The sequence below is a fragment of the Festucalex cinctus genome, chromosome 16 (assembly GCF_051991245.1).
Source record: "Festucalex cinctus isolate MCC-2025b chromosome 16, RoL_Fcin_1.0, whole genome shotgun sequence".
Taxonomy (NCBI): Eukaryota; Metazoa; Chordata; class Actinopteri; order Syngnathiformes; family Syngnathidae; genus Festucalex; species Festucalex cinctus.
In genome coordinates, this window is record NC_135426.1 from 497,497 (window position 1) to 556,451 (window position 58,955).

A 58,955-nucleotide genomic window follows, 5' to 3' on the forward strand; every position below is an offset into this window, starting at 1 on the left:
CCAGGTTGGATTGTTGAGTGACATACGTGGCGCCTACCTGCTGACAGACGGCCTAGCGTGGGAACCCATCCTGCACATCCCGGCTGATTGTGCAATCATGTGCGTACTGGATCGTGTCGACTTTGCAGCCAGAGTGAAACTTCGCCAAAAGCATCCGTTTATTATTTTGTGCTTGCACGGTGCTTGTATTTATTTATTTATTTATTTTTTGGCGTGTGTGCACATTGCTGCCAGACGCTGCAGTCGCATCTGGCGGCGTACCGACCACGGCATCTTATCGAGGGCGAGCGACACCCGTTTCGGCGAAAGCGTCGGCGGGAGGGAGGGCACGCGCCAACATGTCAGGTGCTGCACCCTGTTGGGAAGTCGGGTTTGTTTCCCACACACCATGTGTTCTCACAAGTCAGACCGCCGTTTGCTGCTCGCTTCGACGGCAAATACGTACGCTGGCGTCGCCTAAAACTATGCTTGCTTGCTCTTTCAGCAACAAAACCCAAAAAGGCTAAAATTTTGAGGCGAGCCTAGGGAGGACCACATCTATTTTGGATAATTTTATCAGGATAACAGATGAGAACCTCGTTAAATCTAAATCAGTCATTAAAATTAAGGTAGAGGTTAATATACAGTTCACAATCAGGTTTTGATTTTGTGCGCATTGATTTTCTAATCTATTTGAGAAAATCGACTTGGAATTTAAAAGAAGCAAAACTAACGACAGTGATAGGAAATAGAAACAAGAACTAAGCACGAACGTTTTTGCAGATCAAAATGCACAAAGCGCCTCTCGCTGTTCAAATTCAAAAAAGAAACGGTGAGTCATTCTGCCAGAACAGAATACATTGCAGCGTCCATTCGTCTGTTCGCTTTGTTTGTTCCCCCCCAACAACGCCTGATTGGTCTGATCTCAAAAAGGTCGGCTGCAAACGTATCAGCGGGAGAGCTACAAGATGGATTCCTCGGAATTTGTCAACTCACAACTAGCGCCAGAATTAAGCTTGCTGGCAAGGTTATCAGAGCGCCTTCCCTGCAATCCTTTTGAACCTGGCAGGGACAAAAACGGCGTGTTTCACTGGGCCTGTCGCCGAGTGATGGCAGGCCGTGAGGTCGTCGCGTGTAGTGGTCACGCCAGCCGCGTGCTGGCTTTTTTTCCAGCAGCTGTGCGAGGCCAAGTGGGGAGACAAAAGAGGGCCAATTAAGAGCCAGGAGTGGGAACCAGAGCCAAAAGCGAAAGGGAAAGAGCAGCCAAAAAGAGGAAGTAGCGGGGATGGCACGCGGGTCGTACGCCGGTGGCTGATAATTTTTACAAAGTTTTCCCACTCTTTGGGAACTGGACAGGTCATAAAGCCTGTTCAGGGCTCGTTACAATCTATGAAGAAACTAGAGCTAATTGATTAATTTGAACAAATCATCTATTATCAAACTAATTGACTATTTTAATAATTGAGTAATCATTTTGGAGTCATTTTTTAATTGAAAATGGTCTAAATCCTCGGATTTCAGCACATCAACAGTGAGTTCTGTCGTCCTTGAAAGAAGAGTGATGATCTTTTGTGTTGAATCAAAATAAGACCAAATCTGTTTGGATTTTGGAAAACAATGACCGAACCAGTAATATCTTTTAAGTCACTATACAAATACAAAAGTACGAAATAAGCACCAATCACTGATTAATAAACAGTAATCAGGGGAAAAATGCTTTCCTAAGACACTTTAATGCAAAATTAAGATGAATCCGATGAGTCGATTGAATAATCGATGCTAAAATGATTGGCTAGTGACAGCCCTCGAAGAAACCGTTCATCACTCATTCAAATTCCACGTAAAACATGTTTATAAATCTTCCAGTGCCTTCAATTTGCCATTTTCCAGGAAGGCAGCATTAAAGCCACGTGAACTTCTTTCCAAAAAGCATTTCAACGATTCGAAACAATGGCTGCCTATGACAGCAGCAGAGTCCAAACGGAACATTGTGCGGGCTGAGAGCTCTTTGGCTTCGGCAGAGAAAAGGCGTTAGTGATGCGGTGGCGGATTGCAGCACACTTCAAAGACGTGCGCCCGGGGCACGCTTGATATCGCTTTCATTTGACTTGAGGCTCTTCACTCATTTTGCATTTTTACAGTGGGACGGACCCCGCCCCATTCTCCACGGCCCCATTTGGCTCCCTGTCGCCCCCCCCGCTGAGGCCCCCGCCAGCCGCTCTGGAAATACCCCGTGCATCCGACTCGCATGGCCTGGCTCCACTTGTGTGTTCTGCTCGCTCGCTCACACTGGAAGAGGAGGAGCAGAGCTGGCCAATTACCCGCCGCCGCCACCGCCGCGAGACCAGTATGATGTCATCCCCCTCCTCCGCCGTAACAGGCTGCAGATGAGAGGAGGCCTAACGAGAAGCAGGGCCGCATCAAAGGAACGGCATTGAGCGGCCGTCACTTTGCAAAATCCAAAGGAACACCATCGGACTAGATTGCGGCGATGCCGTGACATCGGCGCAAGATCGACATTTGAGTTGTATATGAAGACACGGCATTTAGCATCACTTTTGATGCCAAGTGTCAAATGCTTGTGGTTTGAAATGCAATGCAGTTGGCGAGACGGCCGTTCTATGGCGTCGTTGTTATGCTAGCGTAAAAGGGGAAGTCACCCCCCACCAAAAACCATCACATGTTCTATGCAGACCCACTAGTCCAAATAATACTCAAGCATTCATGGAAAATGAGTTAAGCAGCAAAATGCCGCCCTTTTTATCAGTACCAGAAGGAGGCCATTTTGCAACTTGCTGTCGAGAGAAAATAACATCACAGTAACAACCAATCACAGCTCAGAAAACAGCTGTGATTGGTCGTCGCCTGAGCTCTGATCAACTGTGACGTCATCTTCAGTCGACAAGTGGCAACATGAGATGGATCAAAACGGCGGGTGGCATTTTGATGCTTAATGGCACAAATGTCATATTCATCACAAGTAAGAATTGTCAAGAAATGTTGAAGGTTGACAAGCATAGCATAGAGCAAAAATATCTGCACGATGGCATAGCGCTGTCTGACATACATTTATTCCTCCAGTCCGGGAATTACTCAGCCACATGAGAGAGAAGGTTGTGATGAGATGTGACGCGACGCAACACGAGCTGGCAGCATTTTTGTCTTTATTTTATTTTGTTAACGAAACCTTGGTTATTCATGTTGATGCATACTTTGTGTTGGGCATAAAATGTGGATTATATGTGGATATGTTGGGTCCAACTACAAATGTTGCAAGTACCAAAGGTGACATCAGCCTGCAAACGCGCAAACAAAGTCCATCAAGCATGAGAAGCATGAAAAGTGCTTTCTTTCTTTTCTTTATCAGGCAGGCAGCCTCCCTCCCTCTTGTCAGCGCATCTCCCGGAGAACATTCCATGCATCCGCAAACTTTTGCGCTCTTCAATCCAACCGAACAAATGGTGTCGTGGTTCGTGCGCTCGGCCTGGAAGCAGCAGGTCCCTGGTTCGTGTCCTGCTCAGGGTGGCTGTCCCCCCACACCCTTTTTGTTTCAAATGTTGATTGAAGAATTGAACATCCGGCATGTCATGTAAAGAAGACGCACTTGTACTGCAACGACCGGCCGATCTTACGTGGCCATCAAGTGCTCCAACGCTCCACAGTTTTGTGGGCGGGGCACGCAGCAGGCAGCTCAGATGAGTGGCAGCCTTTTTCCCAACCGGCCATTTTACTTCTGCTTTAGAAAAATAGGCAGCAAAATAGACAATATTTCTTCCAAAATGACATTAGCATGGTGTTCAAGGTGAATTATTCAATCACTTTATGCCGACTGTGGACGGGCTTAAAATAGCAACATATTCATCCCCAAAAATGATTTTCACATGAAAAATAAGCAAAGCAAAAATGAATTTGGTGCTATGCGCTTTTGATGGAACTATTATCACCTTCCTGCATTGCCATGATGTCGCCCTATTAAGTGAGCTGAAAAGGTTTCATTTGCGGATGATTTGTGTGATGTCAAATGCAAGAGTGGAGTTTGGCCCGGAGGTGCAATTGCGCTCATTCTTCCTGCGGCAGATGTCGACTGAAGGTGCGCCAGGACAGATCGTGTCCGGATGAGTCTTCCTCGCGACAAGTCGCAACCGGACCGTCGTGTCTTTTCTTTTTTAACGACTTCTCTCATTTGTTTTGCCGCCAGGGAAACCAAACGGCGACGGCAGACACGCGGCAGGCGGGTGCAAAGACAGCAGTTACGACAGGAAGTGTGTAAGCTTAGCGGGTTCGGCTTCAATCTATTTGATCTACATAATGATAAGGAACGCAGATAAGGTGTCGCGTGAAGAGGCGCAACGGGTGGGCGGGGCACCGTCAAGAAGAAACCAAAGGGCCTCATGCAGCATTGGGATGAGGACACTGCACGCTCGGCACTTTTTTTTTCGTTTTGTTTTTGTTTTCCCTCCACCCTCAACACATCCAACGAGCGAGTGAGAGGTCCCCAAAAAGTCCCATCAAGCTCCAAACCAAACCAAACCAAACCGCCGCCTGCCTCACATCACTTGTTTGTTTTTCCTCCCTCACAACACGCACGCGTCTTATTGACGACACGCTTCCAACAATCGCAAGCCAAAGAAAAATGTTAGCTGCGATTCCAAACAAGCCGGCTGATTGATGCTTTCTTTTGCAATCAAGTGAGGGATTCCCAAAGCTCGCTCGCTCGATTGCTCAATGGGGTGAATGAGTTTAAAAGTGTCTTGACAGTTGCAAAAATTGTCTCCAAATCTTCTTGTAGCCTTTCAGGTTACACAAGCAAAAAAAATAAATCATGAGTACGGGACAGGAAAGGCTTCTTTGAAAATGGCCGAGTGAAATTTTGGGCGTGTGGCTTGAAAAGTTTGTGAAAGACTGACTGACCTTCATCAACATCAAGGGCTTTTGTTTTTGGAGAGCACGTGCCAGTGTGTTGAGGATATTTGTTAATATTGATGACAAAGCCATGTTTAATAGCATGTGTATACATTTGGCAAAATTGACGAAAGTGCGTGCCTGCGTGCACAATGTGTTTCTGAGCATGCGCAAAATAAAGAGGTCAGTGAGTTCACAACAAAGATGGCGAGTGGACATGCTTCTTTTCTCTCGTGACTGCTAACGGCTAAAAGCTAACCATTTTGGCGACTGTTACAGCGCGGACTGCTGCGAAAATGTCCAGTGCTACACAGTGGCAGGAAGGGGTGCGCCCGCCCACAAGTCCGCCATCCGCCCCCCCACAAATTCGAAATGAACATCAAGAGCAATATTCAGCGCTTACTGAGTGACTCAATAAGAGCAGCAAGTGAAAGTGATTCGGTTTTATGAGAAGCTTATCAACATGAAAAGTGAAAACATAAAAGCGTCCGACTTTTGTTTGCCACGGACAAAAGGGCAAGTCGCCATGGTTACCAAACAGGTGTGCGGAGAAAACCAGAGCCATTTCTGATTTAAAATCTCATTAACGAGCATACTTACAATTAGCTAACTGGTCACAACGAGCTAAAGCTCATTTGGTGTACGTTCAAAATGCCATTGAATGAAATGGTTCAATAAGTGCTGAGTCATGACGGCGCTACAACGTAGCTAGCTAACGGAAGCGGTTTGGCTGCCTCATCAATGACAAAATGAACGCTTTTCTATCAATGAGTCCAAAATCTGGCCCGACGGCCATTTTGCTTGGTCAATTAGGTGATAAATATCAAAATGTTGTTGGGACACGATTGCTTGAAATGAAATCCACTGCGAGGAGGTGTGGAGGTGATATCAGCTCCGCGGTAGGAATCAATCGCAAAAATATGGCCGCCCTGCTTCAGGCTGTTTTTTCCCATGTCGTTACAACATCAAGCGCTCACTATTATTGATGACGCTAGCGAAATGTCTGGAATGCGGCACGAGAGGGGAGACGGACGGACGGAGGGATTGCTTGGAAAGCCAGCGCGCTCCAAAAAAAAAAAAAAAAAAGTTCATTTTCTCCAGCGCATGCGCGCGCTCTCACCTAGCAACGAGCTAAACACGCGTCAACACTGGCGATGTGACGGCGACGTGCCGCCACGCGGGCTGCTGGATGGATCAGCAAAGCGCAATGGTGGCCGCTCACATTCATTTACACTCACATCATTCACGACAATTGCAAAAACCAGAGCAGTTTACTTTTTTTGCAATTTCCTACACATCACTATAATTCATACATTCCAATAATGATACACATCTCTCAAACTACAATTCACTCAAATGATATTACTATCTCTAATTATAATGCAATTCACGATACACTACAATTCTGATTGTATGATTCACACCAACTCCAGTTGGAATATGATTTCACTCCAATTACAATACAATTCTCTCAAACATTGATGCGATTCTCGAAGATTGCGATACGGTTTTTCACACCATTCCCAATTTTAACAACAGTATGATTCACTGTACAGTAATTATGATACATTACAGTCAAAGCGATAGAGTTCATTCCATTCACAATGACGCACTCCAATTAGAATACAATATTTACATATATAGCATCCCGAGCATTTGCTACATAAACTAAATGTGAAGATATATATATACGTCATCTCAGTATGATGTTAAATTGTAAATAAATTAAAACTGTCAGTACTAGTTTTCCCATTTGATGACTTGACTTGAACGCTCACCTGCTTCTTGACATGGTCAGCCATTTTTTTATTTTTTTTTTGTGCACGTTGACCCTGTCAGCGCTTCAGTAGGAAACTTCCCAGCCATGTGCAACAGCATGAGTATGTGGCGACTTTTGAGCCCCACCTACACACCACATTGCTGCTTTTTATGAAGACATCATAAAAAAACATGAATGAATATGTGTAAAATGAGGTCAGGCAAAAGCAACCTTTTCTGCATCTTCCCACCTTCCTCTCTTCTGTACATCCACTGGAAAAAAAAGAAGGAAAATACACGAGGTTGATCAAACAATCCTAAGTGAAAAGATAATGACAGTACCTGAGGAGGAAAAAAATAGCAGCTTTCATTTTGTTTGTGTGTGGTAGTGAAGAATGTGAATCAAAGGCTTCAATGTGTTTAAACTAGGGCTGCACAATATATCGAAAAAATATCGATATCGCGATATTGGCCCTTACAATATGCATATCGCAAAGGCATGCAATAAGTTTTATACGGAATTTTATGCTTTTTATATGAATTTGACCAGTCAGATGCTAACTAAAATGTGTGTTTTCAAGACATAATTACAATTAATTAACTAAGATTACATTAAGGTTGCTTATTTTGCTGCATGAAAAATGTTTTTCTTTCATTAGATAATAAAAATGTAATTTCTTTAGGTACATGTGAAATATTGCAATAATATTGATATCGCTATGTTCGGCAAGCCTATATCGCATGTTTTTCCAATATCGTGCAGCCCTAGTTTAAACAGCAAATAAAACATATTTGCTTGAATGTCAACAAGGAAAATGAAATCATTCTATTACACATCATACATAAGAATGCACTTTAATATCCCTTTCATATGCTGAGTGCTTCTTTATCTTCCACGAGCAAATACAAATGAAATGAGGACAATGTCCACATTCACTCTTTCCAGGTTGGATAATATGGAGGCAGCATGACGTTCCACATTTGGCCAAGCAGCTGATGTAGTTTGGAAATCCACACAAAGGAAGACGGAAGCGCTGCAGGACACACCAAAAAAATCAATTTCATGATGTGATCACAATCGCTTCCATTTTTTTGCTGATAAAAACCAACCTGGATCCATGCGTAAGAAAAGCACATAGAGGATAAGAGCAGCCAAAAGGAGTTTATGGAACAGGAAGGATCCACAAGTAGACATCAATCTCCTGTAAGTGAGCCTCAACAAGGCCTCCACTTGATGGCGAAGGGAACCTGCGTGGAACGAGGAAGGGCAGCTTTGGTTCTGAGTTGGTGGACAGAAAGGTCCAAACGAGTGGAAACGCGCTCTCACCTCGCATCGAGGAGTTATCGGCACTTGACCTACAACCCACGTCCACGTCTGGCACGTCGTTGCGCTCACGTTCCTCGTCTTGGATGATGTCCAGCGCCGTTCGCCGTTGCTCTCGGTTAAATGCGGCGCTTCCCACCTCGCCAGCGACAAGCTCACGGGCGCGGTCTGTGTGTCCCAGGGGCAGGAGGACGTGCAGGAGGTACAGCTCGGCCGCTGCGCGGAAGCCGTCTAGTCGCCAGTTGGACGGTCTGCCAAGCCACGCTCGGGCAACCTGCTGCACAGCTGCCGGATCGCCCAGCTTGGAATACAGGAGGATGCTGACGAAAAGCGATGACAAAAAAAAAAAAAAAAAAAAAAAGCATGAAACTGCCGTGCAACGACATCACGGGCAAACTGCTTGACACGTACTCACCACATGTGCAATATTTGAGCTGGTATCTCCTCCTGATGCTGATAATACTTGAGGACCCACGCGAGGACGCCAGGCCACCGGTTGAGTTCAGCCAAAGCTTGAATGGCCACGATGCAAAAGGCGGCCTTGAGCTCACCTCTATTGGAGCGGATACAAATCATGTGAATAAATGACAACAAAATGAGAAAAGAGTCCAGTTGAAATTGGCACGTCACCTCACGTCCTCGTCCTCCGCGCGGGCGAGGCTCTCCAGGCCTCTGTTACAGATGTGAAAGGACGCGTGGAAGTCTTTATAGAGCATCAGTTGCTCTGTGGCCTCTTCCAACATATCCAACAGTTTGCTTTGCGTACAAGACAGCGGAGGCTTGAAAACGGGCGTAAAATTGTCGCTCGCCCGAGGCCTGGTCATGACTTTAGTTACGATCAAATTGTGCAAATTAACTCAAATAACATTGTTGTACTCCCTTCTTTTATTCATAGAATGTTGCTAAAAATAAAATTATACCCACCCCAAGGTGTTATTGTGTACACAAGTACCTGCTGGTTGATTTTGTTTAGCAAAGCTTTCCGGGTTGGGAACTGATAGCCAATGAGAAGCCATGTTATTCGCTAAGAAAGCAGCCAATCAAACCCAGAGCTCTCCTTACGCGCACAGCCAATCAAATGGAAGTTTCTTTACGGCGCTTCTCCTCTGCCACTGGTAAACACGTGTCCGTACCTTCCTGTTTCTTCCACGGTCCAATTTCAACGAGTAAATCTACAATCTGTAAGCTATTCCATTTACAATAGTGTTTTTTTTATTATTATTGTTAAGGAGTCTCGATTATGATATTGAGCATTTTAACTCTGTTTTGTGTAAAAAATAGCGTTGCAGTTGGATAACTAACGAGCTAGCTGACGTTAGCTTTGCTGTAGCTTCATTTGTTACTATTTAGACAGTTATCTTTATTTATATAGCGCTTTCAAACAGCATAATAATAATAATAATAATAATGGATGCGATTTGTACCAATGCGATGTAATTTCAAAGAGTGTGGCAGTGTACAATATTTTTTTGTTTTTTACATCTTTAGATGAATGTAATTCAGCCATATTATTTCACCATGCAGTTTGTACGTTCATGAGGAGAGGACTAATAAAATAGTTTTTTTTTCCTCCCAGAACAAAATGGCCAAAAGCTTGCGGAGTAAGTGGAAGAGGAAAATGCGAGCCGAGAAGAGGAAGAAGAACGCTCCCAAGGAGCTGGCCCGCCTGAAAAAAACCCTCGGTCTGAACAAGAAAGGCGAAGACGCCGTGATGAGCGACATGCAGGAGATCGCCACCGTGGTCCCCGTCGACAAGATCAAGAAGGAGGTTGACGCAGTCGTGGAGGGAGCTGCAGACGGTGGTGAGCGAGCTTCTCCATCTTTGAGCCGCATACATTGCAAACACAGGACTGCATGAGAATAAATAACTTGTGCTGCAGATGACAACATGGACTTGGACAGCGAACGCAACAAGAAGACGTTCCTCAATGAACACGGACAGTATCCTGTGTGGATGAACCAGCGGCAGGCCAAGAAGCTGAGGACCAAACGGATGGCCCAGAAGAGTGGCAGCAAAGGAAAACCTAACAAAAAGAAGAAGGGCATTGCCTGGTGAGAGAGAGAAAAAAAAAAACAAGACTCTTGGAGGCAATCACCTGTGCTTTACATTTATGGAACACACAGGCTCTTTATTTGGATGGAAGAGCAGGCGGACAAAAAGTGTATTTTCATTTCATTTCTTCACTTATGTGTGAATAAATGTATTTTTCCCCCATATAAAATTCATCTCAACAACTGTTGATTTAGCAATATGACACAATTGAACCATAAAAAGTTAATTGCAAATTGAGGCCACGTGGATGCGAAATGCATGACTAGGATATCAGAAAAGCAAATGTTCTAAATCAAGTCGGGTTTTTATCAAGACTCCATTTTCCACAACTTATGAGTACGATGCCCAGGCCGGAAAAAGAGAGGAAAAAAAAAAAAAAAAGCTTCCAAGTTGTGGGCGTTGTCGTGGTCGTCTCACTGCATGAGGCGGACGTACGCGGCGGGAAAGAGGCCCGTACGTCCGTGGCATCGTCCCTTCCACCAGCCCTCGTCGATCATCTCTATGTCGGTGACCACATCGTCGGGGTTGAAGGACATCTCGTCCGTGTCCTCTGCCAAAAGCAAACGTCCTCACCAGAGCGCAGGTGCCATTCCAAAAACAGCATCAGAAAATAGGAACCAACCTCCTTGGTAGTTGTAAATGGCGACAGCTCGGACGCCAGCTGACAGGTCCTCGCTGTCGTCTGATGTTTCTGCAAGATTGACAAAAAGAAAAGAAGGTGCAAGATGACAAGTGGAGATGTTTGTGTGTTGATGTCGTTACCCGTGCAGACTTGTTGCTCCTCCCCCGCTGTAGAGGGAGGCGTTGGCGCCACCACCTCGTACTCGTCGTCCACCGTGACTTGACGGTACACATCCTCGACTGGGGGCGGAGGACGGCAGTCCGGTTGCAGGAAGTGGTCCGAGCGCACCAGCAAAGCCAGAAACTCTGTATCGCACGTTTTCAACTAAGGACGGAATCAATACTCCGATTGAACATACATCATCACGAGGGAAGAAGACACATAAGTGCATCAATACAACTGATAACCAAATGTGGTCACCTGAGTCACCATTCACAAACAACGTTGTTTACTCTTATGTTTGATTTCTCAACAAGTTTTATTTACAAGTAAAAGCTATATATTTATAGATCACTTCAGATTTCTTTTTCCATTTGTTGGTTTACTTTTGCATTCAAACAATGTCAGAAAGGAGCAATGTAAGTTGTAATAATTATTCAGATTACACTTAATTTTTTTTACATTCTATATAGGAAAATTAGTCATGTAAGTTGTAATCAATCATTGTATTTTTTCCAAAAGAAGGATGTATTTCAATTTAAGGCGTCAGTTTATGGAACAATCTGGATTGTCAAACAAAATCATCTCAGTCTATCTGTATCTTGAAAAACTTGACAAAAGCTCAATTACTGGAAAAATACATAAAGCACAAGGGCATGCTGCTTAATTATTACATACAATTGTTAGATTGAAAACATTTTGACTGCTCGATGTCATTTACTTTGTGTTGATTAATTTTTGTTGTTGTTGATTAGGGCAGATAACATAAGTTTGACTTCTTTCTGTCCCCTTTCATTTCTCTTTTTTTTGAAGGAATTAAATAAAAATTGAATTGAAAATGAGTGAATTCAGAAATGAGCAAAAGAAGTAATGCAAGTTGTAATATATATATTTTGAAAGCAGTACAAATGTAACGGAAACAGTAAGTATGGAGGGAAATATGGTGCAAAAGTAACTTGTAAAAAAAAATAAAAAAATGCACCTGTAGAAAAAAAGTAAAGTCGTGATTTGTACCTGACTGCAAGTTGCCATTTCTGCAGGTACAAATCCCGACTTTTATACAGGAACAACTTTTTTTTTTTTTTTGAACAAGTTACTTTTGCACTACATTTCTCTCCATAATTAATATTTATTTTGGATTTTCATATCACAAGTGAATGTTGAGCATCTGACCTGTGCTTGTGCTTCTTCTGCTGTGTTGTGACGGATGTCCAGTGAACTTTGACATTCTGCAAGAACTTGTGGAACATCGGCAAGATGAAGTTGCTCATCTCTGCTTGTTTGCTCCTGAACAGCAAGATGGTCAAAATCCTGCCAATATTTGTATTCTTACTATTTTTCAAATTGTTTTTTGTGGGAGGTCACCTGCTGTTTGTGTTCTGCTTCCTGTCGTTCTCTCTTCTCTTGCTCCTTCCTCCTGCTCTTCTCCTTTTGGACTGTCCTGGTGTTGTCGTCGTCATTGTCGGCCTTGGCCAGACTCTCGAAAAGAGCCTTCAGCTTGCCCGCATTGGCGATGGCGGCTGCACGTCATGTAACGCAGTCAATGCAATTTTAATTGTGTGCATATTAGGGATGCAACGATATCCAAACATCACAATACGATATGAAGGTCACTTAACGATAATTATCACGATATTGTGGGGCGGTTGGCGATATAAAAAAGTCACAATATTGTAAATAAAAAAAAAAGCTCATACTAAAAAGAAATTATTGTGCTTTTTATATATTACAGCAATGAAAAATATAAATGTATATACAAAACAAATATATATTGAAGCACCATGACAAGCATCACAATAAATTGATACATTTTTTCTTATTAATAAAATGAATTAAATAAATAAGAAAGTAATGCATACAATAAATTGAGTTCTTCCACATATTGACTCTGTTCACATGCATATTATGTTCCCCTTCATCTGACCATTAGCGTGGATTTGAAACATAGAAGGGCCAAAATATGCATTGTGAAAATTAAACCGCACTAAAAAACAAAAAAACAACTAGCCACCAGAGGGTGCTAAAACTGCACAAGTGGAAATATTATTTTTAATCAGAAGTGCTGCTTTTAATATCATGACATGACCACGATATATTGTGGCAGTTTTAACATCGCGATATTGCCATTATCGTTACATCTCTAGTGAATATACGTCAAATCTGTACGTTAACAACTCACAGGCTTCAATTGGTTGGGTCTTCTCATACGCGGAGACGGGCGAGTCCGTGTCCGAGAAGTCGACTGCACTCTTCAACATCAAACAACAAAAATTTACATTCAAGTGACGAAAAGGTCACAATATCTTCAGATACTTGTGATTTAAAAAAAAAAAAAAAAAACTTTTATTTTTTTTTTAAAATCAAGCCTGATTTATAAAAAAAAGGGGGGTTTAAATAAGGTCACTGTAGTAAATCTTGTGTATGACCCCTATTGACAAGTAAAAATTACTTGAATGATTGGGAAAAAAAAATATTGAATGGTGATAGTTATTAAATCATGCTCAATAAGGAAAAAAATACAAAAACTACCACTATCCAAATATTGTTATATTACACTCACTGAATTACATTTGTTTGATTGTGGATGAGATTTTATTTGTTTTTATTCATTTGGAAATCATTTTAATGTACATTTTCCATTTTTGATTTGAATCATAAGAGTTTTCTAATGATACAAGTGTTGGTAGTCCAAATGAAATGGAAGGTCCGTGGCTCACCTTGTCCATGCGTTCTTTCTGCACTCCATAGCGTCCGCCAAAACCTGCCAAATAATCTGAACAACAGGATTCAGTTGAAGCGGATTTGAGCGGCGCCGTCTCCGTACGTGTGCCATCTGTCACCTGTTTGGCCTTTGTAGTCGGAGCCCACTTTCTCGTGTTCCACTCCGTATTTGCCCCCAAAGCCTTTGGAATAATCTGCAAGAACATCAACGGACGTACCCACGTGAGGCACACGAATAAAAATGAAACTTTGCATGGAATCATATTGGAGTGGACACACCTTTCTGTGATGTATGTTGCTTGACTTCACCTTTATACTCAAAACCAACCGCAGACTGCAGACAACACAGACAAGCGATGTTTTACAATTGACTTGAAATGCACGATTACTCGTGTTTTCTTCAGACGATCATTTTGGAAGTTTTCCATTTTATCATGTGAATGATATTGTGCAGACAGGAAGTTATGAGAATAAAAATGAAAGCTAGCGAGCGTCTCGTTGTGTGACCTTGTCGATGCGATCCTTGTGCACAGACACGGCGCTCCGCATACGCTTATCATGCACTGCGCGTAGGGCACCAACTGCCTAAGGGGGCACCAAAAAACAAATCAAGCCCGTAAAAATAATCATATTAGTAATTATAATATCAGTGTCTAATATTTAAAATAAAAGCTTGTAAAGCATGTTAATAAATACAAAAAATAACGTAGCATTATTTACTCGACGAGCAGTATCGCTGGTCTACGTTGGTGCCCCCCCCCTCCCCTAGTAGTTTGTTCCTATTAGGGAAAGGGGGAGGGCTGCGCGGGTGCACTTTTGCTCCTACGGAGCAAACTACTAGGGAAAGGGGGAGGGGGGCGGGGTGCACTTTTGCTCCAACGAAGCAAACTACTAGGGAAAGGGGGAGGGGGTGGGGTGCACTTTATGCTTCAATCGCAAATTTGGCAGAAGTTTATTCTTGGATATCTGGACATGTCATCAAAAAGGCATCAATAATTAGGGGCAGAAAAGAAAAAACAATGAGATGATGCTCGCGCGTCATTTGCAGGTATAACAATTTGTTTATTTTGTAGCAGCTACGTTTACATGACCACAGTGAGCAAAAAACAAACAAAACAAAAACACTCCAAACCGCCGCAGTGGAATGGTTGTGACCAGCACGTTCATTATACGGTATGTTAAATGGAAGGTGACGAGACAATATTGTTACATATGGAACGGCCAAGAGCGGCGTGTACTGGTGAAAGTGTATTTTGAAAGTAATAATAATAATCATCTTAAGGCTAAGTAGATTTCCTCATTTCATATTCATAGTTTTAACATTATGTCCAGAATTTTTACATAGTGCCCTATCAGTCCTTCTCTAAAAAGGTAGATTATGAAAATGTTCATGTACCTGTGTTTTAAATATAGGCCTGCACAATACCATAATCCTAATCAATTTAGAAAATGTTTGTACCATGGTTGGTTCAATACCATATTTCATTGTAGAATCCCTGAATATTGTCTTGTATTTCTGAATACAGGATCAATGCTTCAATATGTTCAAGGAGCATTTCATAAATGCGGAAATTGCACAAAAGCTGTCATATGATGACCTGATAGCCGATTTTGCAGCCCAGAAATGGAGACATGTGCCTCTGTAGGGCCTCTACTAACTTGCTTGCACTTTGTTTATTTCCAGATGTTTATTTGTTAATAGTAGTGGCATTGAGTTTTATTTTAATTCATTTAGCTTTATTTATTTGAGTATTTGGTGTCATTGTTAGTTTTAGAAAGACTTATTATTTATCACTTATTTTTGTGAACATTTTTAAAACTTCAATATTGACACTTACAAGTAGGGCTGGGTATCTATTCAGATTTCCATAATCGATTTAATTCGATTCACAAGGGCCCGATTCAACTCATGATTCACAACGATTTTCGATTCAGTTGAGGAATTCATGCAGCACATATCAGTCAAAAGTCAAAGTCAAAGACAGTCAAAAGTACCAATGCTGCAAAGAGTAGAAACTTCTTGCTCTAATTTAATGCATTCGTAAGAATATGAATATTTACATTAGGAATTGAATCCATTGCAGTTACATTAATCTGTTTCATTTAACATGGCCTGATAAAAACAATAAATAATAATTGAAATAAATTACAACCACAGCACAGGCTGTGTAAATAAATTGACAAAAATGGGGGGGGTCGATATATTGATACATGGTTTTATGTATCGATATTGGGATATGAAAAGGTGTATCGATATGATCGCGATATATCGATATTTCAAACCCAGCCCTACTTACAAGTTATTTTGTTTAATAAAGCAAAACTGACAAATACTCAGATCAGTTCATTTCTATCAGGGGAGGGGTGATGGGGTGTGTGGACGGAGTGTTGGGGGGGGGGCTGTGGGGGGTCACCACAAAACATTTATGCTTAGGGCACCAAAATAGCTAGCGCCTGCTTGTGCATGCCAAATTTTCCGCCGAATCCCTTGGCTGCGTCTTTCTGGGAAGTGTGCTGCTGCACTTGCGCGACATAGTCGTGTCCCACCGCCACCTGCGTGACGCCAAAGCGCACTTTTTGTAAACTTTGTTATTTTTTATTTTTTTATTTTATTTTATTTTTTTAAGAGCTCAGAATTGTTCATTCGGTAGTCTTACCGATTCAACGTCTTGTCATCATTGCTCTTTTTTTTTTTTTTTTGTGTATGTGTGCGTGCGTTTGCGTGCGTGCGTTTGCGTGCGTGCGTGCGTTTGCGTGTGTGCGTGCGTTTGCGTGCGTGCGTGTGCGTGCGTGCAAATACGTATAAATTTATACTCATTCATTCACCTAAAACCTTATAAATATCCCATTACCCTTCGCCTTAACCAGGTACTTCAGAATCTTGCCAGAGTCGTGAGGTTTAAATGGTCAGGAGACCAGAGAAAAGGTCAGAAAAAAAAAGAAATAAAGAGAAAAGAAAGGTAAATCAAAGTGAAATCCAGCACCGACCAAACACTTCCTGCCTTCCCCATGATTACAAAATCAAAGTCTTACGCCAACCCCGGAAGCCTCTAAATTCCAGCAAATTTAGCGAGATCTCCATTGACCAGAGGAAAAACTAAAGAGAGGAAGGAGGGAAGGATCGATAAGGCAGAGTGAGATCCATAGAAGCCAGTACATCCAATCCATCAAAGTGAAGTCCAGCACCAACAAGACCCCTCCTGCGTGGTTACAAAACCAGAGTCTTATGCCAACCCCAGAAACCTCATACTTCTAATAAATTAATATCTCAAGTGACCAGAGGAAAAACTAAAGAGAGGAAGGAGGGAAGGATAGATAAAGCAAAGTGAGAACCACAGACACCAGCACCAACTGATTCAAGGGGCTGTGGGAGGGAGAGGGTACTTCTGTTGAGTTTCAGTAGATGCTGGTGCGACGGATCTGGCATGCATAAGGACCACCACCAAAGAAAGAAGCCGTCAACCGCGGTCCAGCAAAGCGAGCACTCCCCCCCCCCCCCCCGGAATCCCCAGGCCGCGGCAGCACCAAGGCCACCCCCAAGCCACCCGAGCGGACACCGGTCGGCGAGCCGACCCAGACACCCGGAACACCCCCGCCCCAGCCCCGGCCCACACCCCCGAGCCCAAGGCCGCAGAACGAGGCCCAGCGGGCCCCCACAGCGCCCCACCGGTCCCCAGCCCCCATCCCCCCACGACCCCCCCGCACCCCACCCAAACCCGCCATCCACCACGACCCAGGCCCCACCACCCCCCCCGACCCCCAAACCCCCGAACACACCCCGACCCCCAGCACCCAACCCCCCACCCACCCATACCTCCACCCCCCCCCCCCAAACAAGCCGCCCCCCCCCCCCCCGACGGCCGCCACCCCCCCCCCCCCCCCCGCGAACCCGGCCCCCCGCGAGAACCCCCCACCCCCCCCCCCCCGGAAACCGGCACCGGGCAGCAGCGCAGAGAGGGAAGATGTGCCCACCCCACCTCCAGCCGCGCGAGATTTGCACAGCGGCGGGAGGGGGGAAGCAGAGGAGGAAGCACCAGGGGAGAAGGCGGAACACCAGAACACCGAGCCCGGTGGGGAGAGGCCCCGGTCGTCACGCCAGAGTACTAGTGACACCTAAACCCTGTTACTGAGTCCGCCAGCTCGCCGACTGGCGAGCTCTACCCTTACACCGTGAATGTGGCCCCACCCAGTGTATATACAAGTGTGTGCGTGTGGTGCATTAAAATTGGGAGCAGGTGAGTCGGAGCAGAGGGAAAAAATTTCCCCTACTCCGACACACCCGTATCCCCCCCCAAAAAATGAATATGTATATGTGTGGTGCATTAAAAAAGGGAATGGAGGGACAAAGTGGTGGGGCAGGGACACAAATGGGGGGGACCACAGCGCTGCCAGGCACTGCAGTCCATCCCCTCTGATGGCTCCCCGCCCCAACTCACCCCTCCCCTTGGACGTGAGGTGCATTAAAATTGGAGGGGAGTTGAAGGGTGAAGACGGTGTTTCCACCCTTCCCCACCCCACCAAGAAATGTGTTGTGTGCCCTATGTGTATATTTACAAAGTGTATAGTGCAAGCTAGTGAAGTGAGTAAGAGGAGCGACCAGCGGGGCCTCACCCAACCCGGCGGGTGTAGGTGGCACGCCCGCCCCCCAGCACCCCCACCCCCACCCGCCCCCCACCTCATCCACCCGGCACCACAATGGGCGGACAGCCAGCGCAGCAGGGCTACCGGACAGCCCACCGGCCACCGGAGCCCGCCCGGGGCGCCAGGAGTTATACCGGAGTGGGGCAGGCCCCAAACCCCCGCCCGGCCCCCGGAGCCCGACGCCCGGGCCGGGGAGGGAGCCCCAGGCCCAGGGAGAGGGAGGGGGAGGGGCCGCAGGGCAGACAGGGAAGGGGGGGGGGGGGGGCGGGGCGAATACGACAAGAAGGCGAAAGGGCGGCTGCAGGGCAGGAGGGGGGGGGGGGGGGGAGGAGGAGGGAGGGCGACAAGGGAAAAGGGAGGGAGGCAGAGGAGGATGGGCGGGAGGAGGCGAGGAGGGAGAGGCGACGGGGGGGAGGAAGGGGGAGGGGAGAGGGAACCACGGGGCACACCGGAGGCCCACCCACCCCGAACCGCAGCGGAGCAACGGAGCAGCGGACCGCGCCGGGACGGCACCGCCCCGGGCACCAGGGGAAGCACCCCAACACCGCACCCCACAGGGGGCCCAGGGAGCGGCCAAGACGCAACCGCCACCGAGCAGACAACGGGGGGGGGGCAGAACCACCCCCGCCCGACCACAGGGGACGGCGTCAAGAAGATTGACTAATTAGCATGCAGTAACACCAAGTGTTGATGCTTAGTGCCCACTAGAAATAGATCTTAAGGAGTTATTGAGTATAGTGTCGTATAGTGTGGTATGCTCGAGCCCACTAGCAGCAACTAGGTTCCTGACTATATAAAAATAAAAACAATCAGATACAAAATACCAAATACAGAAGCAGCGAAAACAGAAGTTGTAACAATGTGGTGGCTCTCGTTAACAGGCAGAATCTTGGCAGGATTAAGTTGCCAAATTGAGATTAAAATATTCTATGTACATAGACCATATTTGTTTAAATCTTGATACTTGATTTTTATTTAAGGCAGAGATTTTTTCCATTGAGATATAATTTATTAGTAAGTTTAACCAGTGGTCGATATTTAGAGATTGTTTATTTTTCCAATTGACAAGGATTATTTTTTTAGCAATAGTAAGGGCTATAAATATAGATTGAGATTGTTTATATGGTAGCTCAGTTATTGTTAAGTCACCTAGTAAACACAATCTTGGAGATAAAGGAAGCCTACAGTTTAATATATCAGCGAGCTTTTCCAAGATTTTAGTCCAGAAATGCAGCACTGGAGTACATGACCATAAAGCATGAAGATAAGTATCGGCAGTGTTTTGTGAGCACTGGAGACAAATGTCGGAGTCAGAGAGTCCCATTTTTTTCATCATATATTGTGTAATATATGTTCTATGAAGTATCTTATATTGGATAAGTTGCAAATTTGTCTGTTTGGTCATTTTAAATACATTTTCACAGATTTGGGTCCAAAAGTCTGGTTCCGGAACTATAGACAAGTCTTTTTCCCATTTTAAAGTCGGTAAATACGTTTTATTTGTGTATAAAAATAACTTATATATTTTTGATATTTTCTTTATTGTTGTTGGAGAAAGCTTTATAATATCTTTAGCTAAGACAGGCAGTTGGAGCGTATCCTGAAGTGTTGGGATTTGTTTCTTAACCATATTTTTAACTTGCAGATAATGTAAGAAATTTCCCTTTTTTATTTCATATTTCTGGACCAAGTTTGTATACGATATAAACTTATTATCTGAGAAAAGATGATGAAGGTGTGTAATTCCTTTCTGCTCCCATAGGCTTAAATGGAACGACTGATTATTAAGTTGAAAGTCGGGGTTATGCCAAATGGGAGAGAGCCCACAGGGCGCCAATTGGGAGTTTGTAATTTCTAATGCCTTCCACCAGGCAGTCAGGGTGGCGGCTATCATTGGGTTTTTAAAACAATTATGTCGTCTTATTGATTTTGTAATAAAGAGTAAATCTAACAGTCTAAGATTATTACAATCCTTCTGCTCCAATTCCAAGGTAACTTTTTGTAAACTTTGGATCCAAGCGTGAAAACATGGCAATCGTACCTTGTCCACGTGGTCCGTCTCCACGCCGAACTTGCCTCCGTAGCCGTACGACGCTTTGGGCGTTGTCTCCTGATGTTTCACCTGCTCGTGCTCGGCGGCCACTTTGGCCCTCAGCTCGCTAACGCTGCAAAAGAAAACAAGTACAGTGATACCTCGGCTCACGAACGCTTCAGCTCACGAACATTAAATTCGCGAAAATTTAGTCTCGGCTGACGAACTACTTTTCGGCGGACGAACCAAACCACGCGGTCGAACAGCACTACGGTGGCGGCCACAAGAAGCTGACGCACGCTCACGGCGTCCCAGTTCGTCACCCCCTTTCTTTTAGTGCGGACGCGGTGTGTGTTTGATAGACATTTTGAGTGTACTTTTGCTATTATGGGACCGGAAAAAGACCCCACCAAAGGCTAGTGTTAAGCCTAATGCTTACCAGCGAGGGACGGCGATTCGGCGGCGCGTTTGCATTGTAGTCAATGGAGTTCGCGCCACTAAAAAAAGCGAAAGTGCCATCACCTACCTCAAAAAAGGAGAAAATCGTGCCACGGCTGTTTAGTCCCAGGAAAGAGGTGAAAGTAGTTGGCGGTGCTCACTTTTTGTTGACTCGCTAAAGTGCTCCACTTCCTTGTTCACCAAGGGACACACCTCCTCCGCTTCGGTGAGCACGAAAGTGCGAATGAGCGACAACCGTTCCATAAACACTCTACGCGGTGAAACGCTCGCGAATGAAGTAAGTCTACCATTGCTACTATCCTTAAGAACTACCATCACAAAGTAAAATAAAAAGACTTTATTATACAGTACAATTTATTTCTTTAATTACAATACAATAGCACATTTATTATACATAAAATAAGGTATATTTTTGTGTAATTTTAAGGGTTATTTAGTAGAAAATTATGTTTTATAGGGACCTGGGAACGGATTATTCTCATTTTAATGGTTTCTTATGGGAAATAAATGTTTGGAAGAAGAACTTTTCGGCTTACACACACTCTCTGGGAACCAATTAAGTTCGTGAGCCGAGGTATCACTGTAGTTACCTTCACTTTCATCACTTCTTTTTAGCAGGCCTTAAGCATTGTGGAAAAGAAAAATGGACATGAAATATAGCAACCTCGCTCAAATTCATCATAGTGCTATTTTTGGAGTATTAGGTATGTAACGATAATATTGTGATATTGCGATATTAAAAAACTGCCATAATATATAGTTGTCGTCATGTCACACGATAAAAGCAGCACAAAGTCAGGTTGATATCCATTTGTGCAGTTGTAGCACCCTCTGGTGGTGAGTTTTTTTTTTTTTTTTTTAGTGCAGTTTAATTTTCACAAGCCATGTTTTGGCACTTCTATGTTTCAAATCACATGAAGGGGAACACAATTTGCTTGTGAACCGAGTCGATATGTGGAGGAACTCAATGTGTGCTTGCATTAGGAAGTGCCTCAATATAAATATTCTATTTATGTTTTTAATAATTCAATCTTTTTCATTGTACAAAACAACAATATTGTGTGTTTTTTTTTTTTAAGTATGAGCTTTTTTTTTTTTTTAAACAATATTCTGACATTTTTTGTATTGCCAATCTCCCCACAATATGGTGATAATTATCGTATCGTGAGCTTCATATCATATCATATCATATCATGATGTTAGTATATCGTTACATCCCTAATATATGAATTAGGGAACTAGTTAGAGGAAGGATATGAGGATATCATCATGGCATCACTTCATTTTCATCCGTGCCAGTTGACCCTGAGCTTTTTCTCCACTGGCCAGCAGAGTGGAGTCTGCCAACTCTCCCGGTCCTTTCTGTAGCACAGCTTGTTTTGTTTTTTTGCAAGTGCCATATTAGGCGCTAACTGGATCTGCTTCCCGTTTCTGCGCTCCGACCGCCGCCGTATAAGCAAACACGGCGGGGACCCAAGTGGGCAAGCGACGGACGACACCTTGACTGACCTGATGGGCTCTTTGTGTCCCGAGCCTGGGACAGTCTTGGCCCCCCACCTCTGCTCCTGTTCCGACACGTCATTCTGAAACAGGAAGCGCTTGCGTCAACCCACATCCGGCCCCCGCAACAGGCAGGAAGTCCTCGTGCTTGTGCAGCACCTCGAAGTCCGGGTCCGTCTCCCAGTCGTCGTCGCCGCCGCCTTGTGCAGCCACCTTCGTGCTCACGTTGTGGCCTGCCGCCGACTTCCACATCTGCACAAATAACACACACACTCAATAAATAGTGCATGGGGAATAATTCCAATTGGGATGATGGGGGGGAGGGGGGGGAGATGTGCACGCTCGTTTCACTTCCCCAAAGTGAACCGCTCTAAAATTTGTCTTTTACAAATTGTACATGCATCTGGGGGGCTTTTCATTTCTAAAAAAAAAAAAAACATTTTGTGACTGTATATTTCTCATAATAGCACTACTTGTAAATTAGTAAACATGTTGTAATGTTAGCCCCCTTTATGTTGTCACACAAGTTACCAGTTCATCAATTACAACATTGCATCAACATCAAAATGTTTGGTTAAATAAATAATAAAACATGAGGAAGTTGAAAGAGAAGTTGACGTTACCTTTCTAGTCAGTCACTTGAGTTGTTTCCGCGTCTCAGCCGATGCGAAAACACAAACGTGCGCGAGCGTCAGAGTCGTGTGCACGAGCGGAGGATGGTCATGTGATCCGACTCTGACTGACAAATGTTAGCCAAAAAACCACTCCATCTAATTCCTGAGATGTCAGATAATTATAGTTTTTTTTTTTTTTTAATTCTTCAAATATATCTCCGAGTGAATGCAGCAGATGCAGTTAGGATCAACCAGGCCACTTTTAGACCTTTATTATATTCCTGTCAGACCAAAAATGAACACTTGAGGCCAGAATATCAAACTGTTTCTCCATGATAACGTTCTTAGTATCATGTATACAAATGAAAGTTTTTGTCTTTCATTTGAGGTGAACTCAAGATAAAACTGCATTGAATCGACAGTAAAGCAGAGACTTCAATTCCCATTGAAAATATCCTTTTATTCAAAAGCTATGTCAGCAAAAAACAACTAACTTGCAAATTGGGATCTTTTTGTGATGAAGTAACATTGTTCCCTGCAGCCCTTTCAAATTGTTACATAGAGTGTACGTCTCCAAAACGGAATGATCAACGTAGGAAAGAAAGACGACTGAACCATTTCAACCAACATTAAATGAGGAGAAATCACAGTCGAATAGCTTATGATGGAATAAACCGAGGTGGTGGACGTGTCAGTACATTTTGCCCAGCCGCCTGTCCGTCCGTCCGTCCGTCATTATTTCAAGCCAAACCTTTTAGTAGCTTTGCGTCATCAACAGCCAATTGGCGTCCAGAACGTACCACTACGTCACACGCAGGAAGCAATTCCGGTTCGACGGGCTTCCAGACGACTCTCGGGTCAGACATGGTCCAACCTCATAACCATGTCATTCTTCAACTGAATTCTCACACGATTATGAAAGAATTGAAGAGTGATGCAGCTGAATGGTTTCCATGTTGCGGAATGCCCGCCTCGGGCTGGCTACTGTTAGCAGCGTCTCTCCTCTGGAATTTATCATCAAGCTTCGTGAACACAGAACGTTCGTGAAAAGTGAGTTTTAGGGTGACCACTTTTGATATATAAATATGTATATATTGATTTGCATTTCGACGCATAACATTTTCCCTTCATGAATATTTCAAAACTAACAGCAGCTTCCTCTAAAATGTCTTCACTGCCCGGCCAATTTATTAGGTACACCACGTGGACGACGGTGTGGTAATTGTTCAAGTTCCGGATGTTTGCAAAGAAACTGGCGAGCGACTGTATGTTTGATATTGTACGTAAAGTGCAAATGTTTGTGTGCTTTACAGACGTCACAGGAAGCCGGCAGCGCACAGCAGCAGCAGCACGTGCACGCCGAGCAGGTAGATGGCCACTAGCAGCCATCGGCGCCTCCGGCACGCGCCCCAGCGCAGCGCCCGCAGCAAGCCCGGCCCGGCGCCTCGGCGGCTCTGCGAGGAGAAAGAGGGCAGCGTTACGCGGACGAGCATCACTGCGAGAGTCACATGACTCACTGTCAGGCGAGCACTCACACGTGTGACGCTGCCTTCGGGAGGCGGGATGAAAAGCGCCGTCTCCGACTGATCCTCCCGTTTGCTTTGTCTGTGCGTGGCGGACAATTCAACAAACAAGATGAAGCGGACGTGACGCTAATATGGCTGTCCTCCATTTTGCCGCCTCGTATACCGCCTGAGTCGATCGTGCGCTTCCATGAGCCTCTCCTCTGCCGCCAGCCGCTGCCGCGTCTCGTCATCTAATCTGAAGGAGCGCATCGCATCCGTCCAAAAATGTCAACAATCCCAAAATGTCTCGTGTGGACCCTTTCAGTACCTGTGCTGCAGCTGCGAGAGCTCGGCCCAGGAGGCGTGCGCCTCCTGCAGGCTGCTCCTCTCCTGAGGCGCACCGGGGGCACTGTCCACTTCCGGACCTGACGCCTGACACAAGTAAACAACAATTCATTGAAACATTTGACAATAAAATCATGATTGTCACTTACAACTAGGGGTGTGAATTGCCTAGTACCTGACGATTCGATTCGTATCACGATTCACAGGTCACGATTCGATTCGATACCGATTAATCCCGATACGAATTTATAACTCGATTGTTGCGATTTTTTTTCATTCAAATTTAGAAAATACTAATCAGTAAGCTTGTAGAGTGTAAGATTTATATGAAAATGTATTATTTATTTATCTGAAATTTCAGTCTTATAGAGGTTGTAATCTGTTTCATGTTTGAACAGCATTAAAATAAAATATTAAGGCTTAATGTTCCGTTCATATCACATTCTTCCATGCTCAAGGTGTGAATCCTAACCCGAAGTCAGACGTTTTGTTGAATATTTTTCCATTAAAAATGGAAGTTTAAAAATCGATTCACACACACACACACAAAAAAGGCAATGATGATAAGACGTTGAATCGGTAAGACTACCGAATGAACAATTCTGAGCTCTTAAAAAAAATAAAAAATAAAAAATAAAAATAAAAAATCGATTTTTTTTTATTGAATCGATTCGAGAATTGCGCGATGTAGTATCGCGATATATCGCCGAATCGATTTTTTTTTTTACACCCCTATGTGAGAGCGTCGGAGTAGTGATAGCTAGAGCAAAAAAAAATAATAATAATAATAATAATTCTGTAGTTTCTGTGGCACCACAACAGTGTGCATGAAAGCATGAGTAGTGTGAGAAAACCCCCCCAAAAAACAGCAGTTTTGTGAGAGCATTTCAATTAGGGGTGTGAATTGCCTAGTACCTGACGATTCGATTCGTATCACGATAGGTCGCTTGCACATCGTAATGCATCATGGGAGTTTTTTCTTCGGGCGCCATCTTGGGTGTCCGCCGGTTCACAAGGTACACTCGTGAGTTACACGGTAGAGCTTATCAACCTGATGTCATTTACGCAGTATTTTCACGATTTACCGGAAGATCAAAAACAACGATACAGGCAGAAGGTGTCTCTGTGTGGTGGGATTGATCCTAATTACGTCCTGACCAAGGGTGATTTTTTTTTGACGGAGAAAGCTTGCTGGCCAAATGTGACTTCTCTGGACATTTTTCACTACCTCGTGTTGACAACATGCTCCATAACACGCCAACAAATCCCTGGAGGCTTACAAATATTTTGTAAGCGGGTGGATACAGAGTGTAAACTTTAACATCGCATCAGAAGAAACTGTTGCTGTTGCACGTAAGTAAACCACATGGTGTTGGTAATTCTGCACACAAAAATGTTGATTTGTTCTCAGGCTTCCTGTTATCATTGTGTTTACATGCACAGCTGGGTTTACCTGATGTGGTTTTTCTAATCATTTTATAACAGGCAAATATGGCAGAGCGTATAAGAATAAAAAGTAACTATGCACAGCCTCCCCGTGGCTTAATTAAATTTAATGCTACCCTTTCACTAGTTACATGTTACTTAATCAACTTATTCTAAATGGTTAAGGTTAACCACTCTCAGAGGACGTATTTTTAGTTTCAGTTTCCAGTACAATAAAACGTGTTCATGGTAACTACTGAGCATACTGACAGCTTTTCTTATGATCTCACGGTTAAGGAGGCTGTCACAACACCCAATTTCTGTCTGGTGCCGGATGGCAACAATTCCCATCACTTGTCACGACAACACCAATATTATTACCAGGTATGTATGGCTTTACTTTTTGTAGTTTCTTATTTAATTCTATGTTTCATATTTTCATTACAATGTTTGTAATATTTTCAGATTCAGGCACAGATGAGTTTAACTGGACGGGACTTCTGCGACTTTGTGGTGTGGACAAAGTGTGATTGAGCGAGTCCACCCAGATGGCTCGTTTTGGCCAGCTGGAAAAGCCAGAGTTTTTTTTTCCCAAAGTCCCCTCCTTACCTGAACTGCTCAGGAGAGCATTTACTAGATCAGCAGTGGACTTCCAGTGTTCCTGCTCAGCCGCTGTCACCTACCACTTGCTCATGTACTTCAAAGATGCGGAATAAAGTAGTTCTTTGTGCTGCAGCAGATTGTAAAATCAAATGATATCACTTGAAGTGTGCCAATCTAGACTGCCAAAAGGACAGTGGTTTTGTGACAAGTGTGAAACAAGGATTATTGGGAAAACTGAAACACAGTACTGGTACTTGTCTTACATTAAACAAATTTAAAAGAGAGCAACTTTTTCCTCTGTACATAGTATAATGAAAGTCATTGCGTACCCCATCAACATTACATCATACCGTCATCAGGATGGTAGGCACCTGTGCTAAAATAAATACATTAATTAACAGTTCAATTTTATCCCTGAAATTACTACATCTAATCATTATTCACTTCATTTTTTGTGCTTTTAGAAATAATAGAGATTTATGCCATTACTTTAAGAGGGACCATATTGCACATTGAGTCAAATCCTGTCATTTGTCTTATGTATAGCTTTGTAAACAAACCCAACAATAGAATTTGTATAATCGCTGCCTTTATTAGCGCCAAACAAACAGTCGCATGTTGTCCTCCTCCAATGCTTTGATGCTCGCCTTCGTTTCCATCATGTCATTGGCAATCAAGTCGGTGTGGCATGAGATCCCTAAAGAAATAATAATAAAAAATAAAAAAAAGATCACAAAAAAATACGGTACCAGTAAAAGGTTTAATATAGTACAGTAGTATAGTTTTTTTGTCAGTGTAAAAGAAATGTACACATTTTGTTGCATTTTTTAATGTATGAACATTGCTACAGGCAAATACTTATTTCTATAAACACTTCCAAATGTCTCTAAAATATAAGGTGCGTGTACACACACAAACATAAACACATACATTCACTCATGCATACAATATATCATGTAATGAATTCTGAGTGGCATACCAGAGTCAATGATGTCAGCAGTACTTGAGGGTACAGGTTACTGGAGCCATCTGGCTGCATAACTGCAACAAGCTCTCTGCCACTTCGAGTCGTCTTTTCTTTGCTTGTCTCTCCTGTGCACGTTCATATCTTGGCACCGACTGGGCTGAGACATAGATGTTGTAACTTGGGACCCAACTTTAATGTTGGAGCCCAGTCGGGATGATTGGACAGAAAAACGGGCGCAGGGCGACCTGTTAAAATAAACAAATATATAAACAAATAAAATATGGAAAGACTGGTTATTTTGCCGCAGTAGGGTGGCCGTGAATAAGTTCTTTAGCATGATGTGTAGGCTACCGGGGGTCTGTTTTCTTGCATCACCCCCTTCTGTCTCTTTTTTCCAAGTTTACATTTTGCCACCAAAAAACATGTTATCGGCATTAAGAGCCCAAGACTAATCAATCCAATTTCAGCAGTAAACACTTTGCACTGGCACTACTTGGGTGAAAATGTTCGATGTTAGCTTTCGGCTAACGTCCGCTAGCCAGCTTGTACTACCGAACTTGCTTGCTCATGAATCCAAAACATAAGCAACTTGCCCATATATGGGCGGTCGAAACGTTATTAATCCTCATGCATTAAATAAAGGTAAACAAGCTTACCGCTCACAAAGTGATGGCTGCACACACGAGCCCAAAGTAACGACTTCCCTCCGGAGTCCGCACTCCTCTGTCTCCAGGCCCTGGTTCCTAGTTATTTTCGGAATTCGGAAGAAAGGCCGACCATTTTCCCCCTTGGCTTTGTTCGAACAGCCAACGATGCAGCAACAATGTACCATTTTAAACGCAGACAACAAACGTGATAGATATGTGTTAGACCGAATCACTACGTAAATGGAGGCCACCCAGCATGGCGACTACGACAAATCCGAGGCGGAAGTGACGACATGTGCAAGCGACCTATTCACAGGTCACGATTCGATTCGATACCGATTAATCCCGATACGAATTTATAAGTCGATTGTTGCGATTTTTTTCATTCAGATTTAGAAAATGCTAATCAGTAAGCTTGTAGAGTGTAAGATTTATATGAAAATGTATTATTTATCTGAAATTTCAGTCTTATAGAGGTTGTAATCTGTTTCATGTTTGAACAGCATTAAAATAAAAATATTAAGGCTTAATGTTCCGTTCATATAACATTCTTCCATGCTCAATGTCTGAATCCTAAAAAAATAAAAAAAATAAAAATAAAAAAAATAAAAAAATCGATTCTGCCGATTATTGAATCGATTCGAGAATCGCGAGATGTAGTAACGCGATATATCGCCGAATAGATTTTTTTTAACACCCCTACTTACAACACCAAAATATTTGACTATTACTTTCAATAACGACTCATTCACTCCCAAAACACTTCCAATGGATCTTTGACGTATTTATCCGATAGTGGCGGTAAATGAGTTAACATTTATATTAGGGGTGTCAACATTCATTTCGAGTTCATTTAAAGTTCCTTTAACGCCACTCATTTTTTAATGCGCGATTAATGACGACCCTTACTTGGAAATCCTGTACTGGGGGAATTCCAGTCGCAACGCAGCAGACACGTCTAAATTTGTATGTAATGTAATCATTATGCATATATTTGTGGAGACTGGGCTCAAGTTGTATTTTACAAATTTCAAAGTTACTTCATGTTCAACATTAGATAGCTCTTAATATGGGAAAAAAATGCACTAAGCTGTCACTACTTACAAATGCAATTATGCCATCTAGTGGCACAAAAATGTCCAACACAAATCAATATCACACTCGTTTTTTACAGAATAGTACATCTTTTTCATTTTAACTCAATTTTATCAATTATAACATTACTGTATCAATGGTGAAAAGATGCAGCCATAATTCTATTAGTTTAACACTTTTTTTTCTACTTTTATGCCAGACACCCCTAATTTTTATATTTGTGTCAGGGAAAACCAAAAAGTAAAACAAACATATTCACATTTGGTTCATTCAGACAATAATAATGATGATAATAATAATAATAATAATAATGATAATAATAAGAACAGCATTCTTATGATGATGATGATTTGAATGTTGACCTCTTTGTGGTGGAATTCCTCCTGTCGTTTGGGCGCGTGCGCACGTGCCTCCTCCAACATGGTGGTGACCTGTCTGAGCTGCCGGTCGCGCTCGTCCAACGCGCTGAGCGTCTGCTGCTTCAGCTGCTCGGCTTGGCTCATCCAGTCCACGCGTTCCAGTCTGGAGGGAGATCACGTGCTCCGACATCCCCAGCAACACGTGACACGATTGAAACGTTTGTCGGTCTCACCTGAGTGTCTCCATTTCCTCCTTGACGATCGCCGCCGCGTTCTCCATCTGTGTGATGACGCCGGCCAAGCGCGCGTTCTTGTTCTTCTCCTCAAAGAGCTCTCGGCTGACTTGGATCAGCTCCCCCGCTCCCAGCCGAGCCAGCTCCGACTTGTTGCTCTTCAGCTCCATCGTCTGCGCTTGAAGCTGCTCCAGCTGTCGGCAAAGGGCAGAATCATACAAAGGAATGTCTTTGGGCGCCACTCGAGGACTCACCAGTCTCTCGCGGTCGTTCTGCAGAGCTTGCAGGGCGTTCTTCAGGCTCCACACTTCTCCGGCAGAACCCGAAGAGGGGCTTCCCACTTTGGCGGCAGCCTGGTCCAGCTTGAGGCCGAGCTGGCGGACTTTGTGTTCCGCCTGCTCCTTGCTGTCCTGAAGGGAGGCCATGGCCTTGCCGAATGAGCGGTTCTCCGCCCTCAGTTGGGCCACCAGTTCCTTCTCCAGCAGCAGTTTCTGTTCCATGTCCAGAAGGTCTCTGGCCAGCTCGGCCACCCTCTCTTGAGCACTCTCAGACTCTGTGCGCATCAGGCCTCCCTCCCAGCGCAGCTCGGAGAGTTCTTTGGTCTCCCTTTCACGTGCCTCCTTCTCCTTGAGTCGGCTCTCCTCCAGAGCTTGCACTTGCTCCTGAGCGGCCTCCAGCTGCTCCCTCAACTTCTCCACCTCGGCTCCCGGAGCGCCGGCGGCTCGCGACAGTATCGCGAGCGCTTCCGATTCCCCGGCGTTGTTCAGCGCGCTTTCCAAGGCGTGGCGCTCCTTCTCCAAGGAGGCGATGCGATCCTGCTGGGTGGCGAGGAGCTGTTTGTGCTGCGAGTCCTTCATGCTGAGAACTTGCTTGAGTTGGTCTCGGTAGCCGTGGAGCTCGGCCGACAGCTTGGCCTTCTCGGCGTACAGGTCGTCCCTCTGGACCAGCAGGGAGCGCAGCTCCTCCTTGAGCCCGTTGCTCTCGCCGGCCGCCTCCTGGATCACGGCGTCTTTGTCCAGCATGACCTGGAGGTGTTTCTCCTCCAGCTGCTTGTACGCGTTGAGCACTCGGTCTCGGTCGTCCTGCAACGAGCCCATGGCCTTTGTCAAAGATTCCAGTTTGGCTCGCTGGCCGTCGCTCTCCTCCTCGGCCCGTCGCAGTTTCTCTTCAGCGTCTCGGAGTTGCCCTCGCCTGCGCTCCAGTTCCTCCTCGGCATGGCGCTCTCTGCCGTCCGCCTCCTTGCGTGCCTCCTCCGCCGCCTGCAAAGACAAAGGCACTCGTCTGCGGGCACTCGCAAACAGCGCAATGAGATGGTTTGCCGTTCTTACCTGGGCGACAGCTTGCTCCTTCTCATCCAGCATTTCCACTTCCCTCTTCTCCTTCTCGTGCAAGGCCACCTGCAAGTTCTCCGTCGACGCCTTGGAGGTGTGCAGGTCTGCCTGCAGCTGCTCCAAGGTCAGGCTCAGACGCCGATGGTCGGCCTCCCTCTCCCGCAGCTGCGCCCGGGCCCCGCTGACGTCCTCCTGCAGCCGAGTCACAGCCTCCTCCAGAGCACGGGCCCGCTGCTTGTGGCTTTCCACCTCGGCGTTGAGCAGCCGCACTTGGCTTTGCGCCGACTGCAATTCTGCTGCCGTTTGCAGGAGCTCGCCGTGCTTCCTCTCCACCTCAGCTTGGCTCTCATTGAACTTCTTCTTTGCGTCATCCAATTCCAGCTGCCGTTCTTTGCTGGATTTGTCTAACCTGCATGGTCAAATTCAAGAATTTCATGCAAGCGCCAGTGAGAGGGCAGGAAAACCAGATTTGTGACCTACCTGTCCAGTGTGAGCTGGAGTTCTTCTTTGAGAGCAGTTTCTTTGTGTAGGTTCTCCGCCAGTTCCTTGGCCCTGGTTTCCGCGTCACGAATTTCCGCCTCCTTGCCGAGCAGAGCGTCGTTAAAGCGCGTCTCCCACTGCCGGGCCTCGTCCAGAACTCGGTCTCTGTCATCCTGCAGTGATGACATGCAGCGCGAGAAGGCAGCGAGGCGGGCCAGAGACTCGTCGAGGCGGGCCTGCATCTCCTGCGCTCGTCTCTCGGCTGCCTCCGCGGCCTCTCGGGCCTCCAGCGTGGCTTCTTCTTCTTTGTCCCGCTCGCCGAAAGCCTCCTCCAGTCTCAGCTCCATCTCCTTCAGTTCAGCTCCTAATCGGAATCGGACCGAGTCCAGCGTTTGCTCCGCTTCGGCTTTCCAAAGCGCTTCCTTCTGATGGACGTTCTTTTCCAATGTTGTTTTCTCATGTATGACCTGGCTTAACTGCTCCTTGGCTTTACTCAAGTTGGATTTACAGCTTGCCATATCTGCTTCGCTTCTCTTCAGCTCTTGCAGGTTTTGGGAAGTCTCCTCTTGTGACTGCTCAAGGTTCTTGGCAAGCTGATTGTGGCCCAGCTGCAGGGCCTTCACATCCACGCCCAGCTGGCTGATCCTCTCTTGGTACTGGATGCTGTCCTTCTGGAGCTGACGGACCTCCAGCTGCTTCTCCCTCAGTAGTTCCTCCAGCTGACGCGCTCGGCTCTGGCTGCCCTCTCGGACCCTCTGAGCCGACCTCAGCTGCTGCTCCAACTCTCGCTGCTTCCCTGTTTCTGCTTCGGCTTCCGCCCTCTGCCTGTGGGCTTGCCTCGCGTCCTCCTCAAGCCGGGCCACCCTATCTGTCTGGGCCCGGGCTTCGGCTTCAAGGTGGCCCCGCTCCCCCTCGAGCCTGTCCACCTCCCGTTGTACTTCAGCAAGTTGCTGGTGGTGGTCGGCCGCGTCTTGCTGGTAGCCGGCGATGCTGCCGTTGAGTTGGGCCAGCTGGTCCATCAGACGTTCCTCCAAGTTGTCCTTCTCGCTTTCTATGGTTTTAAGAAGTTCCTTGAAGTGGATCTCCTGTTTGGAACCCTCCTCGATCAGACGCTTTTCTCGCTCCTTGCTCTCCTGAAGACACTCTTCCAGCGAGGCCATCAGGCTTGCTTTTTCATTGCTCTCCTGGAGACCTCGTTGAAATGAGGCCAGTCCAGCCTTCAGTTCGGCTTCCTTCTCCTGCCAGCGTTCCCTCTCTGAATTAAGCGCGACCTCCATCTCCTTTATTTTGTCCTGTAATAAAACGTGTTCCCTTGTAGGTTCCGATCCAACAACGTGATCAGATGTTGAAGTTATGTGGTCATCTAGATTCTCCTCTGGGTTTTTTTTGGCCGCAGTTGTTTCAGTCTCTGTCACGACTGGATCTGAGGGCTCAACATCTCCCACGAGAGGAGCAGCGTGGTCTCGTCTTTCTACTTGGTCAAACGGTTCCTTCAGCTGTTTCATCTGCTGTGTTAAAGCATCTCTTTCTGCCACTGCGGTGTCCAGCTTGACTTTCAAAGTCTGCAGTTCCTCCCGAAGTCCGTTCAGCTCTTTGGTTTGAGCCGTATCTTCTGGCTTTGTTCGTGCCATCTCCTGCCCCTCGCGAAGTCTTTCTGTCTCCTCCTCCAGCTCCAGGATCTTTTGCTGCTTGGCTTTGACAAACTTCCTCATTTTTTCTTTCACCGCTTCCACTTCTTTGCGCGCCTCCTCCGCCTGCATTTCCGCTTCCTGCCTTGAGGCCTCGTGAGCCTTGACCTTGGCGGCGAGCTCCTGCCTCTCCTGCCGGGCCGCCTCCAGGACTCGCCTGACCCGCTCCGCCTCATCGCTCACGTTTTCGTAGGAGCGTAGCAGGGTTTCGTAGTCATCCTTCATGCCGTTGACCTTCTCCTCCCACTCCTTACACATCCGAGCCGCCTCCTCTTTGGCCCACTCACCTTCACTTCGACATGCATCTTTCTCACTTGCTATGGCGTCCATTGCCAGCTTGAGACTCTCACAGGACGAGCTCAAGCTTTGGTTTTCGAGCAACATGCGGTCCAACTCGTCGATTAGCCTGGCGTGTTCTTCTCTGAGCTTCTCCAGCTCATCTTGCGCCACCTTCATCTTCTGCTGCAGTTCACCGTTGAGGGTCTGACTGGAAGTCAGTTGCTCCTTCTGGGTCTTGTTCTCTTTCAGAACTTCCTTGCGAGAGATGAGGGCCGCCTGAAGCTTACGCTGAAGCTGCTGGAGCTTGGCCTCGCTGTCCTCATCCTCCGGTCTCTGCGGAACCTCCACCTCCAACTTCTTGCTTTTCTCCTTTGCCACCTTGAGTTCCTCCTCTAATGAGGCTATCAGTTGATCTTTGTGGCCCACCGTGTCCTGCATTGACAGTATGAGTGTGTTTTGCTCACAGAGCTGCTGGCTTAGCTCGGTCATCTCACGGTTCTTATTGTTCAGGAACTGTTTGAAATCCTCCACTTCAACTTGAAGAGCAGCAATGGAGCTGGCGGATTGAGATGCTGCTGCTGTGGTTCCGGCTTCAATTTCTGCTTTCAAGGCCTCGGCGCAAGACTCAGCTTGCCGGTACTTTTCTCTTAGATCTTTCACTTCATCGGAGAGGGCTTCAATCTGTCTTTCATTTTCTCGTAGGGCTTGCAGCTCCTTGCTCACGTCCTGCAGTTCAGCCTCTTTCTGGGACAGGCTAGTCTGGGCCTCCTCAAGCTTGCTCTCAAGCTCCAAGTTTGCTATGCGCATAGCCTGGATGTCTTCCCCGAGAGCTTTCAAGGGTTCCTCCATTTGAGCAGAGATTACCTCAGACTGCTCGAGAAGTTGCCGTCCCTGACTATCAGATTGAGTTTGCACCGGATCCGTCTTGGATGCTACAAAATCCACCCAGTCTTCTTGAGCCCAATCGTTAGCGGAGCTCTTCTCAATCTTCGCCATCAGGTCCTTGCTCTCCTCTCCACGCAGGTTCATTTTACCTTCTAGTTCCCTGACTTTCGTGAGAAGAACCTGGCGCTCACCACTCTGCAGCTCAAAACGTTCCATGAGCTCGCTGTATTCTTCCTTCTGCTGCTTCAGCTGATCCCGGTGGTGCCGGTCTTTCTCTTTGGCTTTGCGGATGCTCTCCTTGCGAGATTCTTGGGCCTCGAAGACTTTCTTCTGCAGGGTTTGGCACTCCGTTTCCAAGGAGGCCACTTGGGATCGTAACAAAGTGTTGTCGGAGTCGGCGTTGGCCTGTGGGGTTTCGGTGTCCTTGTTAAGCTCGGTGTTACGTGCTTCAGACAGAAGTTGCTCCTGTTGGCTAATCTTGCACTGAAGGTTCTCAATTGCTTGGTCTTTGAACCTCAATGTTTGCTCCAACTCCTCCAGTTTAGCCTCCATCTCGTCGGCGGAACATTTTTCAGCCTCAGATGTTTCAGGTACCGCCGTTTCTTCTTTTTCTGCATTGTTCTTCGCCTCCATCTCCAGATCAGCAAACTTCTTCATGAGCTCTTTCCGTTGCACGAGAACAACCTGCAACTTCTTTCTTGTGCTTGCCAGCTGGGCTTCAGCCTCCTCTTTGGACCTGCGTAAACGCACAAGTTCTTCATCCAACTCCGGAGAAGACGTCTCCTCTCGGAACTGCTGAAGCTCTACCAGCCGCTCCTTCAGGTTGTTGACTTCTCTGTGGACCAAGACTCGCTCCTCTTCTGCCCGGATGAGTTTTGCAGACATGCTTTCATCAAGCTCTGTCAACTGTTGTTCTTTCTGGCTGCGGCGGAGTTGAAGTTCACAGATCTTAGAATCCTTCTTGGACAAAGACTCACCGTCACATTTTGACATCTGCGATTGTTCCAACATGCTGCTCTCCATATCTTGGAGCTTCCTCTCCAGCTGAGAGGAAAGGAGTTTTCCATCCTCTAACTGGGCGCTCAGCAACAGCGCCAGGCTCTCCTGCTCCGAGAGGGCTCCGCGAGCCGTTTCCAAATCGGCCTGGAGAGTCTGGATCTTCTGCTCCTTGGCTTTGCTGTCACTGGACACAATGTCAATTTGCTCTTGTAAAAGGCGCATTTCAGCACTGTGCTTCTCTGCCACATCGCTGCTCTGCTGGGAAAGATTTTGTAGTCCCTCTCGGGAAGATTGGAGCTCCTCTTCAAAGTCACTGACCCGACACAGTGCCTCTGCCTTCTCAGAAGCAAACCTTTGTCTTTCTTCTTCCAGACTCTTGATCTTCTCCTGTGACTCTGCAGCCGCCTCTCTGAGTGTTTGTAGCTCACCCACAAGTTCACTGTACCTTTTCTGGAGCTCCTCTGCCAAGGCTTGAGCGAAAAGCCCGGTGGGAACATTTTCAGCGGAGGCCCCATCCGGAACGATGTGAACCGCAACAGTCTCTCGGAACGTGACAGAGGAAGAGGTCACCGAAGTCGTGGAGGTTTCCTGCTCCATGCTGGTGGTCGCCCATGTCTGCAGCTGACTCAAGTCTTGCACGGCCGATGGCCACTCCTGGCGTCCATCCTGGTTCACGGCTTCTAGCAGGGTCCAGCTGCTGTGAGCCACCTCAGAATCAGTGCTGGTGACCATCTCATCGGAAGAAGTCCCTTTGGACTCTTCAGGGGATTCCTGATGTTCGATGAGCTCCAGGCTGCTCGATTTGTCCGCGGTAACGGAGAGGCCAGATGTGTCCTCAGCCACCAAGGTGGTCTCCTCTTCTTGGGTGTCCTCCAGGCCGTCAGGGGGCGTTGCAGAATTATCTCCTGTGTCATCAGTTTCAACCCGGTCTGGAGGTTGATCAACAACGTGAGGCGACGCAACATCACCGGCGATCTGCTCTTCAGCCATTCGCAGACGTTCTCGCAACAAGCTAAGCTGGTGATCTTTTTCCGATAGCTGCTGCTCCAGTACCAAGACGCTTGCTACCAAAGTCAACAAAAATCCAAATGGGAAAGAAATGACTCGCAGTACTTTTCAAGTCCTTGATTAGAGTGGAAGTCAACCTTTAACATTACTTGATAATAATATGTTATATGCGACCTCACTAGTCTAAACATGACATTCTGATTAATATTACATGTGTGGAATACGACTTTTGCAGGAAAACCCAGGGGGCGGCCATTTTGTCACTTGCTTACAAAACAGTTGCTCATGCAACGACCAATCACAGCTCACCTGTTTTTTGAAGCTGAGCTATGATTGATTGTTGCCTAATGCTGCATTGGAGGATGGTTGGAATTCACATATATCCAAGTTGTTTTTTCCCAGTTCCTACCTGAAAGCGTTCGAAGCGAAAGTAAACAACCAAAATGGTGGATAGTGGTAAATTGTTTATTTTGGTTCTTAGAACTCATTTTGACCTCCAGCAAATTTACCTTCTCTCAATTTTGCTTCATTTATTGTTTTTATCTTTTTTTTCATAGGCATTCCATACAGTACAGTAGTTGACTATATCATTTCATGCAGGGAGATAGCGGCATACTGTCACATACGTCGCGTTACGTCCAATATTTATGAATGAAGAAAGCTATCTAGTTTTATACTCGAGTAAATGGTGTTTTATCATTCACGGTCTGTGGTCGCCATTGTAGAGTGATGTTACATTCTAGTCCGTCGGTCAAGTCGGAGTACTTTTTTTTTCCCGACTTTGCAAGTGAAATTTCCGAGTTGAAGCAGGCCTTCCCGTACACACTTCCTGGTTTGAACTCGGAAAAGTCCCACTTCCGACCATCCTTGAATGCAGCATGAGACCTGAGCAACTGTGATGCCATTTTCACTCAACAGCAAGTGGCGAAATGGCCGCCTTGATCAAAACAGCTGGATTTTTCTGCTTAACTCATTAAGAAAATCGATTACATATTTAGATGAGTGGGGCTGCATACAACACGTTAGTGTGAAGACATTTTGGGGGTTGACTTCCCCTTGAAAGCAAAAACTTGTACCTGTGTCAGCATCAGAAGGCACATCTGCTTGTGGCTCCTCTGAATCCCTTTCGAAAGTCTAACCAAAAGGAAGAAGAACAACTTAGGTAGTTGGTTTGGCTGTCTAATCTGAAGCATCAACATCAGTGCAGTCCCGATTAGCGAGTCGGTCATGAAGGTGGAAGAGTGCAGAAGAGATTAGAGGGCTGGCTACACGATTATGACCTCGTCTTCTGTCACGTGTTGTCTGACTTTGCAGATAAGACCTTCTTGTGAGGAGTGCTCACCGGCCCGATCTGCCACTGCTCCAGCTGCTGAACTCTGGCAATGGCGTCCTTATTCTCACTGGTGCTTCTGTCCAGTTGTTCTGAGAAGAAATCAGTGCCATCTTAAGACAAGAACCAAAAAAAAAAAAAGGCAAGCTAACTTCCGACTCACCTTGAAGAGCCTCCATAGTGTGCGTGACTTGTACGCAACGTTCCTCACTGTCCCTGTGCTCAACTTTCAGCGTATCGACTTGTGTCTGGAGGGAAAGCACGGCCTCCAGAACAAGAGAAAGATCATGCGGGACCGCAATGTCCTCCGACGGCTGTAAACGTCTCCAAATCTGGGCCAAGACCTCGCTCTTCTTGCGAGTCTCGTCCTGTTCCTCGTGAAGAGAAGCTAACTCTTGCTCCAGCTTGTCTAATTGCGATTTGGTCTGCAGGCTGCTCTGGCTGGTCTGGACTACTTTTGACTCGGCCTCTCTGGCAGACGCAAGCTCATTTTCAAGGCGAGATATTTCAAACTTGTCTTGTTCTGACGCTTCGCGGCACGCTTGGGCCCTGTCCATGATCAAAGCCATCGATTTTTCCATCCTGGCAACTTGTGTCCTCTCCTCCTCCAGGCTGTCGTTAGCCGCCTGGCTCAGCGACGACAGCTCCCTCTCGTGTTTGGCTGCTTCCTCTTTGGCTCGCTCCAGCGCTTCCTGGAGGGTGGCATCGGCTTCGCTGGCCCGCTGGGCCCACTCCCGTCGTCCTTTGACGGCTTTGGCCAGCTCCTCCTCCATTTGCCGGAACTGAGCAGTCAGGATCTAGGCAGAAAAAAAATCCGGGCTGGTGTTGATTCAAGACACTTCCAGGATAGCTTGAAGTGGAGTGAAGAATGTGGACCTGTTTTTGTTGATCGGCGCTGTTGACTTCCTGCTGCAGCATTTCCAGCACTTGTGAGCGGGATTTCAAAGCTTCCTCTAGCTCCCCACAACGACACTGGGACGCATGGAGGGCCTATAAGACACGGCGGCTGAACATTAGCACCGTTTATATTACGCAGGTTCATTGTCGTGCGCAAGCTCTCGCACCTGCTGCAGCTCGCCGTCGTTGGCCGATTGTGCCGTGGTCCTCAGCAGCTCTTCTTCATGTTTTTGAATATGCTTCTGAAAGCGCACGTCCTTGTCTCGCACCACAGCCTGAAGGTGCCTCAACTGCTCGGCGTGGGCAGCATCCTTCTCCTCCAGCAGCTTCTCGGCGGCCTCGAGTCGAGTTTGCACCTCTTGCGGGTCGCCCGCCACAGCCACATCTCTTGAAAACGAGCTGTTGGGGCTCTAGGGTAAGGAAAAAAAAGAAAAGAAAAAAAAAGAAGAAAAAACACGATTATGTTTGAATCAGACCGTGAGGTGTATTTGATTCAGGCTTACAAGGACTCCTTCTTGACCCTTCAAATCATCAATTTGCTTGCTGAGAGAAGTAATCTTGGCTTTGGCCTGTAGTTTGAGCTTACTAAAGCGAGCCTCGCTCGTCTCCCTTTCATTCTGCAAAGAGGACAAACAAAGCTTTCACGCATGCCTCGTGATCTTTTTCATCGCTTGCTGCTATTTATGTTATGCAACCTTGAGGAGTGCATCCTTGCCAGCCAGCTGAGCGTCCTTGTCACGGATGAGCTCCTTCAGTTGCACCACCAGCTGCTCCAGGTGGGCCAGACGCTCCTCGGTCTCCTCAGGGGCTTCCGACTCTGCCAGAGGCTGGCCGGCATTGGCAGGAAGCTGAGGTGTGAGTTCACCCTCCTAGGAAAAAAAACAAACATTTATTTTGCTCATGAGCGATAGTTTGATTTGAACATGTACTTTTTTTTTTTAAATCTCACCTGTGTCTCTCCATCTTGAGCCTCCTCTCCAGAGAGCTCCTGGAGGACTGTCGTCAGGCGGCTAAACATCAGGATGGCACTGCACAAGGGATACGGATGCAAAATGTAAATACTAGGTGACACATGCTTAGTAGCACACAGTTTAGTTTAAGCAAACCAAAACGCAGGTCTATTAGCCTTTCTAAAATAATTTACTGTACACTCATTAAATATACAGATGCGATACAAGAGTTGGGTCCAAAATGACATGAAATGTATTCGCTCGAACTTTCATTTTTCCTGCACACATTGACTGCGATCCCTAACTTCCGAGCCGTCACGAAAACAACCGACTTTTCCCGAGCCTATCGTCAACTATCCACGGCGTCTGCGTCACCGCGTCCTTCCACAGACAAGATTCGTGGACTCGATTGCGAAATTAAATCAAGCAGCTGGACACTGACGCCCAGAGAGGGCGGTGGAAATGTCAGGATGTTACAAGTTGGGTGAACAAGCAGGGAGTCGGCTGGGAATCTTTTGTTTACGACAGTTTTGGCGTCGATGCTGCTTAGCTAGCTAACGCTCGCAAATGAGAAGCGAGCGTTGAAATCCTCGTCCAGTTCGGGTTCAAGTCGGTCGTGTGTGACAGCCCGTCATGGAGTCGGCTAAGGGGTGAAGTTTGACAGCAGAAGGACCTTTGACCCACCTGTATGAGTGCTTCCCGGTGGATCTTGAGCGCTCTCTTTATCGGCTAGATCTCCTCGGATGGATTGCCAAAGCAGAGCCACATCACCAAACTCTCCCGGAAACAAAACTTGCTCGCCGCTGATTGGACAGCACGGTAAGGCACCGTGTGTCAATTCCAGTGCAAAGATCCGTCATTATAAACGTCAAGATAAGTCACAAAAAAATATATATATACAAAAAAAATAATAATAATAAAAAAATACAAAATGTATATAATAAACTATCTCGAAACATATTGCCTCCTTTAAAATGAATGGAGCGTGCTTCACTGAAATGAACCGTGTACTGCACCTTCTGATGGCCACCTGGGGGCAGTATAATATGGTGTGCAACTGCGGTTATACAACTAGAAGCAGTCAAATCTCCTCTGGAAGCCACAGTAATATTAGCCGTTCTTTGCAGAGGATAAAGAAAATTCGTCTGTGAAAATCATTATATCCCATATAGTCATTTTTACATACTATATAGTCCACTACAATGATTCCCAAGAACTTCTTTTTTTTTTCAGGTGAAAGCTAATCATGCAATAATGCAAAGACACGAGCAGGCAGTCAAGCTGATGGTCACCCGTGGCAGGCAGCTGGCTCGAAGCCTAGCGTTGCTGGGCCACTACGTGGCGCTCTTCGTGGCCTTTGTAGGTCGCTTTGTGCAGTGGATGGCGGACGCCGGGAGTTGGACCACGCACCTCACGCGTTGCACGCTATCCGCCTTTGACGGCGTCTACGCGCACCTGCGACGTGCCTCGAGGTGGAGGACTGGCGTGGACTGACCAGCGCACGCCGCACTCAACATTTCATCGCGTCAACTTGAGGCCTTATGCGAGCGTACGGGTTCATGTTCCATTTGTACATCAACTTTCACTGTTTTTATTGCAAAGACGATGCCTTTGCAGGGCATGAAATGACTGACAGGTATGATGTCATCACACTACAACAAAAACATGAACCGATTCTTGACCTTGCAAACAGCATTCAGTCATTTGTGAGATGTCACTCACTAGGTCGTCGTGGCAACGGCTTTGAATTGATGTACGGATTATACAAAACATCAAAGGTCATATGTATTTTGTTATACATATATACACTTTTGAACATACCTACACTACCTATAAACTAGAGCTGAACAACTAAAAAAATAATTTATTTGTGATTTTATTCCCTCAATATTGTGATTTATGTGATTTTTTTTTCAAAGGCAACTTTGGATGGAGGTGAATTCATTGTGCTTGAAGAACACTTCCCATGTTTTTTTGTTTTTTTTTTAAACAGAAAAGAAAACAATCAGATTTATTATACATAACTGTTTTTGTCTTTAGCATAATGCGAAAATAAACGTTCAGATTATTGAAGCATTCCCCGACCAAATTGCAGCGTTTGTGATTTGGAATGGTCTATTTTGATGAATGGATTCAGCCCTACTATATTTATTTTTTTTCCTCCATTTTCCATTGCAATGGTCTTGATTTCGTTCTCTTCAGTGTATTGCATGAAAAGAATGTCAACATTTTTGGAGTGGATTTTGATGTTGTGTAGGTTCTCGGCGCAGCTGCGCGTGACGTGACGGATAACAGTGCGGTTTTGTGTCGTGTCAGCACGCCTGGCAAGGAAGCGTCCGTTTTAATGGGACTTTTTAAAGCGTTTGATGAGCTTACAGGCGGGGGGGATTAGGAATGGAGAAGGACATCCCAAAGTGGCCTACAAAAGGCATGTGAGCGGCTTGCGCCCTTCTTGGCCCGCTGTTGTGCGAGTGCGAGGCAGGCGGTGTGCAGGGGCAAACGGGCGCGCTGGTTAGTCATCATGGGCAACTCGACAGGTAGCACGGTGGACGACCTGCAGGCGGTGGAGATGCACCTGTGGTACAAGAAGTTCATGACAGAGTGCCCGTCGGGTCAGCTCACCCTGCACGAGTTCAAGCAGTTCTTCGGCCTGCGTGGCCTCGACGCCGAGGCCAACGCGTACATCGAGCAGATGTTCCGCACTTTCGACATGAACAAGGTACCACTTTCGGGGATGGATGATCGTATAGAAGGCCTGGATGAATGCATGGATGGATGGCAACCCCCATTAAAAGTTCTCTGCCGCCGTTTCTTGCCATATGACGTTTTAAAACATCACAAGCTTGCAGAATTGCTTGTGGATAACACGTTGATTTAATTCCTCCTGTTTGAATGAATGGTGCCACAAAGGTTCAATTGAGATGCTAAATTGAATGATCGTTTTTATTTTATTTCTAGTATTTGTTGCTTTAATTTCTTTTACTTACAATTGAAAATGGAAGCAAATGTTTGCATAAAGTCCGCCTGAACCGATTAATCAGAAACTATAATCATTTCTAAACTTAATTGACTATAAGGTTGAAATGACCAAGATTTGTATTTATATTTATAAATTAAAAATGATATATGTATTTTATTAGAATCACGCTGTATTTTATAGTGAAGAAATGCTTTATTTATCTCTTATAAATTATTGAAAGTATTATTAACAATTTTCTAAACTTGTTTTACTGTATGAGTATAAATGATCGGTTTTGATTGGATTATTTTTGCATTTCTATATGACATATTTTTCTGAAGAACTTTTACATCCCTATTTTATTTATTGCGTTAAAAGTGTTTTGAATGAGCTATATGTTGTCATTTTCTTCCACATTCGGAATGCAATAGCATTTTCGATGTAATGTGGCTTACATCTTTCTCATATTTAGCCAGTCCCTTTGCCAAAATATTAGCCAAAAGCAGCGGGCCCAATAATCACTCGTCATCAATAGTTGGAAGGGCGCCTGATGAATTAAAAGGCGAGGCGATGACCTTTCTCTTTCATCTGCAATTCCCGAGATGAGTTCATCGTCTGGCTGGGGAGCCGCCGTCGTAATCTTCAACCGGCCGCAAGATGAGCCGATAGCGAGATGAGATGAGATGACGCATTCCCTGACACACTTTTGCCTGCCTACATAATTGACCTTTCGCAAACTCCGCCCCCCAAACGAGCATTGACCAATCACACATTTAGCAACCGTTGCTATATAAGCATAGTCCGTCAAGCTTTACTCAGCTCTCGATGACGTCCACAGTCTGATTGATTTTATTTGATGGCTTACGAGACTGCTAACCACCATAAAACTTTCCACCATAAAACTTTACGGAAGAGTGACAACAATTAACAAGCTCCGGACCTCCAAAATGATGAAGCGGTGTGCCTACGGAGTATGTAAATCGGACTGTGCTAAGGTAGGACTATGCTAACTCTATCGGGCTAACTAGCTAGCTGTAGTGTAGTTTGCTTTCGGGGCAATAACTGTCACAAAACGATATCAAAGTTATTGTAGTTACTATTAATGAATAATATATATTACTAGAATGTCATTGCCATCTAAGTTAAGCTTGTTCAGTCAGTGGTTAATGTTAGTTTAATGTCTTCTGTTAGCTTTTGCATTTGTCTAAATGTTGCGAGCTAACGTTAACACAAAGCTTCGTCAAGTTTGGCAAACTTAGCGTCCTAATAAGTGCCCCGAGCTTATCTTGTTTTCATTTTTCATGCAGCATTTTGTGAACGGACACCCGTCTCCGGAGTATCCCAACCTTGTGCTTGCTGTACAAGTGTTGAACCAGACAAGGGAGCAGCTCGAAGGCTGTTGAAAGCCACACACACAAAAAAACGGTAGACTTAACGTTCTAACGTTACGTCAATATTTGAGTTGAAATGCAAGTAAAATATTAAAATAAATATGAACAGCTTGTGAGACACTCGAGTACCAGGTAAAGTGACAATGAATTAATAAAATTTGCCATTTCATTTGCAAAAAATGTGTACAGATGCAGAGTCCATGTGCAGGAGCCAGGAGTTTCCAGGTCCACAGCTGCTGATGCTGAAACAGAAAATCATGAACACCCCCTACTTCCTAGAAGCCAGCTGGAAAACGACCCTGAGGAGGGACAGAGCACTGAAGAGGAGAATAAATTGGAAGAAGAAAATGACAATATGAAATTAAATTGTCCTTAAAAGAAACTGAAATCGAAAGTCCGAAAACACAAATTAGCACACTTAAAAAGAAAACTAAATCAGCTGTTTGTTTTAATGAAATTTCTAAAATAAAAAAGTTCAATATAGTGTCAAATTCCTAATACAAGATTGGTAATCAAACATCACATCTAGTATGTAGTGACCTACAGCTAGAGACAGTAATCACATCACATGACAACTACATTACAGTACTAACATTTTAAGTTGCTATTTTTACTGTGAAGCATTTTGCAAATCCGAAACATGGAAGATGCTGTAAAAATGCAGATGTGGCTTTATCCTTGTTTAATATTTTTATGTGTTTGTGTATTTTCTCCTTTTATAGACTGTAAAGACCATTCAGAATGTGTAAATATCTAATTTTAATGAAACCTCAATAAACCCGTGAGGAAAACGTACAATATTTTTTCACAGCAACTTGATTCTGACTGGCTGATCCAACCTACTGTAATCTCACCTGGTGGCTTAGACCGCACCCCACTACATATTTCTTGAGTCAAATTTCTATCTCAGGTGCAGTTTCATGGAGTGATTGATGGTGTTTCTGTAAAATGGAAGGATTAAAAAAAGAAAACTTGTTGTGCGTATAGCTCTTGCCTTTAGCCTTGGCTACCACCACCAGTGTTGCCGGTAACGCGTTACTCGAAAAATTAGTTTTTCAAGGTAACTATTAGTCTAACGCGTTACTTTATTCTACAAAGTAGTCTGATTAAAGTTACTGTCCAGAGATTCAATGCGTTACTCCACATTTTCATGAAGAAGGCAAAATATCTCACTATTGTAACAGTCACAAACAACTGCCGCTAACTATGAAGATGAGGCGGAAGTCATTGATCACCACATCAGCCATGGTCTGGTCGTGAATGGTTTGCACATTCAAAACAAAAGTGATGATACTTTTACTACTAGTTTTATTAACCAACAGGCACACAACGCAACAAAAAAAGTGTACATTATGGACCATAAAAGTGGTAAAAAAAAAAAAATAATTTATTTCCATCCTGGTCCGTGAAGCATTATGGGATGAGGTCGTCTCCGCCCTCTCGCCAGGGGGACTGACGTCAGACAAGTCACGTTTTCAGTAGTGGACCGGATATCGCGTGGCTGTGAATCGGTTGCGAGTGAGGCTTTATGGTTTACATAACAATAGCAAGAGTTCTGCGCCGTGCTCTACTTGTTTTGTTTACATTTCAGTAGCATCACTATTCAAGCTACTTCCGTGTTTACAGAGAGCTAGCAAAGTAGCGCTCAGAGACGCTTCATTTCCCGGATGTTGTAAACATAATGCAAAGACGTTACGCACCTTGGGGGGTTAGCCTACCGTCAACGCTGTGCTCGCGACACGGCGCGCGTGCGCACAACGAGTGACAACATGCAACAGTGGAGACAGTTAGCAGAAGCCGGTGCCGTACATCTCGGTATTTCCCATTGCTATCGAGTCCTCTCGGTGCACTTGTATGTCCCAGGCCGGCGTTGGTACTGAGCGCAAGCCAAAAAGAATAACTCCCGTGACGATCCAATGCATGGATTCAAACGACACAGGTATGTCCCACAGCCAACACACCAGCTATGCTAAAAGCACACTGCAAGTATCTCATTTCTCAGTTTGTGGCTCCCTGTCAATGTCTACTGAAGAAACACACTCCTCAATGTCAATTATCATTTATTGACAGCGATGAAGGAGCCCTGCAGAGGCACAAACATATAATGGCTATACTTACATAAAACAGGTGGACAACATTAAGAATCACCACCCAACTGATAATCACACATTAAACATGTAGACTCACATGAACAACGTCAGCAGCTCAACGTAACATGAAATTGGCAGCACTGTAACAACATGTCCTGTCGGCAGCACACCAAAATGGAGAACTGCTGCCGCGAGGCAACACAACAAACTCAATACCCCAGTGACCCCTAGTGGCCGGAGGAGACCTCTACATCTACAACTAGCATGAGCAGCAGATAGGAGAAATGAGACGTGCCCGCGATTACGTCATCAAACTAAAAATGAACGACAGCCCAAAAAACAAAATATAAACAGTCGTGATTCTGTGGTCATCGTGTCTCAGATAAAAAACAAAACAAAAAAGATGTCATACCAAAAATGAATTTCATGGCAAAAGAAAAACAAAAATTGTTAAAAACAAAAATTGTTGATTAAAAAGGGAAATTAACTTTTGAAAATATTTTTGCATATATTAAGTGGTTAAAATGTGTTTGATAGATTTATTGTTCAATAAGGTGGCTTCATATTTCTTTTGGCTGGACGGTAGGTTTATTTCATGTCTTAAATGTATGTTTCTGAAATACTTCACAATGTGCACATATTCTGTTTAATTGTGTTGGTGTCTGTCTCAAGGTTAAATATTTATATTTAACATTAAATTATCAACCTTTTGTTTTCCTGATCCTTATTTTGAAGAGGAAAAAAAACAAAACAAAAAACAATTATAACTGTCAATAACTACTAATAAATATTTAAACTGATACATTTTTCAGTCATATCGCCCAGCCCTTTGTTGCAGTATATTTAAATAATTGATTCAAAATATAAAAATATAGAAGACATATTGGTTGTTGTTCACATTTGTAGATACTGTAAAAATGTGTGGCGTTTTAAGATTAATGTTTACAAGCAACAAATGTCACTATAAGTTGTGAATATTGAAATGAATCGTATCGAATCGAAAATTGTATCGTTCCCAAACTGAATCAAACCGTATCGAACCGTTCTGTTCTGAAAGATAATCGTTTTTCAATCGAATCGCAACCTGTGTATCGAGATACATATTGAATCGGCCTCAATTCAGAGATTCCCACCCCTAGTTTTCAGCATGCACGAGTCGACTCAAGTGTACACACTGGAATAGCGGAACAAACAATAGAGGAATTAAGGGGATTTTCATTTTCAACCTGGATAGATTTGTATTTTTTGTTTTATAAAAAGTATTTACAAGAAGTCAAGAGAGACTGCCTTTTTTTTTTTTCATAAAAAAACGTTATTTTCATGTTAAAAATGCACTTTCAATAAAGTATTTGGAACTACCGCATTATTTTTATGTTGAGATGGTGTTATCGGCAGCTGCTGAAAGTAACTAAAAAAGTAACTTTTAATCTAACTTAGTTACTTTTAAAACCAAGTAATCAGTAACGCAACTTAGTTACTTTTAAAACCAAGTAATCAGTAAAGTAACTAAGTTACTTTTTCAAGGTAACTGTGGCAACACTGACCACCACACTGCTCACAGGTTGACCAGTATTTATTTTTTTTACCCCTGGCTTTGTGCCACTGCTGAGGCATGCTTGTGGGGTAAATGTCATCACTTCTTGCAGAGTGCAGGTCCAGGGTGTGCATAAAGCCCACAATGTGAGCGCAGAAACCTGGTGAACTGATTGAAAACATAGCATTAGGTATTTGTTTTGGAAAAACTATTACAATAATGTAGCATTAACTAGCTAGTTACAGCCATATAACCTGAACTAAATCCATGGCTAGGGTGACATAAATATTTTTTTAATGATGGACAAGGAATAACAATGACTGATCTGATGCTTTCAAAGACAAAAACAAAACAAAACACTAATGTTTAGCTAGCTATAAACACCGAGGTTTAGCTAACTTGCTGACCTAACAGTAATCCTCATATTTTAACAATACTAGACTAATATAAGTAAGAAAACTTACCCGGCAGTACAAGAGCACGACTGGTCCATAATGCTGTGCTGGTTGCATCTTAAGTATAGGTCATGGGGTTTTCTCAGATTTAGCTTGTGTCCTGTATGTTTCCCCTTCGCTGGCTAATTTAATATTATGACTATAACCCTCCACTGCATATTGTAATCCTTTTTGCCTCGATCTGGAGGATATTGCACTGGTATTGCTCCAAAAGAAATCACTAATACACGCCGGTGTAAGTCTTCCCGTCACGGCTTGTGCTGTCGGAGTCACCAAGCTTGACGGACTAGCAACAGTAACTAAGGGGGGCGGAGCTTATGCGAAAGGTCAATTGAACTGGCCAGTTGGGATTTGGGGAATCGCAAGGGACAAGTGATCGAATCGCATTTCGACGGGGCTTTTGGCGCTATCTTCTGGTGTCACAAAGAGCAGCAAACATGTAAAAGAGGTGAACTGATTTGATTTGTTTTTTTGTTGTTCTCATCCGACTGCATGTGTGTGGAAATGACTGTTGCGCGTTAGGACGGCTACATCGACTTCATGGAGTACGTGGCGGCACTCAGCCTGGTGATGCGCGGCAAGATGGAGCACAAACTGCGCTGGTACTTCAAACTCTACGACGTGGACGGCAACGGCTGCATCGACCGACACGAGCTGCTCAACATCATCAAGGTTGGAGCCGAGAAGGACGACAAAAAACCAGTTGGACTTGCTGGAATGATCGCAAGAGTGATCAGGCGGATCGAAGCCATCGCTAATGTTGTTGTCCGCCCCCCTCAGGCCATTCGCGCCATTACAGGTAACGACAACCAGGAAGTGACGGCTGAGGACTTCACCAACAGCGTCTTCGACAGGATTGACATCAACGGCGACGGTGAGGGCACAAAATGATTTCCACACATTTTCATATCTCAACAAATCCTGTTATCTACAGGATTTTTTTTTTTTTTTTGGGGGGGTCACGTGTTATTTTGTATTATCACTTCATTTGTCTTGTTCATTAGTCAAGTCACCTTTATTTAAACAGCGCTTTTGAAAAAGATTTGACTTGGATATATGCCAAGCTGCTTTTTTCCTCCTGCTTTTTATGAATTAAGTTATATTTTTTCTTTGTCAATGTTTATATTTCTAAGTTGTTTTTTTCCTGTAATTTTTAATGTAGTAAATATACAAATGTTTTAAGTATATATTTTCTCTCGTTATTTTCATATATTCAATTATTAATGATATTTATTTCCTCCCTTGTGCTTTACATTTTTTTGGTGCAACTTAAAAAAATGTAGTTAAATTTGTATTTGTAAATGTCATTTTATTCAACAAAACGTTTATTTTTTTTCTACTTAACATTTGAAACTTGATTTATTTGATGTATTTTCCCCCCAGCCATTATTTAATTTGATTGTTCAATAAATGTGAGCATTTATTTTCAGCTTGTCTTTTTGTACGGCGAGCATATGATTTGATGAGCGAAAGAGAGCCTCTGTGGCGACTGGAGTAACGGACGGGAATGTAGCAAATGTGGTGTCTGCTCTACTGACAGGTGAGCTGTCACTGGACGAGTTTGTGGCGGGCGCTCGCTCCGACGACGACTTCATGGAGGTGATGATGAAGAGTCTGGACCTGACGCACATCGTCGCCATGATCCACAGTCGGCGCCACAGCGTTTAGCAAAGTACCTTTTGTGTAGAATTGACGGCGCTTATATACGCCCACATCGTGGAAATACGCTTTCCATGGAAGACACGCAGTGCAAAAATACTGGATTATGAATCTACCTACTGCCCAGAGCCAGCTGAGATAGGCGCCAGCACCCCCCGCGACCCTTGTGAGGAATAAGCGGTCAAGAAAATGGATGGATGGATGGATGAATCGTACCTTACGTCTGCCCGTTGCATTCAAAGTGAATCCAGTCAAAAGTGAGGGATTTGCTGGATACAATCAACAGGCATTTATGCAAATATATTTGTACTATACTTATTTTTATATTACTTAATATCACATGAGCTGCTGCTGCCTGTTACTCAAAGTAGAAAACGATCAGTTGCATGAGCGACGTTTGACTAGTGCCTTTTGCTTTGTTCCTTTGTACAATATAAAATAAAAATAAAAATTTTTAAAAAAAATCACTTGCTCACGCAACAGTTGTAAACTTGTAGTTCATTTGAAAGCATTTAAAAACATACACAAGTGGTTGAATACCCTCGAGAGTTGCCTTAAAAAAGTGGAGACCCATCCTTCGTAAAATGCAGTAATATGACTCATTTTTACAAAGGAAAACAAAACATTGTTGTGTTGCTGCACTGTCTGTGTTGAAAGATACCTTGCTAAAATTGTTATAATAACATCGTCACACCAATGCTAACCGTTAGCACGCGGTTTGGCATTTTGCATTGCTTGTTAGCATTCGGGATGTAATGATATCCAAACGTCGCGATATGGTATTAACACAAAATGCATACTAAAAAAAAAGCAATATTGTGCGTTTGTACATAAAGAACAATTTCTAATCACGCTTAAAGGTACACTCAGTATTATACAGTGGAATCTAGTGGTGAAATAAGCATTCATTCATTAAAAAAGTTAGTAGTATGTAAAAAGATGTGTTGTATTGCATAAACGTACTTTTTTAAAATATAACGGTAAGTCTAGAAATCACTAATTATTTTACATGGCCGCGCCGCGCCTTCTAGTGCCCGCCATGTTTTGCCATCTTTCTGATACGGGTGGCGTCAAAGACAAATTTTAGCAATCCATTTCTTAACGCGTTTTTCAAACGCCTTTGCAGACTAACTTCCGGTTTGTGTGGCAACCGCAAATAAACGAAGAAGAAGAGTTTCCGGCCCCCGAAGAGAGCATTATCAAGCATCACAATTGCTTTGGGAATTTATTCATTTCAGCCCGACAAAACAAGAGTTTAGATTGTAGCCGCATTTGCCAGATGGAGAGAAATGAGGAACAGACTAGGTTTGGGAAGTGCCGGTGCCTTCGACTGCTTTCTACTTGACCGGTAAGTAAGAGTACATTTGTGTTTACGTTTTGAGAGCGAGAGAAAAAGTATGCAACGTACTAATTAATACGATGTTCGTACCATTGTTTTACTATCACTATAGCTGTTGATTAGCAACTCCACACCACTCCAACGATTTTGTTATGTAGCTACTTTGTTTTGTTCTGCCTGAAAAATGATTCCCACCGGCAGGTTATATTCAGAGTAACTGCGCAAGTTATTGTGTAATGTAGTGTAACTGTGATTTCGGAGGTATATTTGCCCATAACTTCAATTGAGAATCTAAAGCATACTGTATTAGTGGAGGAGTTGAAAATTATTCTTTTCGTTGTGTTTGGTGAAAATAGTGTTCTCGAATAGAAGCAAGAAATTACATTTCGACAGGGAATCACTTTCTGAGCTTAACTGCTGGCTGTACCGTAAGCCCTGCTCGAGTCTGAACTCTCTCACTCAAGTGTGTACTGCTCCATTTGTGTAATTGCGTGCACAAGAACGTACAGGCTGCTACGTTTTCACGGAAACTCGACGAGCACGCAGCCTTTGCATATTCTATGCAGTATGCAGTCAAGTTACTTTTATCTAGCTATACAATGTTTTGAGGCCTTTGTTGGAAATGTGGTGACATATAGTAGTATCATCAAGTTTTTTTTTTTTTTTTTTTAATTGTGGGAATGCTGAAAGCATATGTTGTTTCTAACCTTTATTATTATACTTATTATTGTGGGAATGCTACATATGTTGTTTCTAACCTTTATTATTATTATACGTATTATTATTGTGGGAATGCTAATAAGTATAATAATATGTTGTTTCTAACCTTTATTATTGTGGGATGCTGAAAGCATACTTATTGTGGGATGCTGAAAGCATCCCACATATGTTGTTTCTAACCTTTATTGTGGGATGCTGAAAGCAGTACTTGCATAATTTAATGTTAAAGATCTACTTTTCCCCATTCAGTTTTAATGGAACTGACACTGAATTTTTTCTAAGTCCCATTTTCCACGCCCACTTCCATACATAGAACAGACCATTATGACCGTCTTTTTGATACTGCTCAGTGGCGCAGTTGGGAGAGTGCATGTACAGTAAGCAGGAGGTCGCAGGTTCAAAGCCCACCGCCGACTGTACATTGCACATATGTCCGTGGCAATTACATAAACGGATATTAAGTATACCAACTGACTATCATACCAGGAATTGCGTTATACTGACATGATCAAACGCATGTGTCCCAAATCAGCACTGACGACTTTCAGCGTCAGGTGACACTTTGAATTACCAATACGCCAATTCGCTCTGCTGCTCACAGGTCCAGTGGCTCACTGGCTTAAGCGCTTGCGCCAGGTGAATAGCAAAGACAGCCCGATCAATGGTTCGCTGGTTCAAACCTCGAATGGAGCAACTTTTGGACATGGACATACTTCTTTTTTTTTTTTTTTAGTTAAAACTAAAACTTTCGTCTTTTCATTTATAATTCATCCATAATTTCTCATTTGTAATTTACAACCAATTTATCTTTCTTTATTCATTTAGCATACATTTATTGCATGTTCAGACACATTCGCTGCTTCCATTTCACAACACTTCAATGATGCTACCAAGTCTTCTGTGGGTCAGTGGATTGATTGGCAGTGCAGTAGCTCATTGAACAGTACATAGGAGGTGAGGGTTTGATACCAGTCTCAGACTGGTAGAATTTAAACTTCAGTCTTTTCATTTATAATTCATTCATAATTTCTCATATGTAATTTACAGCCAATGTATCTTTCTTTATTCATTTAACATACGTTTTATTTAATGCATTCTGGTTCAGCAAGACATCTCTCAATTACATTTCACACTTCAATGATAACAATAGCATTCTGCTATTAGCAGTCAGCTTAGCATTCAGCTATAAGCATTCGGCTTTCAGCATCCCACGCAATTTCTTCAGAAATTGCTTAGTCTAGTTATTATTATTGTGGGATGCTGAAAGCATCCCACATATGTTGTTTCTAACCTTTATTATTATTATTATACTTATTATTGTGGGATGCTGAAAGCATCCCACATATGTTGTTTCTAACCTTTATTGTGGGATGCTGAAAGCATCCCACATATGTTGTTTCTAACCTTTATTATTATTATTATACTTATTGTGGGATGCTGAAAGCATCCCACATATGTTGTTTCTAACCTTTATTATTATTATTGTGGGATGCTGAAAGCATATGTTGTTTCTAACCTTTATTATTATTATACTTATACTTAAACTTATTATTGTGGGATGCTGAAAGCATCCCACATATGTTGTTTCTAACCTTTATTATTATTATTATTATACTTAAACTTATTATTATTAGAGCATTTTATTCTCAACACTTTTTGCAATCAAACTACTCCTACATTATACTTCCGATTTACACCGTTCAAATTTCAACTTGCTGACAAAATTCACGCCTTTCGGGCTATTTATCGTTTGATTTCATATTACTTACAGTACTCGCATAATTTAATGTTAAAAATCTACTTTTCCCCATTCAGTTTTAATGGGACTGACACTGAAATTTTTCTAAGTCCCATTTTCCACGCCCACTTCCATACATACAACAGACCATCTTGACTTGCTTTCAGATATTGCTTCGTGGCGCAGTTGGGAGAGTGCATGTACAGTAAGCAGGAGGTCGCAGGTTCAAAGCCCACCGCCGACTGTACATTGCACATATGTCTGTGGCAATTACATAAACAGATATTAAGTATACCAACTGACTATCACACCAGGAAATGCGTTATACTGACATGATCAAACACATGTGTCCCAAATCAGCGCTGATGACTTTCAGCGTCAGGTGACACTTTGAATTACAAATACGCCAATTCGCTCTGCTGCTCACAGGTCCGGTGGCTCACTGGCTTAAGCGCTTGCATAGCAAAGACAGCCCTACGAATGGTTCGCTGGTTCAAACCTCGGATGGAGCAACTTTTGGACATGGATATACTTCTTTTTTTTTTTTTAGTTAAAACTAAAACTTTCTTCTTTTCATTTATAATTCAACCATAATTTCTCATTTGTAATTTACAACCAATTTATCTTTCTTTATTTAACATACATTTTATTGCACGTTCAGACACATTCGCTGCTTCCATTTCACAACACTTCAGTTATGCCACCAAGTCTTCTGTGGGTCAGTGGATATATTGGCAGTGCAGTAGCTCATTGAACAGTAAACAGGAGGTGAGGGTTCAAATTCAATCTCAGACTGGTTGAATTTAAACTTCAGTCTTTTCATTTATAATTCATTCATAATTTCTCATATGTAATTTACAGCCAATGTATCTTTCTTTATTAATTTAACATACGTTTTATTTAATGCATTCTGGTTCAGCAAGACATCTCTCAATTACATTTCACACTTCAATGATAACAATAGCATTCTGCTATTAGCAGTCAGCTTAGCATTCAGCTATTAGCATTCGGCTTTCAGCATCCCACGCAATTTCTTCAGAAATTGCTTAGTCTAGTTATTATAGCATTTTATTCTCAACACTTTTTGCAATCAAACTACTCCTACATTATACTTCCGATTTACACCGTTCAAATTTCAACTTGCTGACAAAATTCACGCCTTTCGGGCTATTTATCGTTTGACTTCATATTACTTACAGTACTCGCATAATTTAATGTTAAAGATCCACTTTTCCCCATTCAGTTTTAATGGGACTGACACTGAATTTTTTCTAAGTACCATTTTCCACGCCCACTTCCATACATACAACAGACCATCTTGACTTGCTTTCAGATATTGCTTCGTGGCGCAGTTGGGAGAGTGCATGTACAGTAAGCAGGAGGTCGCAGGTTCAAAGCCTACCGCCGACTGTACATTGCACATATGTCTGTGGCAATTACATAAACAGATATTAAGTATACCAACTGACTATCACACCAGGAAATGCGTTATACTGACATGATCAAACACATGTGTCCAAATCAGCGCTGATGACTTTCAGCGTCAGGTGACACTTTGAACTACAAATACGCCAATTCGCTCTGCTGCTCACAGGTCGGGTGGCTCACTGGCTTAAGCGCTTGCATAGCAAAGACAGCCCTACGAATGGTTCGCTGGTTCAAACCTCGGATGGAGCAACTTTTGGACATGGACATACTTCTTTTTTTTTTTTTAGTTAAAACTAAAACTTTCTTCTTTTCATTTATAATTCAACCATAATTTCTCATTTGTAATTTACAACCAATTTATCTTTCTTTATTTAACATACATTTTATTGCATGTTCAGACACATTCGCTGCTTCCATTTCACAACACTTCAGTTATGCCACCAAGTCTTCTGTGGGTCAGTGGGTATATTGGCAGTGCAGTAGCTCATTGAACAGTAAACAGGAGGTGAGGGTTCAAATTCAATCTCAGACTGGTTGAATTTAAACTTCAGTCTTTTCATTTATAATTCATTCATAATTTCTCATATGTAATTTACAGCCAATGTATCTTTCTTTATTAATTTAACATACGTTTTATTTAATGCATTCTGGTTCAGCAAGACATCTCTCAATTACATTTCACACTTCAATGATAACAATAGCATTCTGCTATTAGCAGTCAGCTTAGCATTCAGCTATTAGCATTCGGCTTTCAGCATCCCACGCAATTTCTTCAGAAATTGCTTAGTCTAGTTATTATTATTATACTTAAACTTATTATTATAGCATTTTATTCTCAACACTTTTTGCAATCAAACTACTCCTACATTATACTTCCGATTTACACCGTTCAAATTTCAACTTGCTGACAAAATTCACGCCTTTCGGGCTATTTATCGTTTGACTTCATATTACTTACAGTACTCGCATAATTTAATGTTAAAAATCTACTTTTCCCCATTCAGTTTTAATGGGACTGACACTGAATTTTTTCTAAGTCCCATTTTCCACGCCCACTTCCATACATACAACAGACCATCTTGACTTGCTTTCAGATATTGCTTCGTGGCGCAGTTGGGAGAGTGCATGTACAGTAAGCAGGAGGTCGCAGGTTCAAAGCCCACCGCCGACTGTACATTGCACATATGTCTGTGGCAATTACATAAACAGATATTAAGTATACCAACTGACTATCACACCAGGAAATGCGTTATACTGACATGATCAAACACATGTGTCCCAAATCAGCGCTGATGACTTTCAGCGTCAGGTGACACTTTGAACTACAAATACGCCAATTCGCTCTGCTGCTCACAGGTCCGGTGGCTCACTGGCTTAAGCGCTTGCATAGCAAAGACAGCCCTACGAATGGTTCGCTGGTTCAAACCTCGGATGGAGCAACTTTTGGACATGGACATACTTCTTTTTTTTTTTTAGTTAAAACTAAAACTTTCTTCTTTTCATTTATAATTCAACCATAATTTCTCATTTGTAATTTACAACCAATTTATCTTTCTTTATTTAACATACATTTTATTGCGTTCAGACACATTCGCTGCTTCCATTTCACAACACTTCAGTTATGCCACCAAGTCTTCTGTGGGTCAGTGGATATATTGGCAGTGCAGTAGCTCATTGAACAGTAAACAGGAGGTGAGGGTTCAAATTCAATCTCAGACTGGTTGAATTTAAACTTCAGTCTTTTCATTTATAATTCATTCATAATTTCTCATATGTAATTTACAGCCAATGTATCTTTCTTTATTAATTTAACATACGTTTTATTTAATGCATTCTGGTTCAGCAAGACATCTCTCAATTACATTTCACACTTCAATGATAACAATAGCATTCTGCTATTAGCAGTCAGCTTAGCATTAGTGGGCGTGGAAAATGGGACTTAGAAAAAATTCAGTGTCAGTCCCATTAAAACTGAATGGGGAAAAGTAGATCTTTAACGTTAAATTATGCGAGTACTGTAAGTAATATGAAGTCAAATGATAAATACCCCGAAAGGCGTAAATTTTGTCAGCAAGTTGAAATTTGAACGGTGTAAATCGGAAGTATAATGTAGGACAAGTTTGATTGCAAAAAGTGTTGAGAATAAAATGCTATAATAACTAGACTAAGCAATTTCTGAAGAAATTGCGTGGGATGCTGAAAGCCGAATGCTAATAGCTGAATGCTAAGCTGACTGCTAATAGCAGAATGCTAATGAAGGAACTTGTTGTATTATGACTAAACTGAGAAAAAAAAAAAAAAAGTTGCTCCATCGGGGATTTGAACCGGTGAACCACACGTAGGGATGTCTTCGCTATGTAACTGGCTCAAGCGCTTAACCCCGTGAGCTAACCTGACCTGTGACATCATATAAACAGATCATCAGACATCAGAGCGAATTGGTGTATTTGTATTTTAAAGTGTCACCTGATGAAAGCCATCAGTGTTAATTTGGGACACATGTGTGTGATCATGCAAGTATAACGCATTTCCTGGTATGATAGTCAGTTGGTATACTTAATATCCGTTTATGTAATTGCCACGGACATATGTGCAATGTACAGTCGGCAGTGGGCTTTGAACCTGCGACCTCCTGCTTACTGTACATGCACTCTCCCAACTCTCTGAAGAAATTGCGTGGGATGCTGAAAGCCGAATGCTAATAGCAATCTATCCACTGACCCACAGAAGACTTGGTGGCATCATTGAAGTGTTGTGAAATGGAAGCAGCGAATGTGTCATTGAACATGCAATAAAATGTATGTTAAATGAATAAAGAAAGCTAAATTGGTTGTAAATTACAAATGAGAAATTATGGATGAATTATAAATGAAAAGACGAAAGTTTTAGCTTTAACTAAAAAAAAAGAAGTATGTCTTACAGTGTATCTATATTGAAAAGTGACATATGATGCTGAATAATGGGGGTCACGTGTTCAATCACTTCAATGAATTTATAGAATGCATTATGCAATATGGATTAATTTTGAAGAAATAGTTTGTCAAATGACATTTAACGAAATAGATGTTAACTTGTTGTATTATGACGAAACTGGAAAAAAAAAAAAAAAAAAAAAAACATTGCTCCATCGGGGATTTGAACCGGTGAACCACTCGTAGGGATGTCTTTGCTACGGAACTCGCTCAAGCGCTTAACCCCGTGAGCTAACCGGACCTGTGAGCAGCAGAGTGAATTGGCGTATTTGTAATTTAAAGTGTCACCTGACGCTGAAAGTCATCAGCGCTGATTTGGGACACGTGTTTGATCATGTCAGTATAACGCATTTCCTAGTGTGATAGTCAGTTGGTATACTTAATGTCCGTTTACATAATTGATTTCAGCATCCCACAACGAGACTAAGTGCAATTTCTGAAGAAATTGCGTGGGATGCTGAAAGCCGAATGCTAATAGCTGAATGCTAAGCTGACTGCTAATAGCAGAATGCTAATGAAGGAAATAATTAGAAAGTCCGTGAAAATTACATCATAATTAACTATTAATTACTAGTAATAGTAGTAGTAGTAGTAGACTACTACTAGTAGTAGTAGTATTAGCAGTAGTAGAAACAGTATTACTAGTAGTTGTATTACTCGTAATTATTTAGTAACTTGTAGTCTACAAGTTACTAAATAATTGCTCGTAATTATTTAGTAACTTGTAGACTACATTACATTAGTTGTAAATTACATATGAGAAATTATGAATGAATTATCAATGAAAAGACAGACATTTTAATTCAACCAGTCTGACACTGGTATTTCAGCATTCCCACAATAATAAAGGTAGAATTTTATAAGTGTGAAGGCCTCCAGC

General features: G+C 43.6%; 5 protein-coding genes and 1 long non-coding RNA gene across 8 annotated transcripts; 3 read left to right on the forward strand and 3 right to left on the reverse strand.

Annotated features, from left to right (window-relative positions):
- Positions 1-6,133: 6,133 nt before the first annotated feature.
- Positions 6,134-8,976, reverse strand: pex26 (peroxisomal biogenesis factor 26). Its single transcript, XM_077499904.1, has 5 exons — positions 8,594-8,976; positions 8,379-8,516; positions 7,967-8,283; positions 7,750-7,887; positions 6,134-7,673 (listed from the first exon to the last, which is right to left on the reverse strand). Exons 1-5 carry the CDS (start codon positions 8,785-8,787, stop codon positions 7,573-7,575), a joined length of 888 nt encoding a protein of 295 aa, XP_077356030.1. The 5' UTR covers positions 8,788-8,976; the 3' UTR covers positions 6,134-7,572.
- Positions 8,977-9,005: 29 nt separating this feature from the next.
- llph (LLP homolog, long-term synaptic facilitation factor) lies at positions 9,006-10,168 on the forward strand. Its single transcript, XM_077499907.1, has 3 exons — positions 9,006-9,144; positions 9,540-9,765; positions 9,844-10,168. Exons 2-3 carry the CDS (start codon positions 9,546-9,548, stop codon positions 10,017-10,019), a joined length of 396 nt encoding a protein of 131 aa, XP_077356033.1. The 5' UTR covers positions 9,006-9,144; positions 9,540-9,545; the 3' UTR covers positions 10,020-10,168.
- On the reverse strand, positions 10,044-23,054 carry hcls1 (hematopoietic cell-specific Lyn substrate 1). Of its 3 annotated transcripts, XM_077499903.1 has the most exons (15): positions 22,774-23,054; positions 22,310-22,402; positions 22,160-22,233; positions 20,201-20,324; positions 15,958-16,071; positions 14,026-14,040; positions 13,798-13,852; positions 13,638-13,712; positions 13,515-13,570; positions 12,977-13,046; positions 12,163-12,317; positions 11,971-12,084; positions 10,779-10,962; positions 10,639-10,707; positions 10,044-10,566 (listed from the first exon to the last, which is right to left on the reverse strand). In XM_077499903.1, exons 2-15 carry the CDS (start codon positions 22,400-22,402, stop codon positions 10,430-10,432), a joined length of 1,335 nt encoding a protein of 444 aa, XP_077356029.1. In that variant the 5' UTR covers positions 22,774-23,054; the 3' UTR covers positions 10,044-10,429. The 3 variants fall into 3 exon arrangements, with proteins under 3 accessions (XP_077356029.1, XP_077356028.1, XP_077356027.1); XM_077499902.1 differs by lacking the exons at positions 14,026-14,040; positions 15,958-16,071 and having other exon boundaries at positions 10,044-10,962; XM_077499901.1 differs by lacking the exons at positions 13,798-13,852; positions 14,026-14,040; positions 15,958-16,071 and having other exon boundaries at positions 10,044-10,962; positions 13,515-13,712.
- Positions 23,055-23,203: 149 nt separating this feature from the next.
- On the reverse strand, positions 23,204-40,605 carry golgb1 (golgin B1). Its single transcript, XM_077499900.1, has 18 exons — positions 40,475-40,605; positions 39,790-39,868; positions 39,536-39,709; positions 39,344-39,457; positions 39,008-39,250; positions 38,820-38,933; positions 38,107-38,740; positions 37,956-38,035; positions 37,690-37,747; positions 31,755-36,669; positions 31,272-31,683; positions 30,198-31,202; positions 29,944-30,137; positions 29,714-29,873; positions 24,598-24,701; positions 24,454-24,525; positions 24,300-24,369; positions 23,204-24,218 (listed from the first exon to the last, which is right to left on the reverse strand). Exons 2-18 carry the CDS (start codon positions 39,856-39,858, stop codon positions 24,081-24,083), a joined length of 8,556 nt encoding a protein of 2,851 aa, XP_077356026.1. The 5' UTR covers positions 39,859-39,868; positions 40,475-40,605; the 3' UTR covers positions 23,204-24,080.
- A 1,463-nt stretch (positions 40,606-42,068) lies between these two features.
- guca1aa (guanylate cyclase activator 1Aa) lies at positions 42,069-50,358 on the forward strand. The gene is made up of 4 exons (XM_077499905.1): positions 42,069-42,509; positions 48,742-48,891; positions 49,000-49,093; positions 49,760-50,358. The coding sequence occupies exons 1-4, from the start codon at positions 42,312-42,314 to the stop codon at positions 49,885-49,887; spliced, it is 570 nt and encodes a 189-aa protein (XP_077356031.1). The 5' UTR covers positions 42,069-42,311; the 3' UTR covers positions 49,888-50,358.
- On the forward strand, positions 42,517-48,734 carry LOC144003534 (uncharacterized). The gene is made up of 3 exons (XR_013279016.1): positions 42,517-43,744; positions 44,057-44,174; positions 44,330-48,734. It is a non-coding gene; the product is annotated as an uncharacterized LOC144003534 (long non-coding RNA).
- Positions 50,359-58,955: the final 8,597 nt, after the last annotated feature.

Bases quoted from the DNA above. Each gene is read 5' to 3' on its own strand.
- pex26 (XM_077499904.1), bottom strand. From the start codon at position 8,787: ATGACCAGGCCTCGGGCGAGCGACAATTTTACGCCCGTTTTCAAGCCT. The intron at 8,284-8,378 runs GTGAGTACGTGT...GCTTTTCGTCAG, and splicing joins GCTCAAATATTGCACATGTG to CATCCTCCTGTATTCCAAGC. The intron at 7,888-7,966 runs GTGAGAGCGCGT...CGTTCCACGCAG, and splicing joins CGATAACTCCTCGATGCGAG to GTTCCCTTCGCCATCAAGTG.
- llph (XM_077499907.1), top strand. From the start codon at position 9,546: ATGGCCAAAAGCTTGCGGAGTAAGTGGAAGAGGAAAATGCGAGCCGAG. The intron at 9,766-9,843 runs GTGAGCGAGCTT...CTTGTGCTGCAG, and splicing joins GGAGGGAGCTGCAGACGGTG to ATGACAACATGGACTTGGAC.
- hcls1 (XM_077499903.1), bottom strand. From the start codon at position 22,402: ATGTGGAAGTCGGCGGCAGGCCACAACGTGAGCACGAAGGTGGCTGCA. The intron at 22,234-22,309 runs GTGCTGCACAAG...TTCCTGTTTCAG, and splicing joins AGACGGACCCGGACTTCGAG to AATGACGTGTCGGAACAGGA. The intron at 13,713-13,797 runs GTGTGTCCACTC...ATGTTCTTGCAG, and splicing joins GCAACATACATCACAGAAAG to ATTATTCCAAAGGCTTTGGG.
- golgb1 (XM_077499900.1), bottom strand. From the start codon at position 39,858: ATGTTTAGCCGCCTGACGACAGTCCTCCAGGAGCTCTCTGGAGAGGAG. The intron at 38,036-38,106 runs GTGAGTCGGAAG...ATTTCTTCTCAG, and splicing joins CACTATGGAGGCTCTTCAAG to AACAACTGGACAGAAGCACC. The intron at 24,526-24,597 runs GTACTGAAAGGG...GCGCTCCTTCAG, and splicing joins CTCTCGCAGCTGCAGCACAG to ATTAGATGACGAGACGCGGC.
- guca1aa (XM_077499905.1), top strand. From the start codon at position 42,312: ATGGGCAACTCGACAGGTAGCACGGTGGACGACCTGCAGGCGGTGGAG. The intron at 48,892-48,999 runs GTTGGAGCCGAG...CGCCCCCCTCAG, and splicing joins AGCTGCTCAACATCATCAAG to GCCATTCGCGCCATTACAGG. The intron at 49,094-49,759 runs GTGAGGGCACAA...CTCTACTGACAG, and splicing joins GATTGACATCAACGGCGACG to GTGAGCTGTCACTGGACGAG.